Here is a 72,089-nt window from a genome sequence, read left to right on the forward strand (position 1 = left end):
CGGTCTATACATTTCAAACAAAGTTGCTCAAATGTAACGACCTCCATATTTCCTGTGGTTCTGACAGATCAATGAGATCAGAACGTCGTTTCACAGTTGTCAGACAAACAAGACAAGGAATCTGAACTCACATCTCGTGGAATGTGTTTCTAGAACAAAGCTGCCGTGACGTGGCGGCGTGTGGAGGAATTCCAATTAAAGTTTGTTCATTGATCACGACTGTTTTGTGTCTAGTTACGCAAGTTGTTTTCTGTCATGTTTATGTTCTACATGTAGTGTTTATTTGGCTAGACGTGTCGTGACTGCTTAATTAAATTCAAGCGAATGAGTGAGTGAGTGAGTGGGTTTGGTTTTCCATCGCATTTAGCCATATTCCAGGAATATGACGTCGGAGGGACCAGAAATGGGCTTCACACATTGTCCTCGTGGGGAATCGAATTATGATCTTCAGCGTGACGAGCTACCCTACCGCCCCTTTCATGTTGAAATGTTTGTTGGAAATTTCGACAATGTGCTAGATGCCCTGTGGCTACGGGGGATCAACGTCGTCACCTGGTGAAGGTGTGTGTCCAGAATGTCGACATACTCATGCACGTGGCTTTGCGAAACAGGTCTTCAACAGAAGCAGTAGTCTCAGAGAGATAAAGACAACTTATCTATTTCTAAAATTTGAAAAGCTTGTCCTACAATGAAAGAGATTATGACGTAGGCATCAGCACCTGATACACATCGGACACCTACATCCATTATGGCTCTCACTCATCCCTTAGTCCTTACAATGAAGGTGGTAACTGCCAACACAAACGCGTACTTGCTCACCCTGTCACTCATAATCACTCACTCACCTACCCACCCTGTTACTCACGTACCCACATTGTCACTCACCTACTCACTCTGTCACTCACCTGCCCACCCTCACACTGACCTACTCACCCTGTCACTCAACTACCCACCCTGTCACTGACCTGCTCACCCTGTCACTCACCCTATCACTCACCTGGTCACTATCCCTGTTACCCACCCCACCAACCACAAACTCACCCTGTCATTCATCAACTCACCCTGTCGCACGATACTGGAATACTCACCCTGTCACCCCTAGCCCTTCCCCCGTCACTAACCTACTCATCCTGTCACTAAACCCCACACTACATACTGTCACCAAGTCACTCACTCAGTCACTAACTCCCCTATCACTCACTCATCCACCACCCACAATTCACCAATCCCAACCACCCATCCACCAGTTCACTTCTTCTTTCGCCCGACCATACACATATCCCACACGATCACTCACGTACTCATACTCACTCACCCATATAAAATCCAACCAGCCGTCTACCCACTCACCCATATAACACCCAACCTGCCGTCTACTCACTCACCCATGCAAAACCCAACCAGCCGTCTACCCACTCACCCATACAACAACCAACCACGCCGTCTACCCACTCACAAATACAACAACCAACCAGCCGTCTACTCACTCACCCATACAACAACCAACCAGCCGTCTACTCACTCACCCATACAACAACCAACCAGCCGTCTACCCACTCACCCATACAACAACCAACCAGCCGTCTACCCACTCACCCATACAACAACCAACCAGCCGTCTACTCACTCACCCATACAACAACCAACCAGCCGTCTACTCACTCACCCATACAACAACCAACCAGCCGTCTACTCACTCACCCATACAACACTCAAACAACCGTCTACTCACTCGCCCATCCAGGAACCAAACCAGAGAACAAAATAGTTATTCACCCACCCATAAAATCCACCAATCCAACAGCTCAGTAACTCACCCACACACATTTCAAAAGCAAACACAGGGGTATCTTTGATAGGTATTCTAGAAGTTGAGATGAAGAATGAGGACTATGATTTATGGATATACAAGTTCTTTTATTCAGTGAGTGCGACGTTTCGACATAGATACTAATGTCGTTGTCAAGCAAATGGTACAGGGTAATGAATTACCTTCGTGTGTCATGCAGAATGCAGAAGTTACAGTTAAGGAAACAAGATAACTTGTTCCAACATTTTGTCCCTTCTGCCTTGTGCCGTGTGTGTTGATACAGTGAAATCAGGGTATTGTATTGTATTTGTTGTTGTTGTTGCTGCTGCTGCTGCTGCTGATGCTGCTGTTGTGGTTGCTGTTATCGTCGTCTTTGTTGTTTTTGTGAGGTGGTCTCTCACAGTGATGTGGACTGAAATGTTAACATATGAGAAGCGTATTAGCCTGAAGACAATATTTAACGCTGAGCTGGCACAGCGGCAACACACGAACGTGTGCGCTTGAATACTGATCTAAATATAGGTCTAAGAGCTGTTTTTTGTATTATTTCAATGGAGCTGTTGTTATCTTCTGAGATTTGTTGATTTGTACTCCGTCGATCACAGCTTTATGACGTCAGACTGGATTCTTTTACAAAAAAAGCTAGTTAACTCTGCGACTGTAGCTCGATTGTGTTAAATTTTAGTTATTTCTATCACCTAAGCTCGAAGATTTCAAACAGAGTGGTTGATGTGCACAATACGCCAGAGTGAGAGTTTATTGTCTAAGAGTTAAATATGCCTCCATCCAGTATACCTATAGTCATATCAAATGACCAATATTATTTTTAATATTTAGTGTTGTATTATTTACATGACAACTTCTGCTTGGTGTGACCATTTGGGTTTTCAAGCGGTTGACATTTTGTGCGGTACTGGGGTTGGTCTAGATCTGTTTAGCTACCTGAGCTAGGAAGAGGAACTGGCTGAAGTGGTCATTTGTTAATACTTGTATTGCTTCTTTAAGGCCTCTGTGGGCGAACGTGTCATATCTAATGTCGCTGACGCGAAGACATAAAACATTCGGGACTTCAAAAGAATATCACGCCGACAAATATATATGGGCTAACATCCTACGACTAACAGCGGAACGATTTACGACGACCACCGGCGTGAGTCCTTAGATCTGTCTGTCGTCCCAGATTGTGGAATAGCGGCGATATTTTACGAATGCTTCCTATGATCAGTTCGAAGGTCTCTCCTACCTATGTTCTAAACATTTGACCTGTTTGAGTCTCCTCAGTGTGATCACCAGGCCTATTGTGAGGGACTGCATTTACTCTGACGGCCAACAGTACAGTTGGAAGATCCCTAAATGCGGTACAAATATTAAACATATTTAGTTGGAAAATCTAACCCTCAGTATGCCATTATCCCAAACCCATAGTGATCCTAACTACTCCCCCTTCCATCCCCAACACACACATACTCCCCATCTAAAACGTCACTGACGTTTATTATTTTCATGTTTACAGGACGCAAACTCGCACCCCGCTCAACCAAAGATAGACAATACCGGTGTGTAAGGCGCTTGTTACTTAAGAAATGTGTTTTAAAAATACGATCTTCATTGTTGAAGATGGATGAATATTAGTTTAAATATTTTGTCAAAATTGATTAACCGAGAGTGTGTTTTGTCTTACATTCACGAATAGCTAGGCGTATATTGGCTATATTATCAAACTCATATTTCGTTCTAGTTGTTTCACATAAACCATAGTCAAACTTCCGGTACATAAGGAATTAATGAATGCTCCCTTGGTTGACAACATGGCAGATTGGAGAAGTAAAAGAAATGGTGTGTTTACTGATTGCTGTCTACTTTGAACACTTCTAATCACTTCACTTAAGTATTTACTCTCGTTCCGGACGTGCAGTCGTGCATTTTCTGGTATACACTGGTCTTTCTTTTCGAATAGGTTGGTAATGAAAGAGGCGTAATCACAATGATGACATCGACAGCCTGTCAATACCACGATGAACAGCATTCAGTCAGTGATAAGTTCCTGTCTGGCGCACTCACGACATGAAAGGGAAAGAGTTCCATCCGTAGCCCCGTCTTTTGTACATGTTAATTTTGTCCTGAGGGAGTCCTTTCCCGGTGTAATATTCCAACACTTATTTAGGGTGAGGTATGCGTATCAGTTTGTAATTATGGGTTTTGATGGGGCTGGGGGTTACGGGCGTAACTCTCACCCATGACAGATGCTGTAGTCCATAAAAGTTGAAATTATTACACTCCCTCACTCAAGGAAGTTTGGAGTCAGTTTGACAGTCCCTGGATATCATCACCATCAATCACAGACTGTAAATCCTCCCCATTAACCACTAGCGTGAAGTTGTTATGATCATTAATGTTATTTCATAATATGGAAACTTAATGTGTGCCAGATTATGGTCAGGGAAAGGGTCTTAATATAGACTGAGGTTACAGACAGAAAGCCAGAATCCTTGATGGATGAAATCACTGGGATGAATTGACTGTGTCAGTATACTTCAATGTCATATAACACTTCTAATTTTAATTCTTTCTTATTGATTTGATTCAGACCTGATAATATACAGGAAGGTGATGTATAGTTAGACTGTGGTTTAGATACCATGTTTGTTGTGTCACACAACAGACAATACAAATGGACATTTGGTGTCAGTAACTCAAGAAGTCCCACAAAAGGTAGGCAAGAACATGAATGTCAGGTTTGTATGTTTCATGACTAATTCTATCAGTATTACCTAGCAGGGAGAGGGTGAAAAGAAAATTGTGTGTGTGATGTACATTGTCAGTGCCCTGTAATAACGGAATATGGGAAGAGTGATAGTTTCTTCTCATTTTGATAAGTGTGTTTGAATACAAAGGGTAAGTATCAAGAGCAAGTACTGAATAGTACATGTAGGAATACTTTTAGAATTCAGCTCCACAATTTCATCAAGTTTGTGATAATCCATCCTACATGAGCCCACAGTTAGCCAGCCAACATGTACACCACAGAACGACTGCCACCAGGCTATGTCAGACATTTATTGAAGTAAATTTAAAAGTTTAAATAGATCAAAGAAAGTTGTATAATCATTAATTGTTAACATTTTTGTTAATGGCTGATTTCACTAGACCCAGACTTGAAAAATGTGGCCAATGACTGATGAACCATTATACATGAAGACGGTAGTATTTGCTAATAATAATATGATATGCAGTTTTAATCAGTTATTGGTTGACCTAGTAGAACTGTTATCATTTGTAAGTGTCTATTCTCTGTGTGATTACAGGCAAGACTGAGGAGATTCTCGACCATGAGAACCAGCAGAGAGTTGATGGCTTGGCAGGAAAGATCTCCAGATTGAAAGGGGTGAGCATGTTTCTGTCATCTGGTTGGTTGTTATATAACATGTCTGTTTCATGATGGCCTGACACTACCATGATAGGACATATAACTTGGATGTGACCTGATACTACCATAACCTGGCATATACCTTGGATGTGGCCTGATACTACCGTGACCTGACATATAACCTGGATGTGGCCTGATACTACCATAACCTGACGTATAACTTGGATGTGGCCTGATACTACCGTAACCTGACATATAACTTGGATGTGGCCTGATACTACCATAACCTGACATATAACTTGGATGTGGCCTGATATTACCGTAACCTGACATATAACTTGGATGTGGCCTGATACTACCATAACCTGACATATAACTTGGATGTGGCCTGATATTACCGTAACCTGACATATAACTTGGATGTGACCTGATACTACCATAACCTGACATATAACCTGGATGTGGCCTGATACTACCGTAACCTGACATATAACTTGGATGTGGCCTGAGACTGCCGTGACCTGACATATAACTTGGATGTGGCCTGATACTACCGTAACCTGACATATAACTTGGATGTGGCCTGATACTACCATAACCTGACATATAACTTGGATGTGGCCTGATACTACCATAACCTGACATATAACTTGGATGTGGCCTGATACTACCATAACCTGACATATAACTTGGATGTGGCCTGAGACTGCCGTGACCTGACATATAACTTGGATGTGGCCTGAGACTGCTGTGACCTGACATATAACTTGGATGTGGCCTGAGACTGCGGTGACCTGACATATAACTTGGATGTGGCCTGATACAACCGTAACCTGACATATAACTTGGATGTGGCCTGATACTACCATAACCTGACATATAACTTGGATGTGGCCTGATATTACCGTAACCTGACATATAACTTGGATGTGGCCTGATACTACCGTAACCTGACATATAACTTGGATGTGGCCTGAGACTGCCGTGACCTGACGTATAACTTGGATGTGGCCTGATACTGCCATGACCTGACATATAACTTGGATGTGGCCTGAGACTGCCGTGACCTGACATATAACTTGGATGTGGCCTGATACAACCGTAACCTGACATATAACTTGGATGTGGCCTGATGCTGCCGTGACCTGACATATAACTTGGATGTGGCCTGATACTACTGTAACCTGACATATAACTTGGATGTGGCCTTATACTACTGTGGCCTGATTCTACCATGACCTGACTGTGCATGTGGTCATGTCTGTTCTGACCGTGACATGATTATTGCTCATGGCATCTGCCAGTTCTTTGTTGTTATTTCTGCAAGTCAACTGAAACCAGATTTTGATCTGCATCTAAACAATCTAGTTACAAATGGATGACAATATGTCCACATAAAACAGGGTTGTACTCTAAGCAAGCCCTCTGGCTGGTTGATGCTTGTTAATGAGACATTTATAACTGATACTTTCTTTTGAAAAGTCATTGCTAGGGGGGAAATAATCCTTACATTTCCCAGTCAAGCTGTCAGTGAAAGACAAAAATTCCTGCAAGTTTATAGAGAATGTGCAGATGTACAAGTGTTGACTAATCAGAGGGATTGCTTCGACCACACCCATGTTTTGTGCAAACGTATCTTCATCCATTTGTGACAAAGGTTACGGCCTAATCCGTCAAATTTTTAACAGTCAGCAGTGCCAAATCGTCAAATCAGGCTTGAGTGGTTCTATGCTAATCGGACAAATTTCAGTCTGTGGAGAGTCTCAGTTCATCAATTAAGGCCCCGGCTTGTGTTGAATTAGACTGCATGAAACAAGGTTCTAACTCTTGTTCCTGTCTTCCCTCATAAAACAAGGTTCTAACTCTTGTCCCTGTCTTCCCTCATAAAACAAGGTTCTAACTCTTATCCCTGTTTTCCCACATAGTGAAAAAGACTATAATTGCTTATCAAATCATCACATAGCATGTAAGACTGTTTATCTCAGATTGATATCATAAACTATAAGGTAGCCTTGACACACTTATGGTTATCTTCTCCCAGCATGATGAGATTATACATCTTTTACAAACCAAAGTTTGTAAAAATAAGTACAAGAGTACAAAAATAGAGAGAGTCAAACCATCCAACACCCTTTGCGTACTATTTTTGGGTATGATCCATTGTTTTGATAACTAATTAATAGCTATGGTCAGAGTACTCATCTGTCAAAGGCAATGACAAGGACCTTTCACTGCAGGAGCAAGTCAACAGATTATGGAAATCATGTAACTTTCATCTCAGATCCATGGGAAACAACAGGAAGTACATCACAGCAGATTGTGCCCTCATCCTAGTCAGATGTCTTGTGCTATCCACACTGGATTACCGAAAAGGACCTTTGTTTGGCCTCAGCAAACACAATATCTCCACACTACAGAAAGTTCAGAAAACTGCTGCAAGAATTATTTCTCTGAAGACTAAATCTGATCACATCTCTCCTGTTCTCAAATCCTTACATAGGCTACCCATTCAGCAGAGAATCAACTTCAAACTTCTCTGCATCACTTTCAGCTGTCTCCACAATGAAGCTCCAGAATATCTCACTGAACTTATCACAGATTACATCCCATCAAGATCACTTCAGTCCCAGATTCAGCTTCTACTACAAGTTCCCAATTTCCACCTAGTTTCGTATGGGAAAAGGGCTTTCTCCTATGCTGCACCAACTCTTGGCAACCATTTACCTCTAGAAATCAAACTCTGAATCTCTCTCAACCTTCAAGTCAAAAGTTAAAACCCACCTGTTTCAGAGTGTCTATGACTGACACTTTTAATCCGTTCATTTCAGTGCATTGAGCATTCATAAGTGTGTGGACACTTGGGCTTTGTAAGTGATATTGTTATTATTGTTATTAAATCAGAAATTTGACGGATTGATGTGTGACCATGACAAGATGGTTTACTTGAGAGTCAAAATCAGGTTTCAGTCAACTTGCAGAGTATGCAATAAAGAATTGGTAGGTGTCATGAGTGGTGGTCGTTAGGTTAATCGTTCCTGATCATATTTACATTAAGTTTAATCAATTGCAAGCAGTGATAGTGTAGTTGGCAAGGCAAATGGGTGGGGTATACCAAAGTGTCCAGCCTTGTTGTCATATATTTTATTGTGAAGCATTTCATGTCCGCCATCATGAAGTTTTGTATATATACTTTTTTTGAATCTTTGATTTTTGCAAAGACACAAGGGCCTGTGGCTGTGACCTCATGTTACCATGCACTAACCATATGATATATCATTATTTTTCAGATTGCCCTGGACTTGGAAACAGAATCTCGAGACTCAAACCGATACCTGGATGGCATGGTAAGGTCATAGTCTCACTGGAAGCTTTGCTTCCAACCTCCCTACCCCTACTGATTGAACCAATTGTTCCTAATCTGATGTCAGTGTACAAAGCCCCTGTGGTTACCAATCCCAGAAAATGCTTTCCCAGTAAGTTAGATTTTCAGGATGACATTCTTGGACATGAGCTGTTTTTAATCTACCTTACTGCATGGTATTGTGCATGTTACCTTTACTCATCCGATACAAGGATTGGAAACGTGATCTATAAGTATCCTCGAAAAGTTCCACCTGGAGCCATCTGAACAGCTGACATTTATAGGGGGGAGGTTATTTCTCACAGACCAAGATCTTCTGTGAGTTCCACCAAACAGATGATAGAAGATCCTCAGCCTCTCATTTTGGGGGCTGTTACATCTGATTATGCTGAGTGGCAGCCCCTCCTAGGTCTTTTGATGTCGGCTCAGGATCTTACCGGCAGAGGAAGGTTGATGCTCTGACCCCTTCAATGATTCCCCTGCCGTTTGTCCTTTTAGATGACCTCAGGTTGAGGTATCCACTGCCCTTTCATCTTCATAGTTTCCTATGATGGTGGAAAATTGAGTTGAATGTTTGTGGTGGCATCTCCTCGACTTGATGTTTACACATCACTACGAATTGTGAATGCTTATCTGCAATGTTGGGGTGCTCACCAGGATGCCTGGACACTTGGACAGTGGCAGGATTGTGGTCAACAGCTCAGACTGGTTGGCACAGCAACAACTCCAGTTAGTCATCCTCGCCATTCAGCACTGGCTTCCTTTATTTTAGGTTTCCAAGCTCCTGGTTGCTTAAGACAATTCTACAGTGGTCTGATTGATCTGCATCCAGGCTTTCTTTTTTGTTTCCTCTCCTCTGTGGTTTGTCACAACATGATAAAGTGAACACACATTGTATCCAGTTGTGTTTTCCTTCTTTGGGGTTTTACTGGTGGTTAACTGTTCTTGTTGTATCTGTTCCACTTTCTACACCAAGACAGTCCCACATCCCTGTATGTGCTACTTTGATAGTTTGGCTGGTCCTCGCTGGTAACTGACCCTTCAGCTGTACTGTCAGATTGAATTGTCCATGACTGTGAGATAAGGAAGTTAAAAATACCTCAGGATTTCGGAAGTGAATTGTTCTCATTGTCACGTGACACCTCACTGGTTTCATGACAGCATTCAACAAGGATACTTATCAATCACTTTTCCAATGTTTGTATTGGAAGAGTAAAAGTAATATGCACATTACCATGAGGTAAGAGGGGTATTTAAATATCTGAAATATATAGATTTTAATAATGTTATTATGCAAAAATGTACCAGTGAGTGTTATCAACAGTTGTAAAATGAAAGCATGGTTTATGGCAGGACAAAATCTTGGAAGTATCCTGCTATCCTGTTGTACAGTCACTGATTAAATTGTTCCTCACAAATATGGCAACCAAGGTAGATCCCTGTGTAAGTACCCGACATTTCCACCAGTAATGATAGTGTAAGTAATCTTCCCTTCTTTCACCAGCAAGATGACTTCGGCAGCACACAGGGTTTGTTGTCCGGCAGCGTAACACGGATCACCAACATGGTGAACTCCGGCAAGGGCAACCGGAAAGTCATGTGCTACGTCATCATTGGCCTTGTGTCAGTGTTCTTCCTAGCCTATTACCTCGTATCCAAGGTAACAGCAGGATGAAAGTAGTCGTGCCATCATGCATGGGATAAGACTGGGGATATTTAGAAAGGGACAGATACAGACTGACTACATTGTGTTGTTGTGTTCCATACGGCTCTGCTATGTGGGTTTATGATCAGACACAATCTTATTTCTTTTAGTTTCTTGTGGGATCATCAGGATATTATTGGGAAACTACATCCTGACCCGATTGCTGTCCCAGTATGAATGTTTCAAGATGTGCAAACACTTGTTTCTTTGTCTAAAATCACCATGCTGTTGTGCATATCTGGTATTCCTCAATTGGTACGTTGATCTGTAGAGGTTCCTGAGGCACTTATCACATACAGCATTGTTGCATATTGGGTCAACTTTCTTCAAAAAGTGTTGCATGTGCAAAGCACCACTTACAACCTACTGATTTATACTAAGGGCTAAAGATAAATGTTCCTATCTTTGATACTAAATAAGACTGTTAGTAGTTCTGAGCATACACTTTAGTTGGATTTGAACTGTGATTATTAATTAATGATTATGTGATTCCAAATTGATTGTTAGAACAAAGGTCATGCTAAATGTTATTGTATTATATGTTAATCCACTGTCATCTACATGGTTCATCCAATTCTTCATCAGGTATTTATTTGTAACATATGTTATATATGTGATAATAATATAACCATGGCAACTGAGTAGTACATACCACTAACTGCTGAGAATGGTGTGCATAGTTAATAGTACCTGTCCTCAGTATGTTTCCCTTGATTAGGTCAATAAGCCACAATACCTCTGAATGAATATCGTATATATGCAGGACTGTCATGCAGGAATTTAAACCTTCATGGTTAATCAAGTTAATCAGATTTGAAATGAAAGATAGAACACATTTTTGCAGCCATACATTACGTTTAATCAGAGTTCTGTATTTGAATAAGTTCATGAGTTCTTTGAAATTATATATGTCAATGTTTCTACATCAGTGTCATTTTCCTAGTTTCATTGATTAACTTTCAGTTTCTTTTAATGCATTTTCATGTATTGACATGGCATAATTTAGCTTACATGTGCCTCCAGTCTCTATCTGAGATTTCTGTCACTTTCTTGCCATGTGAGTCAGTCACCCTTCTACTGGCATCAGTGGTCAGTGTCCATGAATTTCTTGCATATGTGGATGTACATACTTCAGGTTGGTTGTTACACTGGCCTGAGCATCTACACCCTGGTTATCGTTCTGTTCTGGAACACATGAACTCTTGAATGTGGGTGTTCATAAATGTGTTGTATACAGGTTTTAGTGCTTATCTTTGTATATATTGTACATGTATATATGGACATGAGGGAAGATGTGTACATATTGAACAGAAAGAAGATGGGAGAAATAAAACTTTAAATCACTGCCTTTGTTGTTGTATTTCATACATACGTGTGTGTGTGTGTGTGTGTGCGTGCGTGCGTGTGTAAGGTTGTATTCCACATATATAATACAACCTGTAATTAATTGAATACAACACACACACCACTTCAGGCTCTCCTTCAACGCACCTTTCAATATTTCGTTTGACTCGAACTCAAACCCATTCAAGTGTTCGTTCATTTCCTTTCTTCCTGTGTGAGTGTTGGGATGAAGACTGCAGGCAGACAAGTGCAAGGTAACAAGAAAGCTAAGCTCTAGGTGTTAACATTCCACTTTCTTACATTTCATTATCATGTATTACAGAATAAACAACTTTTGAATGACCGAGATGCGACTAGTATTGGTTCTCTCAACTGATGGTAGGACTCTGAGACTTGGTTGGTTGCTAGGATCGCTCTTCATGACATCGATCACTGGAAAGGGAGATTACTGTCACACAGCTGGAATATTTGTAGGCGTGGGGTAAACAAACATATCGTTTCGAACTCTAAATGTCAAGACCAAGAAGCGACCATAAAATATGCAAAATCCTAGCGACCAACACTTCCTGTACACTTGTTGCGTTACAAGCTCCCATGTTACAGGGTTTGAGTTGTAGGGTGTCACATCAAACGTTGTGTATGTTCTGGTATTCCAGGCGTGCAGCTGGTTATCTACTTTTACCTATGGATAAGCCACACAATCTGGGTGTCCTACGATTGTATACCTGCAAGCACATCTACACCAGACTGTGTACCACAATTTTGTACTGGGAAGTAAATGTAACGACCCTCAGTGCCCTATGTCAAGATTTTAGTCGGTGAGTTACATATACATACAAACTTTCAACCCTGAAGGAAACACGAAATCTCACAGCCGAATCAAAATTGACGTGCCCAATCACTTGATTTGGATTTTGGACTTATACTCTCAGACCTTGGTCCCTGTCTCAGTATTAACAATGGGCTCTATAAGCTGGTTGGGGGAGACCCTAAAATAGTAAGGGATATTTGTAAATTTCGAAAGTTTGAATAACCATTTATTTATTCATTGACAGACTGATACAATATCAGTATATATCCCGTATATAAGTAGAGTTACTCGTGTGTGTGTGTGTGTGTGTGTGTGTTTAGTGAATTATTGTTTTCCTAACAAAAAACATATTGTCGTAGCAAGGAAGTACATGGTTGAAGGGCTGTTTGGCTCAGACCAGTTGGCCGAGAAAGTGAAGTGACGTTCATGTCACTATGTCAGCCTTAATGACGAATCCGATCTAAAAGGCAGAAACTCAGACCCTGCCGACGTCTACACCTCCACCACATGCCCTAGACCATGGGCAGAAAGAACACACAAAGATCTTTTTCATATAAAAATATATTTATTGTAAATGCGGTAGACATTACGTAGACAATGATTTTAACCTTTGTTAGAGGCGCCCCTACATCACAGACAGCAGTTTTCATACTCGTGAGACGACGTTCCTATAGCAACGTCGCCTAGCAACCCGTTTCTTTTACCAACTGTACACGATGCTGTGTAACCAAGGAATCGTCACATCACAGAAAATATTGGAATGATCATTTACACGATCAGTCAGACGACACTTGTGGCGATATGATGACACCCGAGTCTTTACCCTTGACACGTACACAAGTGTTTGGTATATCTCTGTAGCGTTACCAAATAGCCTTAAGCCTGGTCAGTAAGTATGACCTGTCATTTGAGACAGTAGCACAGAATGTCATACCTGAAAGCAGTAACATGTAAGGAGGATGTAAAGTTAATCTCTAACCAAGTGTAGCTGTTGTGTAAAAGTATAGTTCTATCAAAAATGAACATACACATGTATATGAAATATAGATGTACGTATTTACAATCCCATAACATTACTACACATAACACGGATATCACTTCTTCGCTGCGCACCAGTCACCGACATGTATGGAGAATCAGACTCGAACATTGTTTGACTAACCTTGCCTAATCAGATCAACTAGTGAAAGGTAAACTTCAAGGCCAATGCATGACGGGGCTGTATACACCACGTCCTTGCATTTACCCGGGACTACACACGGCGGCTTGCAGTGAGGGTTCCGCCCACAGTCAGGCTATACCAAGTGTTGCTGCTGGAAGCCCGTTGTGTGGACCCTACCGTTGCCTGATATTAAAATCATGTTAAGAGTAGAGACCTTAAGATTGCTTCACTTGTCGCAAGAGCAATATCGCCGATGGTCATTTGTGCGACACATCTCTGGTTTTACCCTCACTAAGCTTTAGCCTGACAGGTGGCCGAAACGGTGAGCACCCCAAGTTGCTGCATGTGTCCCAGGAAGGTGTCATGGAGTATATGATAACTGTCCCGTATTGTCCTAGCATAGTGGGACGTGGATACACGGCGGCCTTCTGTTAGTCTAGATACTGTTCCCAGGGAAGGTTCCGGGTTCCGTGTACTGCCCTTTGTATGGGTGTTTCCCGATAACCAGGGTGTCAGTGATCACGTCTTAGTGAAGGCAGCACTGAGATGAGTAAGTTTGGAGGACGCGAAGACACATGGCAGAAGAACGCACCAAGAAACTGACGTGAACACCGTGTCAGCAACAACATGCTCCGGACGTTACAGCTTTGTTACGGATTGTGTTCGTCAGTTTATCTTGTATCAATAATAAAGAATGAAACCACACCAAAACCACGCCTCTGCCAGGACGCAGAGTCATCTCCCTTCCAGAGATAGGAATCACAGACTGTCTCAATCTCACAAACGTGCCGCTAATAATCAGTTCCAAATTATGAAAAACTATTTACAAAAGGAACCTGAGCTAACCGATAATAGCCTCGAGACGGGCAGCTGTGTCTTTCATTCCCTGGAACTCTAGTACATAGTACACGACTTCTTCGCAACCATTTTGGAGTTTGCTGGGCAGTTAAACGCATCTCTGAACTCTGGGACTTGAGACACTGCCATGTTAACCCTGGAAATAAAGCAAGTGTGGTTACACAAATGTCTTTTGTGTAATGTCAGTTTCCTTCTAAGATTAAAGGCGGTATTACTCACACAGGCTACTAGCCATCGTGTGTGTGTGTGTGTGTGTGCGTGAGCGCACGCGCTCGCGTCTGTCTTACTTATTAATGGACCGTTTTTAATCTTTTCAGACATCCTTGCAACACTACATGTTGGACTGTCATCCTCATGTGGACGTTCTGGAAACGTTGTAAAATATTTTGACATGTTAGTACTGTCATTGGTGCACTTACTTGAGATTCTCCTGCAGAAGTCCCCGAGCTGCCTGGGAAAACGCTTCATTCGCGTTACGGTTGAAGCAGTTGGCCTGAAGCAGATATATATCCAACGTGTAATTATTTCACTTGATATATACTCTAGTTGAAATAGCAATAGCTTAGTTAGTTCACGGAAGCAGGATTGTCTCGGTCTTCAGGCGCCATGAGGATACAGGTCATGGAGTCTAGCAGAAACAAGTTGGAACTACACGGGGACATAGGACACGCATGGATAGAAAGCGGTTATTCAGGACCTCCCGGTGGAGGCAGGTAGAAGTGATAGTCTCTCGGAACAATAACCCTCGTCAGACTGCCGACCAAGAGCATTTAGCATGAATCGTCTTCATTTGATATTATCATATTGTTGTCCCAAGTGCATATTGTTTGTCTACAGAAACAGGCCATGGCACAAGATGTGTCTTGGAAATACAGGTCGTCTCTGGATGTCAGCATGTACCTACCTGAGCGTATGCTACAAAGAACATCTGGTCGTTATTCCTGGAGACACCGGGTGCTTTCCTCTCTACCCTGTTAGCTCTTTCCCATGCCTTGAAAGCCTGGAACACAACCATCGCCACAGGTCAGAGTAGTGCATAAAAATATAGCATTCACAAAATTGTTGCGGTGAGATGACTATCACCATCATTGACTTTATTGCTTTTATCAGTGCTTTTGAATTATACAGACTTTAAATTGGAACTGCCACTCGGCATTTTATTCTGCCCGTGTAACACATTTTTAGTAATTTGTGTTAATTTGTAAACTTTGCTAATGTTAGAATACTACTGTTAGTCACATCCTATTTCTCAGTCGTTTGTCGGTTTTACGCCGAGATACATTTTTTCGGCTGATTAGATAATGGTGAGGTTTACCTTGTAAGCTAGTCTAACACCACTAGTCTCAGCAAGGGCTTCGGGAGCGTATCCCGGGGCGTCAACGGGCAACTGCAGCAGACAAAAGCATAGTTTAGTTAGCGGAGAAACATGACTGATTGAACGCCATCGTCAAATATTTCTATGATGTGTAATGAAAGCAGCGTGGGAAAAGCTCGAACCAGTAAATCCACTTAAAGTCATGAATTAAATGTTATAGTGACCCATAAGCACGCATGTGTATGGTATTTTATTTAGTGTCTTCTCTGAAGAAATAAAGTTAATATTTGGTGTGTGACATTCACACATGTGTGCATCCATCCATCCATCCATCCATCCATCCATCCATCCATACATACATACATACATACATACATACATACATACATACATACATACATACATACATACATACATACATACATACATACATACATGCATACATACAGTGCTAGTTTCTGGCATATGCCACTCAAACGTCTGGAAAGCTATTGATCAAGCGGGCATACTTTAATAGAGCACATAATTCCACACAAATATCTACATGTGTTCCCAGTCATATCATATGTTCGTAACCCACACAACACACAACACCCACTATCACGCCACACACTGTCAACACACAACACTCACTATCACGCCACACACTGTCAACACACAACAACCACTATCACGCCACACACTGTCAACACACCCCATTCACTATCACGCCACACACTGTCAACACACAACACTCACTATCACGCCACACACTGTCAACACACAACACCCACTATCACGCCACACACTGTCAACACACCCCACTCACTATCACGCCACACACTGTCAACACACAACACTCACTATCACGCCACACACTGTCAACACACAACACCCACTATCACGCCACACACTGTCAACACACCCCACTCACTATCAGGCCACACACTGTCAACACACAACAACCACTATCACGCCACACACTGTCAACACACCCCACTCACTATCACGCCACACACTGTCAACACACAACACCCACTATCACGCCACACACTGTCAACACACCCCACTCACTATCAGGCCACACACTGTCAACACACAACACCCACTATCACGCCACACACTGTCAACACACAACACCCACTATCACGCCACACACTGTCAACACACAACACTCACTATCACGTCACACACTGTCAACACACAACACCCACTATCACGCCACACACCGTCAACACACAACACCCACTATCACGCCACACACTGTCAACACACAACACTCACTATCACGCCACACACTGTCAACACACAACACCCACTATCACGCCACACACTGTCAACACACCCCACTCACTATCAGGCCACACACTGTCAACACACAACACCCACTATCACGCCACACACTGTCAACACACAACACCCACTATCACGCCACACACTGTCAACACACAACACTCACTATCACGTCACACACTGTCAACACACAACACCCACTATCACGCCACACACCGTCAACACACAACACCCACTATCACGCCACACACTGTCAACACACAACACTCACTATCACGCCACACACTGTCAACACACAACACCCACTATCACGCCACACACTGTCAACACATCCTACCAATGAGTTCCCACCTGGTTCGTGTGTATGTATGTGTGTATGTGGAGCATTGTTTGTAAGACAGGGTGTATTCATGAACCTGCATGTGCATAAATCACGTTTCTCTGTCACAGGTGAAGTCATCACGCTACACCTGGGTGCCGCCAGAATATATTTGAATATGATATGACAGGAATGTCTCCTTCGTAGATTGAAATCATCGAGGATGTCCTTATTCCCAGCGAGGGGCGACTACTTGTTCCAAGTATGGATACTTTAAATAACAACGTACTTCACGGCGATGAGATACAGTCACAGAGGCACAGTATAAGTAGTACAGATAATAAATCGACCTCTACAGGGTTAAATAGATGAAGACGGAGAGATGAATGACGTCAATGTTTCTCTAATTAATGTCATTGTTATCACAAAACAAGCGCAAAGTCACGAGACTAGTGTTGTATACCGACTGGGGAGAAATACAAGATAATACAGGATGATGCTACATGTTCTGTACGGGGTAAAGCTACATGTTCTGTACGAGGTGATGCTACATGTTCTGTAGCAAGTGATGCTACATGTTCTGTAGCAAGTGATGCTACATGTTCTGCAGCAAGTAATGCTACATGTTCTGCAAGGTGTAAAGCTACATGATCTGTACGGTGTAAAGCTACATGTTCTGTACGGTGCAAAGCTACATGTTCTGTACGGGGAAAAGCTACATGTTCTGGACGAGGTGATGCTACATGTTCTGTGTGAAGTGATGCCATATGTTCTGTAGCAAGTGATGCTACATGTTCTGTACGGGGTAAAGCTATATGTTCTGTACGAGGTGATGCTACATGTTCTGTGTGAAGTGATGCCATATGTTCTGCAGCAAGTAATGCTACATGTTCTGTACAGTGTAAAGCTACATGTTCTGTACGGGGTAAAGCTACATGTTCTGGACGAGGTGATGCTACATGTTCTGTGTGAAGTGATGCCATATGTTCTGCAGCAAGTGGTGCTACATGTTCTGTACGGGGTGGTGCTACATGTCCTGTACGGGGTGGTGCTACATGTCCTGTACGGGGTGGTGCTACATGTCCTGTACGGGGTGGTGCTACATGTTCTGTACGGGGTGGTGCTACATGTCCTGTACGGGGTGGTGCTACATGTCCTGTACGGGGTGGTGCTACATGTTCTGTACGGGGTGGTGCTACATGTTCTGTACGGGGTGGTGCTACATGTTCTGTACGGGGTGGTGCTACATGTCCTGTACGGGGTGGTGCTACATGTTCTGTACGGGGTGGTGCTACATGTTCTGTACGGGGTGGTGCTACATGTCCTGTACGGGGTGGTGCTACATGTCCTGTACGGGGTGGTGCTACATGTTCTGTACGGGGTGGTGCTACATGTTCTGTACGGGGTGGTGCTACATGTCCTGTACGGGGTGGTGCTACATGTCCTGTACGGGGTGGTGCTACATGTTCTGTACGGGGTGGTGCTACATGTCCTGTACGGGGTGGTGCTACATGTTCTGTACGGGGTGGTGCTACATGTCCTGTACGGGGTGGTGCTACATGTTCTGTACGGGGTGGTGCTACATGTCCTGTACGGGGTGGTGCTACATGTTCTGTACGGGGTGGTGCTACATGTTCTGTACGGGGTGGTGCTACATGTCCTGTACGGGGTGGTGCTACATGTCCTGTACGGGGTGGTGCTACATGTCCTGTACGGGGTGGTGCTACATGTCCTGTACGGGGTGGTGCTACATGTTCTGTGTGAAGTGATGCCATATGTTCTGCAGCAAGTAATGCTACATGTTCTGTACGGGGTAAAGCTACATGTTCTGTACGGGGTGGTGCTACATGTTCTGGACGAGGTGATGCTACATGTTCTGTGTGAAGTGATGCCATATGTTCTGCAGCAAGTGATGCTACATGTTCTGTACGGGGTGGTGCTACATGTCCTGTACGGGGTGGTGCTACATGTCCTGTACGGGGTGGTGCTACATGTCCTGTACGGGGTGGTGCTACATGTCCTGTACGGGGTGGTGCTACATGTTCTGTACGGGGTGGTGCTACATGTCCTGTACGGGGTGGTGCTACATGTCCTGTACGGGGTGGTGCTACATGTTCTGTACGGGGTGGTGCTACATGTTCTGTACGGGGTGGTGCTACATGTTCTGTACGGGGTGGTGCTACATGTCCTGTACGGGGTGGTGCTACATGTTCTGTACGGGGTGGTGCTACATGTTCTGTACGGGGTGGTGCTACATGTCCTGTACGGGGTGGTGCTACATGTCCTGTACGGGGTGGTGCTACATGTCCTGTACGGGGTGGTGCTACATGTTCTGTACGGGGTGGTGCTACATGTCCTGTACGGGGTGGTGCTACATGTTCTGTACGGGGTGGTGCTACATGTCCTGTACGGGGTGGTGCTACATGTCCTGTACGGGGTGGTGCTACATGTTCTGTACGGGGTGGTGCTACATGTTCTGTACGGGGTGGTGCTACATGTTCTGTACGGGGTGGTGCTACATGGTGGTGCTACATGTTCTGTACGGGGTGGTGCTACATGTTCTGTACGGGGTGGTGCTACATGTCCTGTACGGGGTGGTGCTACATGTCCTGTACGGGGTGGTGCTACATGTCCTGTACGGGGTGGTGCTACATGTCCTGTACGGGGTGGTGCTACATGTTCTGTACGGGGTGGTGCTACATGTTCTGTACGGGGTGGTGCTACATGTCCTGTACGGGGTGGTGCTACATGTCCTGTACGGGGTGGTGCTACATGTTCTGTACGGGGTGGTGCTACATGTTCTGTACGGGGTGGTGCTACATGTTCTCTACAACGTGCTACAAGAAACTGAACAGGTCCTGGTGTATGTCAGCATTCATGTCCACATACATTTATTCATTTGAACGGGACAGGTTGAGTGACACATACTACTACATGAATTAAGATATGTACAGCTCCCTGTCTGAGGTGACGCTCTGAAATTTAGTGACGGAACGACGGGGCATGGAGATTACAAGGATATAACCTTAGTCTGCACTCACACAAAAATATTATATTGCACGGTCGTCACTGTCGTCACAGTGTCAGCGTGCACCGGGCGGACGGAGTTTCCCGTATTACACGTCAAACCTCATTGGCAGTATGCATGACCTGACTGCTGAGACAACCACAATATTTAGTCGGATGAATACGGCAGTCTCGTAATCCGAACAAATTACTATGCGCACTATGTATGTGACATTCTGAGAGAGGGTACAGATTACCAGGAGTGTACTGTATTGTGACATACCGAGAGAGGGTCAGATTACCAGGAGTGTACTGTATTGTGACATACCGAGAGAGAGTCAGATTACCAGAAGTGTACTATATTGTGACATACCGAGAGGGGGTCAGATTACCAGGAGCGTACTGTATTGTGACATACCGAGAGGGGGCTGGTTGCAACTGGGAGGTTGAATGGCCCCATGGTCTTGTTGGCGTAAGCATTAATCACACACTGACGAACCCCGATGTAAGCCTTTTTCGTGGCATTGGTCCACCAGTCTCCGAAATGGCTGCCGTCTAGTTTGTACTGGGCGCCTGGACATAAAGCATCTTTACAGGAACTTGAGCTACAGTTTCATTCAGTTAACGTATAATCAACTGTGTCACTTACAGAAGGATGTAAATATCCTAGCTTAAATGTTCATAGAATTTGTCATGGATCACGTTCAGTGTGTCTTAAGATTTATTTACAATTGAAAGCTGAAGTTATGTTTCTTTAAAATTAAACATGGTGGTAATTCCTGAACGACCGAATCATTTTCTGGTTGTAGTGCGGCTGCTTAAAAATGAAAGTAGATTGTCGAGGTTCCTTATACCAAACTTGTGAGCGCGTTGTATCGCGCTAACTCTACAGCTACATCATATCACACACAACCTGTTCACCTGTTCAACATTGGCACGTTTCTCGCGATATGAATATAAGGTTACCTGTTTGGTCCACTGCGTGTACAAGATTGTGTCCCAGAATACTTCCCAAAGCCCCAAAGTTCATGTAATGCTGTAGTTTATGGTCGTAGAGAGGCCACTGGAGAAGGCCTGCGGGGACGATCATTTCCTTCCACGGATTGTAGTACTCGGCAATGACGGAGTAGGTGTTGTATGTCCACTCCGATGTGTCGGTGCCGTGCTTCAGACGTCGGTTCCAGTCCACCTTGTAGAAGTGGTTCATGCTCATGCGGTTTCCGAAATAATCGTATCGGTTTATCTTCAACTGAAACAAACACGTCCCGATTAGTACGAATTTATTTATCTATTTATTTATTTATTTATTTTGTCGTAAGAGCATACAATTGTCAGCGGGAAGAGTGAGTGGGTGAGTGAGTATGGTTTTACGCTGCTTTTAGCAATATTCCAGCGATATCCCGGCCGGAGACATCCAGCACACGAAGAGCGTACAATAGTCAAAGTGGAGAGCATCGCATGAAGAGCGTACTGTAGTGAAAATCTATTTCTCGGCTTATATGCCTGAAATTGTCTGAGAAGGTACATCTACTCCACCCTACCTACAATTTTGATGACGAGTGCAGTACTTACTGGCATGTAAATATTGTCGAGTTTATCGTTGGACATCATGTAGTCGGGATATCCCATCTTGTATATTGAGTCCAGGATCTGCAAGTACATACTGAAACAGTGCTAGTTGTCCAGGGCACACTGACGACGGATCTCAATCGATAAAGTATCACCCATCACCGAGTCTTAAAATTACACAGTGCGTGCGTGCATGTGTGCGTGTATGCGTGTGTGCGTGCCGGTGTTAACCCCACCATTATCTAATGTATGTGATGACGTATAAAGAATATGGTTTAAACCTCGTTAATGGCACTGATCACATCCCAATAGGTCACCGACTAGGACCATGCTGTCAACCACGTCACCGACACTGACGTCACCGACAGGTAGAAGGCCAAGTCAACTTGATCATCTATCTTACCAGCATGATGGACTGTGGACGGTTTTCAACCTTCCCACAGTCGCAACACACGCCTCAGTCAGTTTAAGGTTGAGATTCACATATATTCCCTCGCACACAAAACCCAGACACCTGTTGACCCATCTTTACCTTCTTCTTGGCAATGTTGCGCGTCTTTTCGTCCATCCACATGTTTGACGTCAGAGAGTCTACGAGCGCAGTCTTTAAATAGTCAACTATCTCGGCCGACTGAAAGTAAATGATGCATAATTGAAGAAAATGGGTTATATCATATGTGTATTACCTGGAAAGCGAAAATGTGTCAGACTTGCACGTTGTTTTAATGTACGTTGATACACGTCACAGCAGACCGACGTCGATTTCTGTACCGTATAATGGAATCACGTGATGCTTTATTGCGTTGATGTGAGGACAGTGAGTTTGAGAGGAACTAATGTCATTGAAAGGAAGAGCAACGACGTGGTCGTTAGTTCGTTCACCTTATTCCTGTTGGCGTCAGAGAAGTGATCCTTGACGTACAGCGCGCTCATAGCCTCGCCCATGTCCCTGTCGACGATGCCGATGCAGTAACGCCACGTCCCTAGAAACTCAGCCTCCGACGTCATGGCAACGTAGAACTCCCTGTTGGCGTGGATGTAGTCCCAGGACAGGTCCTGCACATACTTGTGAGCCAGACGCCATGTCAGGTAGTTGTTTAAGATCCTATAACGGGATATAGTGCATCGTCAGTGACTACCTCGAACAGGACGAGGTCTTAGCTCCACGTTGAGATTGACCGCCATGGTGAAAGACCAAGATATGGCGTCGCCAAACCTCCAACGCTGGGTGAACTGAGATTCGATATCATGATCATACAATCCCTGCACATGTAAAGGAGACAACTCTAGACCTGCACAGCTGGTATATATGCAGATAGATTGTGTCAGTAAGGAGTGAGTGAGTTTAGTTTTATGCCGCACTCATGTATTCCAGCTATATGGCGGCGGTCAGTAAATAATCGAGTCTGGGCCCGACAATCAAGTGATCAACAACATAATCATCGATCTGAGAACCGATGACAGATGTCAACCAAGTCAGCGAGTCTGACACCCGATCCTGTTAGTCGGCTCTTACGACAAGCATGGGTTACTGATTATCAATATTCTAACACGGACCTTCACGGAGGTGTCAGTAAGAGAGGTGTATAGGAAGGGATAGATTGTGTCAATAGAGGAGGTGTATAGGAAGGGATAGATTGTGTCAGTAAGAGAGGTGTATAGGAAGGGATAGATTCAGTCAGTAATGGAGGTGTATAGGAAGGGATAGATTCAGTCAGTAAGGGTGGTGTATAGGAAGGGATAGATTCAGTCAGTAATGGAGGTGTATAGGAAGGGATAGATTGTGTCAGTAAGAGAGGTGTATAGGAAGGGATAGATTCAGTCAGTAATGGAGGTGTATAGGAAGGGATAGATTCAGTCAGTAAGGGTGGTGTATAGGAAGGGATAGATTCAGTCAGTAATGGAGGTGTATAGGAAGGGATAGATTCAGTCAGTAAGAGAGGTGTATAGGAAGGGATAGATTGTGTCAATAGAGGAGGTGTATAGGAAGGGATAGATTGTGTCAGTAAGAGAGGTGTATAGGAAGGGATAGATTCAGTCAGTAAGGGTGGTGTATAGGAAGGGATAGAGTCAGTCAGTAATGGAGGTGTATAGGAAGGGATAGATTGTGTCAGTAAGGGAGGTGTATAGAAAGGGATAGATTCAGTCAGTAAGAGAGGTGTATAGGAAGGGATAGATTCAGTCAGTAAGGGTGGTGTATAGGAAGGGATAGAGTCAGTCAGTAATGGAGGTGTATAGGAAGGGATAGATTGTGTCAGTAAGGGAGGTGTATAGAAAGGGATAGATTGTGTCAGTAAGAGGTGTGTAAAGGAAGGGATAGATTCAGTCAGTAAGGGAGGTGTATAGCAAGGGATAGATTGAGTCAGTAAGGGAGGTGTATAGGAAGGGATAGATTGTGTCAGTAAGAGGTGTATAGGAAGGGATAGATTGTGTCAGTAATGGAGGTGTATAGCAAGGGATAGATTGAGTCAGTAAGGGAGGTGTATAGGAAGGGATAGATTCAGTCAGTAAGGGAGGTGTATAGCAAGGGATAGATTGTGTCAGTAAGGGAGGTGTATAGGAAGGGATAGATTGTGTCAGTAATGGAGGTGTATAGGAAGGGATAGATTGAGTCAGTAAGGGAGGTGTATAGGAAGGGATAGATTGTGTCAGTAAGGGAGGTGTATAGGAAGGGATAGATTCAGTCAGTAATGGAGGTGTATAGCAAGGGATAGATTGAGTCAGTAAGGGAGGTGTATAGGAAAGGATAGATTCAGTCAGTAAGAGGTGTGTAAAGGAAGGGATAGATTGAGTCAGTAAGAGAGGTGTATAGGAAGGGATAGATTGACTCAGTAATGGAGGTGTATAGGAAGGGATAGATTGTGTCAGTAAGGGAGGTGTATAGGAAGGGATAGATTGTGTCAGTAAGGGAGGTGTACAGGAAGGGATAGATTGTGTCAGTAAGGGAGGTGTATAGGAAGGGATAGATTGAGTCAGTAAGGGAGGTGCATAGGAAGGGATAGATTGTGTCAGTAAGGGAGGTGTATAGGAAAGGATAGATTCAGTCAGTAAGGGAGGTGTATAGGAAGGGATAGATTGGGTCAATACAGTAGGTATATTGGAAGGGTCAGATTGGGTCAAGAAAGAAGGTGTATAGGACAGGAGCAGATTGTGTCAATAATAGAGGTGTGTAAAGGAAGGGACTCATTGTGTCAATAATAGAGGTGTGTAAAGGAAGGGACTCATTGTGTCAATAATAGAGGTGTGTAAAGGAAGGGACTCATTGTGTCGATAATGGAGTTGCATAGTAAGGAACAGATTGAGTCAATTAAGGAGGTGTATAAGAAGGGATAGATTGTGTCAACAATGTAGGTGCATAGGAAGGGACAGACTGTGTCAGTAGAGAAGTGTATGAAAAGGGACAGAATGTTTCAAAAAGGGGGTATATATAGGGCATATTTACCTAGATTTATTCTGACCAAGGTTTGTTATGAACGCTGCCATTTCTTTGATATAATCCGTCTCAAGGACCACGACAGATGTGTCGGCATTGACGCCGGCGTCATTGAACATGTACGTAAAGAACTGCACCCAGTCGATCTGGAACAACGAGAATCCTGGTCATATACCTGTTGAGCATGATTACATGTGAGTTAGTGTTGGAGGTCACGGGACAGTGCGACATTAGCCGAGAGTGATGGACACACTCAGTGACATGCGTAATGGGCATTATTGAAGTTGATGAGTCAGGGATGAAACATACAACTCTATGGATTACAACTTAGTGCCTTGAGCGACGTTTCCATGTAAATTCTTACATCGTCATCAAGCTAACCCAAACCCTGACCTTCAGCTTGATAACGATGTAAGAATCTACATGGAAACGTCGCACAGTGCAATAAACAAGGTGTTGTTCTCCATAACTTCGTATGTTGTATTATAGCACTGATATCTCCTATTTTGCTAACGTGACTGTTACGTGATTATCAGGTGATTATCAATATTTCTGATCACCATGTTGGTACTGAGTGAGTACACAGAATTAGCCGAGCGGTCCTGGTGGTAGGACTTCCAACAATACACATGACATCGCATCAGGTCATCAAAGCCTACATTCTTCACTCTTTCCAGAAAATACAAGTCAGTGGAGATAATCCTTAAAATAGCCAATGACCTCTGGTCAAAGGCTTAGATGTGTCAGTACACTTGACCTCTCTCAAAGGCCACGGATGACGAGAGGGGTCATGACCTTTACAGGTAGAAAGAACACAAGGCGATATATACAATGGTATGATGACACGTGCCTTGTGACGGGTGGTATTTCTTGGGAGGTATTTCTCTGTCTCTTTAAACTTTCCAACTAAAGTTTTTCCCTGAATCGCAAAGTCATCATATACAGTGACGAGCACAACCTGAGGCTAAGTGGAGGTCGGGCAACAAATACAGACATATGATAAGGATGCCCTTAATCAAGTAAACTATACGAACTAATCTCAGAAAGAACGATCCCACAGACATCATTTGGCTGCATAATATACATATGTATATCACTGACAAAAACATGTCTTTTCGAGCGTGTTGAAACCAACATACATGTTGCGGAGGTGAGACAAGGGTACTTGGGTGTTGAAGGGACTTCCGTCAGTTCTTTGAGTAACCGAGAATGCACCCTCCCCAAAGATAGCATTACCGACTGTAGTCGAGATGGAAACTGACTTCACGGCATGGGTCACCATGATCTGGAGTCTACCGTTTACTACGGTCTACAGTCTACTGCTCACTAGTACAATGGTTATCGTCAGCTCAACTCCACTTGCCATCTGTCTGTGGGCAATAGAGCAGAAGTATTTCTTGTGTTCAGTGGCTGGAGGCTTACATCAAATAACTTGATTGATTTAAACAGTTACACATGACATTTATGAAGTTTATCTCGACTTGCTTCAACGTGCCAATAAAAACTGAAGAGTCGCAAGTGACGCAAAAAAACGAGACATTCGCATCACCGTTACCATGGTTACTGCGCACATTTCCTCGTCCAACGTCACTATCCGTATATACCTGACATGTCACATACCAAATAAGGACATGGCCGTTAAAACAGAGGGTACAAATATAGAAACACCCCTTGGCACACCCCCAGGCAAGGCTGTACACACAAGATTGTTTTCAATATTTCTCATTTGCACGTGTTTTTCGTCGTAGGAAGAGTTTGAACAATATCATCTGATAGCAGAACTAGACCACCTGCAGTGATGAACCGTGATCCATTAATCTCAGACATTTATGCCTGAAATGAAGTACAGTTCAAAGCTCCCTTATGATCAACGTTCGGGAAGTATCCGAGTCACCATCGTGACACTGTGAGGTCCCGGATGTGGTTTCATGCTCCGTAGTTTCCTTGTGTTCCGCCAGACAAAACATGCGCTCCATGGACGCCAACAGACACCAGCCGGACACGGACCAGTAACGGGAAGCCGCCATGTTGCCAACAACTCATGACATGGAGTCAAACATGTCACGTGATACAGATATCAGACTGGGTTACATATTCCCTCAACCTATTTTAACACAAATCCCTTGTGCCACCAGCGTTCGATGCTGATTTCAAATAAACTACAGAGAACATAAAACATGCCTCTGAGCTTTATGTTCCCTACCGGTTTGGGATAAACTTTTGGTTCAGTTTGGTAAAGTCCTCACACTTCCATCTATTTCATCTCATATTCTGCCCTTTTGTGCCCCTCTGTCTTTAAGGCTCCTCTCTTTATTCTGGAGAATATTATGGGCTTGACTTTGTTTTAGGTTTGTGTAAAACCAGGTTAATACGCTGGTGGTTGGTGTGAACACGAGTTAGCTGTCGACTGAATCTGCTAACCTCCACAAACACGGAAGTAACTGATATGTTTCAGCGTTCTTGTTTCTTTGAGTCGCGGACGAGGGGAATCCGTCAGCCTGTACATCACGCATGTAGATGAGGCCGTATGCTTATCTTACGTCAAATCATGCATTACTTTGTCCAGCTCAACAGTCTGCAGAGGACGTCAGACGGGGAGCATGGCAGTTTATATCTAACTTATCTCTCCACCTTCAGACAGCCGTCCCTCAGTTCCTCATTAAATTTAATTGATTCTTCTGAGTAGGAGTCCCGTACATAAATTCCGTGTGAGGTAAATGAGGTTAATCAGTTAGGAAAGGAAAGAATAGGAAATAGCAACAAAATCAACTGTGTGGAAGAACATTACGGGGTTCGGTTACTGTCTACTGGATGTGATTTCCCACTTTATGTAGGTAATGATGACTCCATTTAATGATTATCTCCATTCTTGTATAAAATATTATTATTTCCTGCTGGATACATAAATTGAATAGAATGGTGTCATGCAGATACCTGATAAAACACAGGACACATAAAATATCCTCTATTTTAAAAAACCACTTTGTTGGTCCCATGTGTAAAAGCAATGTTCTGATAACAATGATTTCGTATAAAAGAAAGTTATATCGAGTTGAAACACTTCGACTGGACCCAAGCTTGCAAACACCCATGTTATATGTTCACCTTCCAGTAGAATCTTATCGTTCTAGCACTCGTTAGGGAGATAACTCTGATCCGACCTGGCTAACACTCAGCAAGAATGCTACATCTTACCGCACTGTTTGTCATTGTGTTGAGATCTCGCAGTTTCACGCGGTTCTGGTAGTCATGGGGGTTTTCAGACGGGTCAGAGTTGCTCGTAATCTGAAATCATAAACAGGGAAACTTTAAACAATGCGCATGTAGGTAAGTGGATACCGATTGTCTCGTCATGGCAAAAGTCATGGGTGCACTATATGAAGACCCTTTCGCTGTAATATTTCCAAAGGCTGTGTAAAAGTATACTCTCTCACTCATTCACTCACTCATTCACTCACTCACACAGTTACAGGTTCCACCCCAGTAAGGATAACGTAAAGGATGTGACCGGTGGGTTAATGGGTTACTTGACCCCGTTGATATGTTCCTGTCATTGTAGTGTGCTTCCCAAACAACAGCTTGTGCTGCAGACACCACCATGAATATGTGTTATCTCTGACTTGGCACACCGGGGGTTCATTTTCATAGCAACCATAGCAACCATCGGGGACATCAGGGACATCGGGGACATCACTGACATCAGGGACATCGGGGACATCACTGACATCAGGGACATTGGGGACATCACTGACATCAGGGACATCGGGGACATCAGGGACACACGTCTACAGCTCCCACGGCTACTACAATCGCTATTTCACCCCTACAACCACATATGACTGTAACTTGGATATGCAGAAACACACAAGTACTGCACCTTAAGACAGAACAGCACTTAGGATAACGGGCACCACTGACCAAGGCGACCTGGTGACTCATTGGTCAGCTCTGTAGATACCTTACCCAGGGGTGGTCACCCACTGGTCTTCAACATACGTACATTTGCCAGTGTCGATTCCACCAGATACACGTCTTCGACGAATGTGTCAAGACGTTCTGTTTTCTCGCTTGCGGTGATGTTGACTTCAGAATCACGGATGAGGAAGCCGGCTACAGTCCGCATGAAGTGCTTGTAGTCGACAATGAACTGCAACAAACATAGTGAAATAATGAGTGCAGACCATAATATATCAGGTTGTAGACATAAGGTGTCTGTGTATCAAATGTGCGTATCTCCATGTGGCGTTATCTCCAAGATGCTGCGTGTCTAAAACAGCACTGCTATGTCAAGTACAATTTGATACAGAGCCACTCATCTAGCTGGGTCTGTGATACCAACAAGGTTTCTGTATGTCAGTACGAGAGTAACACTTGGAAATAACATATATGGTTTGCCAATTCATTTTGAAGAAAATATCTTTTTGTATGAAAATGTACAGTATACAAGTGATGTTGGCTGTTCTCCAGGTGCACGTGCAATGATATCTTACACCCATGTTGGTGCGTGCACATAAGCTATATTTTCATGTTATATTCAATATTTTATTCATGTTAGGCCGAGATATGTAAAGGACTTTCACTTTCTCGGGTAAAGGTCATTTACTTCAGTCTGGGCTTGAACGCAAGCCAGTTAAGTAACGCCAGTGTTAACAATGACACAATGACTCAGCATTACCCTAAACCATGGGTGACACACATGCCGTATGTCGGTCGTGTCTTTCCATTCAACCCTTGTTGACACCTCATTCTGTCACACCAGAACCACCACATACCATCGAAGACTTGACCGCCGTAATTCATTTCTCGAAAAATATTTAAATGTCTTTATGGGAGTGAGTTTGATTTTGTATCATAAGAATGAAATCACTTCTGCAACGAATATGATTTGTACTTCGAGTGAATGAAGTGAAGTGGAGTGTAGAGACTAATCTCTCTCTGTGTGTGTGTGGAGGGTTTTGGTATAACTACCCGAAAAGACACCTAGACACAAAATTACAAACATAATCATAAAACTCAACCTATACAAACATCTGATTACAAACCTCTCACAACATCCAAAACAAAGACGCACCAACTCTGACAGCCAAACCAACCACCTTCCATACAAGTCCATCAGAAAATTTTAGTCAATTCACGAGATGACTGATTTCAGGTATGAACGTAACTGCGGTCATTTAGTCGTGATGATAACCGAATGTAAACTATGAAGATATAGTATGCATAACTACATACGGCGTTTGAGCTCTGTACAGCATGTCAAAATTATTCGGTCACAAAACATCACGCCTTTTTGTCTGTAACCCTTTTTGTCTGTAACCCTTTTTGTCTGTAACCCTTTCCCGTCATCATGGATAACTATCGTCATATCGTTATAGTATCAAGTCATCAAAGTTTTATATCATCATGTCATCACAGTTTTATATCATCAAGTCATCACAGTTTTATATCATCATGTCATCACAGTTTTATATCATCATGTCATCACAGTTTTATATCATCATGTCATCACAGTTTTATATCATCAAGTCATCACAGTTTTATATCATCATGTCATCACAGTTTTATATCATCATGTCATCACAGTTTCATATTATATCATCTTGTCATCACAGTTTCATATCATCATGTCATCACAGTTTCATATCATCATGTCATCAGTGTTTCATATCATCAAGTCATCACAGTTTCATATGATATCATCTTGTCATCTTGTCATCACAGTTTCATGTCATCATGTTATCACAGATTCATATAGTCATGTCATCACAGTTTCATATCATATCATCTTGTCATCTTGTCATCATAGTTTCATGTCATCATGTCATGTTATCACAGTTTCATATCATCATGTTATCAGTTTCATGTCATCACAGTTTCATGTTATCATGTCATCATAGTTTCATGTCATCATGTCATCACAGTTTCATATCATCACGCCATCATGTCAGCGTGTTATCATACCATAACAATAGCACTGACTTCAAAGAATTACGTGACGGAAAGTCCGTGTGCTCCTGTACTAGTTGAAACACAGACAGGAGTCGAACACGAGATATGAGCGTTGTAACAGCGTTGTGAAAACCTTACCCTCACTACGTAACTTGGACCTGTGCTGGGGTAGACAACTACTTAATGCAGGGTAGGGGGGCCAGTGTACTGTCTACCCACAATAAACTTTAAGACCATTACACAGAAATAGGCGTTCCAGTCAACTATCTGGGTAGAAAATGGCTTCTGGGGCATTGTAATATGACCCTTCAGGTAATTGTATTCGATTGCGTGACTTTGCTGTCCTACAAATAATACCAGAAGTCGTCTTTTGCCATATTTTGTAATAAACAGACAATCGCCTCAACGTCCAGACACATACCAGCATTTCACCCGAACGTGCACATCAATAAGTCAGCTTTGACATTGTCTCGCTTCTATCTAACTGCGAGGAAGGGACACCTTACGCACCGAAAACCGGCTGGAATGACTATCTACACGATATTTGTGCGCTCCTAATGCTCGTTCTCAAAGTCCAATATTCAATACATTGTGAACCAGATTGTATCAGATTGTGAAAGGAATGTTCAAATTGCTAATAGTAAACTTCTAAAGAAGACAGCACCTTCACCGGTATTGAAATACTACATTGTGTACTACATGTGTACATATTTCATTTGAGGTGCTTTTTGTCGTCTGTCACTGCAAAAGCCTGTAAACTCATTTCTAGATCGTCCATCTTCACATATAACGTACTGTCAGCCTCTACACAGTCAATCCTATCTCTACCCATTTCTAGATCGTCCATCTTCACATATAATAAAGTCATACTGTCAGCCTCTATACATTCAATCCTATCTCTGCCCATTTCTAGATCGTCCATCTTCACATATAACATACTGTCAGCCTCTATACATTCAGTCCTATCTCTGCCCATTTCTAAATCGTCCATCTTCACATATAACATACTGTCAGCCTCTATACATTCAGTCCCATCTCTACCCATTTCTAAATCGTCCATCTTCACATATAACATACTGTCAGCCTCTATACATTCAATCCTATCTCTGCCCATTTCTAGATCGTCCATCTTCACATATAACATACTGTCAGCCTCTATACATTCAGTCCCATCTCTACCCATTTCTAGATCGTCCATCTTCACATATAACATACTGTCAGCCTCTACACATTCAATCCTATCTCTGCCCATTTCTAGATCGTCCATCTACACATATAACATACTTTCAGCGTCTAAACATTCAATCCTATCTCTGCCCATTTCTAGATCGTCCATCTTCACATATAACATACTGTCAGCCTCTAAACATTCAATCCTATCTCTACCCATTTCTAGATCGTCCATCTTCACATATAACATACTGTCAGCCTCTATACATTCAATCCTATCTCTGCCCATTTCTAGATCGTCCATCTTCACATATAACATACTGTCAGCCTCTATACATTCAATCCTATCTCTGCCCATATCTAGATCGTCCATCTTCACATATAACATACTTTCAGCCTCTATACATTCAATCCTATCTCTGCCCATTTCTAGATCGTCCATCTTCACATATAACATACTGTCAGCCTCTATACATTCAATCCTATCTCTACCCATATCTAGATCGTCCATCTTCACATATAACATACTGTCAGCCTCTATACATTCAGTCCTATCTCTGCCCATTTCTAGATCGTCCATCTTCACATATAACATACTGTCAGCCTCTATACATTCAGTCCCATCTCTACCCATTTCTAAATCGTCCATCTTCACATATAACATACTGTCAGCCTCTATACATTCAATCCTATCTCTGCCCATTTCTAGATCGTCCATCTTCACATATAACATACTGTCAGCCTCTATACATTCAGTCCCATCTCTACCCATTTCTAGATCGTCCATCTTCACATATAACATACTGTCAGCCTCTACACATTCAATCCTATCTCTGCCCATTTCTAGATCGTCCATCTTCACATATAACATACTTTCAGCGTCTAAACATTCAATCCTATCTCTGCCCATTTCTAGATCGTCCATCTTCACATATAACATACTGTCAGCCTCTATACATTCAATCCTATCTCTACCCATTTCTAGATCGTCCATCTTCACATATAACGTACTGTCAGCCTCTATACATTCAATCCTATCTCTACCCATTTCTAGATCGTCCATCTTCACATATAACATACTGTCAGCCTCTATATATTCAATCCCATCGCTACCCATTTCTAGATCGTCGATCTTCATATATAACATACTGTCAGCCTCTATACATTCAGTCCCATCTCTGCCCATTTCTAGATCGTCCATCTTCACATATAACATACTGTCAGCCTCTATACATTCAATCCTATCTCTGCCCATTTCTAGATCGTCCATCTTCACATATAACATACTGTCAGTCTCTATACATTCAATCCTATCTCTGCCCATTTCTAGATCGTCCATCTTCACATATAACATACTGTCAGCCTTTATACATCCCATCTCTGCCCATTTGTCAAGACTCTTACTGTTGGACATAATGCCTACACTGCCGACCATGTAAAATTCCATCAACACCCCCCTAAAACCCCCTAACCCCACTCCCCGTCATCCCTGTTTCCCCCGTCACAGATGAGTGACCAGGGTGTTGTTCCAGCTTCCTTCCACAACAGGAGGAAGGTCGTGCTCTGACTGCCTGACTGAGTCCTGTGTCTACACCGTCCCGAGATAAACACGGTGTATCTGTCTGTAACGTGAGCTCTCTTCGACGTATAACAGGGAGTCAGTTGCAGTATGTTATTTATTTCCTTACCGGTGCACCGTTCGCACGGACGTAGTAGACCCAGGAGAGCCCTGTCCCAGACAGATCAATCTGAAATATACAACATATTTTTACATTAAGTTTATTGATAGCGTGATTTGTAGAATGAGTATAATTTTACGGCTATAGAACGTCTGTATTCTCTGAAATTCGATTTTTGATATAGATTCTAATGTCATGGTCAAGCACGTGATGTCAGGTGAACCATAGCCATAGTGTAGCCATAAAATTATCATCATTCTGGGTACTGGGTTATTTCGAATATTAAGGTGATATAATAATAATCATAATAACTATGACACATACATTACTATATACACCACTATATACATTACTTATATTCAGCCCCATATCAAGCTTGCTACCAAGGTGCCAGTGTGTTGTTGTGTATCATACTCGGGGAGCAATCAAGTGTTTTTTGTATGTCATCGCTACATCTGGCAAACTCTGTGTTTTGGGTCTGTTAAGCGTATTGTCCAAGTACTCTAGTGTGTGGTATTCAGGCAGTGACTCAGACAACCCATAACTGCTGAACAAAACACGCGTTGTCACTGGCTGATACCAAATATGTTTTGACTCCGCGAGCTTCGATTCAGGCCATTAATGGACGCGGTGCCCCGAGCATCATGAATGTACCACAGGGAGAGATCCACATTTCTTTAGATACTGGCGTCACTAATGGCTGATGTTCGGAACACTGTACCAGGGATGCATGTCATAAATAATCTGTACTAGTTGGTGGTAGATTGGTGACTTACTATCACTTACTTCTGATATTGTGTTACAGACGGGTACACGTGTTGTTGTATATGGCACTATGTTCTCTAGAGTCTACCTTTACTTGCAGGATGAAAATGTTCATATAAACACGTGATTGTATGCAAAGTCAAGGTGTTGTCTCGTTGTATTGAGGGTTCTTGGACTCATCACCTCAGTTATAACATGTCACATCTAGTTATAAAATGTCACCACTTCACTTTTGACATGTCACCAACGTGACGTGGTATCTGCTAGGATAAGAAGTTATTCTGAAAAGCAGCAGCGTAAAATTCCGCTTTTTTCTAACATGTCCCTTAACTACAACCTCCCTGTAAGCACATGTCCCTTAACTACAACCCCCCTGTAAGCACATGTCCCTTAACTACAACCCCCCTGTAAGCACATGTCCTTTAACTACAACCCCTCTGTAAGCACGTCCCTTAATCATAAACCCTCTGTAAGCACATGTCCCCTAACTATAACCCCTCTGTAAGCACATGTCCTTTAACTACAACCCCTCTGTAAGCACATGTCCCCTAACTATAACCCCTCTGTAAGCACATGTCCTTTAACTACAACCCCTCTGTACGGACATGTACTTTAACTACAACCCCCCTGTAAGCACATGTCCCTTAACTACAACCCCTCTGTAAGCACGTCCCTTAATCATAAACCCTCTGTAAGCACATGTCCCCTAACTATAACCCCTCTGTAAGCACATGTCCTTTAACTACAACCCCTCTGTAAGCACATGTCCCCTAACTATAACCCCTCTGTAAGCACATGTCCTTTAACTACAACCCCTCTGTACGGACATGTACTTTAACTACAACCCCCCTGTAAGCACATGTCCCTTAACTACAACCCCTCTGTAAGCACGTCCCTTAATCATAAACCCTCTGTAAGCACATGTCCCCTAACTATAACCCCTCTGTAAGCACATGTCCTTTAACTACAACCCCTCTGTACGGACATGTACTTTAACTACAACCTCTCTGTAAGCACATGTCCCTTAACTACAACCCCTCTATAAGCACATGTACTTTAGCTACAACCTCTCTGTAAGCACAAGTACTTTCACTACAAACCCTGTGTAAGCACATGTCTTTTCACTAGTTCCAAGGTTCTATCATCAGAGAGACGGGTCAGGAGCTGTTTGAAAGGCCTCAAGAAATGGTTGGGATAACATCTACCCTCCTGGCGATTGTATTACAACTTCCAGTGAAAGTGATAGGCTAGTTAGGCTCGAGGCGATCACCTTCTTGGATTGTGTATGTATGCTGTGTACACTCAACAGTCATAGGTTACAGGATACTACCTAAAAGCAGCATTTGCCGGTTAACGGGTTCTTTGACTACTATGCGTTAATTATGACCAGATGACTTGGATAAATGTCCAAAAACGTCCAATATGGAGATTTGGGCGTGGTGTATGAAGGCGGAGTGTACAACTCTAGGGCCTGTTGTAATCTGGGACAGAATCAGTACTGATTATCGCCATGTTATCCATTAATCTAACTCGTTGAACGTGAGACATGGCTGAAATGGAGCGCTATATCAAGAGATCTTCCACCGGGTTTACAAAGAACTGTTGATCAAACGTCTTGTCCTGGAGCCAAATCTCACGACATATACACTGTGGGCAACTGAACCCAGTTAGACACTTGACAACAGTAGCGAGATCCCGGTGTCGGCAGTAGAGGGGTAACGCCAGTAGATGGAAAACCCAGTGTCCGGAACACCCTGAGTTTCAGACATTCATCAGTGGGAACATCGTGGTGGTAACAAACAAACAATCATAATCACGACAAATCTAGGCTTCAAATGCAAGTGAATTCTGTTGGGTCAAAGGTTGAAAGACAGGCTCCAAAAAGATTAAAATTTACTGTAACCCTTAACTCATGACCCACTCACGTGACCCTCATGTGACCCCTACTTGGTGGACAGTTAGGACACCACACGTGCACGACTTGACCTTATGTATACATACCACTTAATGCCAACGGTGATATTTTCTTTCGCATGCCCACCAGTTTATTTCCTTTCTTTTAATAGGAAAATCTCCCCAGATGAAACACCCGACCTTATATCGTCATTGTACAGTAAGGGCTCCACCTACATTATGGAGACACATTTGTTTGGTAGAGAAATACATAGTCTGGTAGAGAAATACATAGTCTGGTAGAGACATATAATGTGAATATGTATACGTTGAGTCCTCACCAGTGTAATACCTAATGTCATGGTGCTAACTTGATAGGCTGTGCTGTCAGTGAGCTGTGCGTTATCAATATGTAGTAATTTCATCATTGAGAGAAGTCACATAAACAGACAGGTAATGTCCTCACTGGGAGACATCAAATAAACAGGAGGTAATTTCATCATTGAAAGAATTCAGATAAACAAACAGGTAATTTCATACTTTAGAGAAATCGCATAAACAGATAGCTAATAAACTCATTTAGAGATGTCACACAAGCAGAGAGGTAATTAGATCATTTAGAGATGTCACACAAGCAGAGAGGTAATTAGGTCATTTAGAGATATCACACAAGCAGAGAGGTAATTAGGTCATTTAGAGATGTCGCACAAGCAGAGCGGTAATTAGGTCATTTAGAGATGTCACACAAGCAGAGAGGTAATGCCTCGTACTACGTATCTTCGCTGTACTGGGAGCAGAATCAGTTTTGGATCCACTGTGAACGAATCACTAAAATATATGTTCAGATGCATTACAATGAGTTCACTTGTGTTGCAGTGTCTACATGTCTACATGTACCCTGCATGTCTTCATACGTCCTGTGAGGTGGTGGGGTAGCCTAGTGGTTGAATCGTTCGCTTGTTACACCAAAGACCCGGGTTCGATTCCCCACCTGGCTGCAATATGTACAGTCGATTTCTGGGGTCACCCGCCGCGATATTGCTGGAATATTGCAGCGTGAAACCATACTCACTCACTCAGTCAGCCACGTGTCCTGTAACGCGATTACATGTTTTGTAGTTTGTTGAAATGTGTTCAAGGCCGGTGCTGACGTGTTCAAGGTTGTGGACATGTGTTCAAGGATGTTGACATGAGTTCAAATGTGTTGACGTGTCTTCAAGGGTGTTGGCATGTGCTCAAGCCCGGTATTGACATGTGTTCATATGTGTTTACATGTGTTCAAGTGTGTTGACATGTGTTCATCCTCATTATAATGTGTTCACTACATGTCAGGGTATCCCCGTGTTCCTCACACTCTAGTGATGTGTCGTGTATTCCAAGCCCTGTGCTGATGTAGTGTTAATGTGTCATGCTGGTCACAGACCTAACATCGTTTAGATAAGACCGCTACATATACGCTGATTTGCTCATCAAACGCTGGGCTTTTTGCCTTTGTTTAGAGGACCGGTACCGTTGCATCAACACTTTGATGTGAATACCGTTAGGCTTTGTGTGCCAGTAGTGACGCTGTGTTCTCGTCCGAATGTCACTGTGACCATTTGAAGTTGCCATATACATATGTGTACCTGACGTCAGCTTCTACAAGACCCGTATCTTATTCTGATGTGGTGGTATATACTGACAATGATTTCACAAGTTTCCATTTCGCCCCTTTGAAGCAAAGCGTCACATGCCGTTATACAAGATCCACATTCTAATTTGTGTGTTTTTCAAGGGTACAACAGAGAAGCTGAGTTCGCTCCCCCTGATAAAAGCCATTTTGAATGTCACCCCCACTGGAGAAAGTCTCTGCGTTAACCTACTGTAAAACGTCTAAACAACCTTATCAATTTTAACCTACCGTTGTTCTGATTTTCTAGATTTAAGAAAAAAATCCGATTTTCTTGAAATATGTTTTTTTCCATCGTTTTTCACGCACAATTTACGTATCCCGTTCGTAACCCAGTTACTGCCCTGCTTGTAGGTAATCTTCCCGATCTCGCCACACTGAACCTACACACGTACTCCAGCCAGGTAGACAGCTGTCCACAGACAACCACCGTCCTCGCTCACAGACGGAACACTTCAAACATTTCACAAATATCAAACTTCAAACAAGCGTCCGGCTGCACGCGCGTGTTAAACCTAAGACTAGGCCTACGTTCCTGGTAGAAACTGAATTAACCTTCCCCTACTCAAGGAATCCTTCCGCTAGATGTATTCAACTCGTCTATTATTTATATTCACAAAGCGCATGCCACATATATATCTTGTGTGGATGGGTATGCTAATAACCAGTCTTTTAGACAGTTCATCTCGGTATTCAAAGTAATACAGAATATGTACAACAGCATCGGCCTCAATGCTTATCGTGTGTACTGTCCGTGACGGTCGGGGTAGGTGTTATGAAAGCAGGCCACGTGACAGAAAGGGGCGTGTCTGCTGATTAATAACCAGTTTAACGGGTTTGGCAAAAAGAACAGATCGATTCCCGATCTTGTTTTATTTTGATATTCATAGATCAACAATAGGTATTTACAAATCATTTGCTGCTCAGGGACATGGTCTGAGAAGAAGACAGAAAGACAGGAAGGAACAGAAACACGCGTACCTGATCTGTACACGTTAGTTTGTTTAATTATATAGCCTAGAACCTTCCATAGTTTTATGTATTATATACGACACTAAATACGGCCGTGTGCATAGAGAATTTCATATAATCGTATTTATAGACAACAGGGTACAGTGGTATCTAATTTGTGTTATACTTAGTATAGAGGTATGTAATATAGCTCTATGTAATAAACGAGAAGCTTGGAACACTTGTATGAAATATCTGGGAAACTTTGTTCAGTGTTATGTAGTACATGCGTGTTATATAAGAAACATAGAAGAGAGGTATGTGATATATGGGAAACGTAGAACAGTGGCATGCTATATGGGTCTTTCAAAGGCATTTAAGAGTGACACACATAAGGCAGATGCTGACATACATAGAACTCGCTTCCATAAGTTATTTGGAAACCATAGAATGAGTGAGTTTAGTTTTCCGCCGCAACCAGCAATATTCCAGCAATATTCCAGCAATATTCCAGCAATATGGCAGCGGTCTGTGAATAATCGAGTCTGGACCAGACAATTCAGTGATCAACAGCATGAACATCGATCTGCGTAACTGAGACCCGATAACTCGATGTGTCAACCAAGTCAGCGAGCCTGATCACTAGATGCCGTTAGTCGCCTCTTGGGTTACTGATGGCTCATATTCTAACCCGCATCACGGGTGGGAAACGCAGAACAGAGGTATGAACTATATGAGAAACGAAGAACAGTGGTATGTAAATTTACTATGTGAGAAACGCAGAACAGTGATGTGTACTGCACGGGAAACACAGGACAGTGGTGTGTAATATATGGGAAACATATTACAATAGTGTTAAACATATGGGGAACGTCGTACAGCTGCACGCAAGATATGGGGAACGTCGTACAGCTGTACACAAGATATGGGGAACGTCGTACAGCTGTACACAAGATATGGGGAACGTCGTACAGCTGTACACAAGATATGGGGAACGCCGTACAGCTGTACACAAGATATGGGGAACGTCGTACAGCTGTACACAAGATATGGGGAACGTCGTACAGCTGTACACAAGATATGGGGAACGTAACATTATAATATACGAGAAAATGTGTGTGAATGTGCTCGCGTGTGTGTGGATGTGTTTGTGTGCAGCTATATTGATATCTTGATCGATATAACTGATTTCCCTACTAGGACAGGGGTATATCTTGTGTCTCAAGATTCTCCGTTTTTTTTATAGCTAAGCGCATCTTAATAACACACACCAACAACAACACTCATATCACTGTGGAACACGCACATTCAAGAAGAACAACGTCACCTACCTGAATCGCGGTCTTCCTCCAATCCAGCCAATCTGTTCTCACAGAGAATGTAAAGAACGCATTAGTCCAAAAATCCACGTGAGTTTTTCTTAGAGCGTCTTCGAAGTCGTAAGTGGTCTCATTCCACGTACCGATGCCGTACCAGCCACCAGTCTTCGCCACGACCTGGTCAAGGAACGGATTTCCCTGGAGGCCCATCTTGCCGTAATGGTCAGTACATGATGCGAAGAAGTCCTTCAGTTTCTTCTCTGACGCCCACGACGATGTTCTGCTACTCGGGGTTTCAATCAGACGTCGTAGTTTCTCCTGATTTTTGTAGTAGATGTTCCATGCAGGAGTCAGCTGAGAGACATCTGGCTTCAGGGGGTTGTTCCGGGCCCACGTTCCGCATGCATATTGGTAAAAGTTATCGCAGGGGTCAACATTGCTGTTCATACTCTCAAGAGCATACGCCGCACTCTTCATGCACGTGGGGGTCAGGCATAACCCCTTTGTCTGGTCACACGCCCCCCCTGGGACCACAGTACCTCCCCCAGTCCCTCCCGATTTTGCCGACGCGAGCAAAGCAGCCAAGATGACACACACTAGGAGTGCCACCAGTGCCACTCCACCTAACGCTATCTCTCGCTTCTTGAAGGAATAGCCATGGATGGACACGGCATCATCCACAATGGGAGATTTGTCGAATTCTTTGTAGCTATCAGCCATGGTTAAGCCAGAGAGTAAGACACTGTAGACAGAACAACGTTCACACACCTCCTTGTTAAGCAGAGGGTGCGAGACTTCTGAGACCAGGTAACGAGTCACGGGCTTATAAAGCTGTCAATGGTCGCAGGCCAGGCTCGACGGCTGAGCTCAGTGAGCTGAGACAGCCAGGTCGTCATTTATTTATGCGCTGTTGCGCGCAAGTGTACACGACCCTAGCTTCGCACTATTGAGCACAACAATCCACTGATCAGTAACAATTCAGTAGTGAGTAAACAGCTGTGGCCAGTAGGGCACCATGGGGGCAGCGTTAGAGGCCCTGGGGCCGGTATCCTCCACCTGGTCAACATGGGAAACAATACACAGTAAATACGGCGTAGTTTATGTCTGTTCACAAACTCTTGTGGCCTCTGTATGTGATTTCCAGCCATCCAGCCACTCACATCATTTCCACATTTTTTAATTTCTGTTTCCCTTGATATCTCTCAATGCAGTTACCGTTTGTGTATATTATGCATAGCCTCTGTGATGGCGATAACACGCTCAAATGATGATTAGGTGAACGTTCAATAACGGCTCACTCAGTAATGAACCCTGGCGCTCCGGACATATACAGGTCAAACAACAAACAACCACCTTAATTGGGACATCTTGTGTTAGGTTGCTTTATTCAGGCTACGTAAACTAATCAACTCTTACTTCTTGTCATAAAGGATTTGTTTACTTGTATTCAATTTTCGTGTCAAACCTCCGTTTAACTATACGCTCAGTTCTGGGGCGTAGCGCTTACGATGTAGTGTCAGTTTAGCTGAGCATGTCACTTATGTAATACCAACAGTCCATGTAGCTTGAACAAACACAACCAACAATTAGATTGCTTTCTGCAAATTTCTTAATCCTTCCTAATCCTAAATGACAGATCGTGTTTTTGTCTTTACAGCTTCCGTAATTATATGTATATAGAGAAAGCGCCACACGATGACGGTCACTTAACTGTTGTCTACATATGAGAGGTGACAACAACGTCGGTGTATGCACTTCCACAGTGTTTAAACCCTACACTGTTTGCTATCGACTTTCCACACAAGCTTTCAAAATCTATGCAGAATACTTGCTTTTGCCAAGTATATGAAAATAGATCCAATACGCACGCAGATTTTATTAAGGAACCCCTTTTGTATAACAGAAACATAGATAAAGGTGGCAAATATTGCTAGAGAAAAAAACTTCACGAACATGACATTTTTAACATTCATTGTTTAGTGAACGATGATGGCAACCTTATGACGCGCGCAATGTTGACATCAATTTTACAATATATATTTTACTGAATTTCATGGAATAATAAAAGCAGTTACTAAGTATTTCAAAGTCACAGGAATTAAAATAACATCAAATGTGACGTTCTAAAAAGGATCAAAGAGCTTCAGTATTGGAGAATCTGTGAAGGTGAAAAAAATGAAGATCATCGAAAACTGTGAAGATGAAACTTTGATCAATATGAAATGGAGCGACATCGTCATAAACCTTTAATACTAGCACACTAGCCCTGATCCCAGATGAAGATGGATGCAAGATAGGTTGCTTCATTGAATACTCCCAGTAAATACAAACTTGACTGAAAGGAATACTGTTGTAAATAACTTCTACACATTCTGTGGGGGTGAGCCATTTCAAGGAAGAATTAAGATACTATTATTTGATAGAAAAAGCGCGACATAGTAAAAAAAGCTGTGCTTAATTACTTTTAAAGAAAATGGGCCATGTATCGAAACTTAACTAGCGAAGAAAACTGATCTAGTAATCGGGAATATATGTTTTGCTGTGAATGTGTGAATTAATGTACAGTTAGTATTAAGTAAGTTACTCTTTTATATGTTTATTTATTACATTTTTTTGTTTGTTTTGTCTCTATATATTTATTTCTTTTATTTCTTTTCACTTAATTATAAATCTGTTTACTAATTTATTTTTCTTATTTTTAATCTACGTGTTTATTTGTTTTACTTAATTATTTTTGCTTTGTTTTGTTTTTTATCTAAAAATGGTCTTTCACTTTGTCAACTGTGAAGGCCATCCTTGAAGGACCTCTACCAATGAGTTCACTGAGGTGATCATGGGTAACTCGAACCCACTACAGCATGTGTACCAAGATATCTCATACTGTTGTACAGTAAGTTCATGTATTCAACACCCAATAAAAAGTATGTTAGCCATACAATGTGGAGTAAATGCAATGTAACCAGGGTTACTGGTAAGACATACTGGTCAGAAGAAGTTAAGGAATAACTGACGTTTCGTACGAGTACTACAGCACCCAGACGATTAATTGTCACAGACTGTGGCTGGAGCCAGCTAGCTGAGTTTAGGTTTACGCCATATTCAGCAATATTTTGGCTATATGTCGGTTGTCTGTCGGTAATCGAGTCGAGAACAAACAACCCAGTGATCAACAGCATGAACATCGATCTACAAAGTTGTAATACGACGACTTGTGTCAACGAAGTTAGCGAACCTGAGCGCCCGACCCGGTTAGTCGCCTCTTACGACAAAGAAGGGCTACTGAATATTGGCCGTATGTAGACAACACTGGGTAACCCAAGGGTGATTCAGACCTAGTTTGTTGACCCAAGCATGATCCAGTTCGCACTGGCTGATCACTGGCTGGTCCATGTCGCACTGGTTGAGCCAAGTGTGATCCAGACCGCACTGGTTGATTAAAGTGTGATGTAGACCGCACTGGTTGACTCAACAATGATCTACATAGATATCACTGGTTCGCACTGGCTGATCACTGGCTGGTCCATATGGCACAGGTTGATTCAAGTGTGATCTAGACCGCACTGGTTGATTCAAGTGTGATCCAGGCCGCACTGGTTGATTCAAGTGTGATCTACATAGATCTCACTGGTTGACCCAAGCATCCACCACTGCACTGCAGATAACTAACATGAAGGAGGTTTGCATGTAGTAAAGACGTCCCCGGAGTTTCATCTTGAATACAGGACTTCGACCTTGCTCTACATCCCTAGGAGAAGTCCGCCAATGATCATGTGTAAATAGCGTGTTTGCAGAGATGGATGATTGAGCACAGACGCAGATTCAACCTGATAACATGTTTAAGAATGAACAGCATATATGAACGACACTAATCAAGTCCAGTCTCATAGAGGTTTTCATGTAGATTGTGTCAAGGTTAAAGCTGATGTAACAAATGTTCGAATGGTGGACTGTTACGTAAATATGGTTTAAGTATCAAAAGTATACCTCCCTAAAATACTGTCAGTGTGATTTCAACAGTGAGTGACATATTGGTTAATAAACCTTCAAATACTGTCAGTGTGATTTCAACAGTGAGTGACATATTGGTTTATAAACCTTCAAATACTGTCAGTGTGATTTCAACAGTGAGTGACATATTGGTTTATAAACCTTCCAGTTCCAATAAGGAATCTGTGAAGTATTAGTGTAATATTTTTAAACTGTATAATTAGTTGAATTATTTTTGGCCTTGCCAATTTTTCTATTGCTCTGTTGTGAACTTTGTGAAATCCTGCATGACCCTATGACAGATATGTACAGTTCTACCACACCTGTCAGATAACAGGTAGATGCAGTTCACTTACACCTGTCTGACAACAGATAGGTACAGTTCTTCCACACTTGTCTGACAACAGATAGGTACAGTTCTTCCACACTTGTCTGACAACAGATAGGTACAGTTCTTCCACACCTGTCTGACAACAGATAGGCACACTTCTTCCACGCTTGTCTAACATGACGACAGATAGGTACAGGTCTAACCCACTTGTCTGACAACAGATAGGTACAGATCTAGCACACTCGTCTAACAACAGATAGGTACAGGTCTACCACACTCGTCTGACTACAGAAAGGTACAGATCTACCACACGTGTCTGACAACAGATAGGTACAGATCTACCACAGATCTGGCACACTTGTCTGACAACAGATAGGTACAGATCTAGCACACATGTCTGACAACAGATAGGTACAGATCAAACGCACTTCTATAAAAACAGATCTACTTGTATCTACAGTTCAGCCACAACGTTCACAACGAGGCGGCATTGCGGACATTGACATCGACGGCAAAGCGTTGTAGATATGACCGCCGATCTGTAGGTAACTACAAGACTTTGAGCGTGACGCTGTTCTCCTGTGGAGGATTGTCGAGATAGATTGCTTTTACTTGCCCAATTAGCACCTTACACTGGAATGTCTCCTACCCTCACCTGTCTTCCATCACGACATTTGACCTGGTAACCTTGCAGAATTGCAAGATGTTAGCTGTCTCTGAGCTGTAACAGGTCAGTATGTTTTGGTCAAGTCACATTCTTCTCATACTCCTCCCTGATACAGACACGTGGGTTCCTCGTTATATGACGGAAGAACCGTCTTAAATAAAAAACAACATTGAACAGAACAGACCACAAAGAAGTTAGAACATAATGATCAGATACAGAACCAGAATAACAAGCCATACCAGGGCTGTGTTCAACTGATAAAACATTGTGTTTAACACATGGGTTAGGGGTGGTGGTGTTTGGGCCCCAATCTATGTGGACATGTAAAACATTTTCCTGTTTATTGTGTTCTAATGAATCGCCTTCTAGTTACAAATTCAAGGTGGTGGGCAAAGTTATGCTTTATCTCTCCTAGTTAAATATTCATGAGATACACATACATGCTTTATCTCTCCTAGTTACATATTCAAGAGATACACATACATGCTTTATCTCTCCTAGTAACATGTTCATACTCCTAGTTACATATTCATGAGGGACACATACATGCTTTATCTCTCCTAGTTACATATTCATGAGGGACACATACATGCTTTATCTCTCCTAGTTACATATTCATGAGGGACACATACATGCTTTATCTCTCCTAGTTACATACTCATGAGGGACACATACATGCTTTATCTCTCCTAGTTACATACTCATGAGGGACACATACATGCTTTATCTCTCCTAGTTACATACTCATGAGGGACACATACATGCTTTATCTCTCCTAGTAACATATTCATGAGGGACACATACATGCTTTATCTCTCCTAGTTACATATTCATGAGATACACATACATGCTTTATCTCTCCTAGTTAAATATTCATGAGATACACATACATGCTTTATCTCTCCTAGTAACATATTCATGAGGGACACATACATGCTTTATCTCTCCTAGTTAAATATTCATGAGATACACATACATGCTTTATCTCTCCTAGTTACATATTCAAGAGATACACATACATGCTTTATCTCTCCTAGTAACATGTTCATACTCCTAGTTACATATTCATGAGGGACACATACATGCTTTATCTCTCCTAGTTACATATTCATGAGGGACACATACATGCTTTATCTCTCCTAGTTACATATTCATGAGGGACACATACATGCTTTATCTCTCCTAGTTACATACTCATGAGGGACACATACATGCTTTATCTCTCCTAGTTACATACTCATGAGGGACACATACATGCTTTATCTCTCCTAGTTACATACTCATGAGGGACACATACATGCTTTATCTCTCCTAGTAACATATTCATGAGGGACACATACATGCTTTATCTCTCCTAGTTAAATATTCATGAGATACACATACATGCTTTATCTCTCCTAGTTACATATTCAAGAGATACACATACATGCTTTATCTCTCCTAGCAACATGTTCATACTCCTAGTTACATATTCACGAGGGACACATACATGCTTTATCTCTCCTAGTTACATATTCATGAGGGACACATACATGCTTTATCTCTCCTAGTTACATATTCATGAGGGACACATACATGCTTTATCTCTCCTAGTTACATACTCATGAGGGACACATACATGCTTTATCTCTCCTAGTTACATATTCATGAGGGACACATACATACTTTATCTCTCCTAGTTACATATTCATGAGGGACACATACATGCTTTATCTCTCCTAGTTACATATTCATGAGGGACACATACATGCTTTATCTCTCCTAGTTACATACTCATGAGGGACACATACATGCTTTATCTCTCCTAGTTACATATTCATGACCTATACATACATGCTTTATATCTCCAAGCACCATATTCATACTCCTAGTTACATATTCATGAGATACACATACATGCTTTATCTCTCCTAGTAACATATTCATACTCCTAGTTACATATTCATGAGGGACACATACATGCTTTATCTCTCCTAATTACATATTCATGAGGGACACATACATGCTTTATCTCTCCTAGTTACATATTCGTGAGGGACACATACATGCTTTATCTCTCCTAGTTACATATTCATGACCTATACATACATGCTTTATATCTCCAAGCACCATATTCATACTCCTAGTTACATATTCATGAGATACACATACATGCTTTATCTCTCCTAGTAACATATTCATACTCCTAGTTACATATTCATGAGGGACACATACATGCTTTATCTCTCCTAGTTACATATTCATGAGGGACACATACATGCTTTATCTCTCCTAGTTACATATTCATGAGGGACACATACATGCTTTATCTCTCCTAGTTACATATTCATGACCTATACATACATGCTTTATATCTCCAAGCAACATATTCATACTGTTTCCAAATATTCTTTTTGCCTTCTGGTTACATATTCCTGGAAGAGGGGGTTAGGCTGGGGCCCAGCTATGCTTTGTCTCTCCAAGCTATATATTAATGCTTTATCACAAATTTGCTTTACGCATTCTGGTTACATATTGTGTGTATATATGTGCGTGTGTGTGTGTGCGTGCGTGTGTGTGTTTGTGTGTGTGTTTGTGTCTGTCTGTCTGTGTCTGTGTCTGTGTCTGGGTGTGTCTGTGTCTGTGTGTGTTGGGGATGGGGGCGCATGGGGTGCACAGCTATGTTTTTATCTCTCCTAGTTACATATTCATATGCTTTGTTACAGCTATTGCCGCGTGAGATGATGTTTCAACTGGTGAAGACAAACGCCAGGATAAGTGAGTTTATATTTTAACAGTAAGTAGGGTTTATCGCAATGTTGAAATCACCACAAAACTACACACGAAGATTTAGCGGCGCGTTTGACAGCCCGATACTGTCTCACACCGCAGGTTTCCTGAAGATAGTATACTTTAGATACCCTGACATCGATAAGAGAAGATGGACTTGACGTCCTGAAGCAGTGAACACTTTTAACTAACGTCCAAATCGCATCTATGACAGATCAGTTCTCCCATGTGCCATGTATGCGATGTTGATTCGGCTCTATATGTATCCAGGTTTAAAAGCATGGCAATAACAAGTCGGCATTAAGCAGATCATGGCAGTACCGTTTAGTCATCGTATGAGGTAACGTCTCATGTTGTTGATCATAAAGGGCTGCTTATTAGGAATATTTACAATACTAAAGGTAACCGCTTAAGTGACGCAACAGGGAGGAGACAGGTTCATGTCACTAGACCTTCACGAAGAGAAGCCTACAACGAGCAGCTGTCTCACTACATCTCAACTAGTCACGTAATTGAGAATAAAGTAATTTTTGTTAAGTTTCACTTTTAACAAAGCCCCATTTTCATCGACTATTCAGTGAAAACTCAATAAGTGAAAGACACTGGGTCAAAGTTAGCGATCATGTTAAACATCAGTTCGAAAATACCTAATTATGCTAGCTTTTGTTCCACATTTTGGTCTTAATGTGTAGAGTAAATTACCCAAAACTAATTTCGTCACGCAATAACTGTGTGTATATGAAAACAGTGTTGCCTAATTCTTCATTATGACAAGTGCTTTGTTTGTGTAGCGCTGAGTCCACACAGCTGAATACTGCCACCAATAAACAAACATTTGCTTGGAACTACCGCCATGAATGACGTACAATGTCCAACAGCGCCGATCTGTTACAGCATGGTCACTACAAGGTAAAGGTGACAACCCGAGCGGCGGACATGAAAGACCTCGAGCAACATTACCTTCTGTCAGCTGGTTGTAGAGGTTCCTGTAGGCATCGCCTGGGTGTGAACCACAACAAGCCCGGGGGTGTAACACGGCTCCACACACCAAGGAATCTACTTGCCACTTTTTGAAGTCTTTAACCAGATTGTGCGTCTTGAAAACAAAGAGAGGATTACAGCAGAGCCCGAGGTCATTCTCGCAAGCAGCAATTATCAAATGTGCACGCAAAATGTTATTGTTTTTCGCTGTGTATGTTTAACAGCTCATTTCATGTTATAAAACAAACGTAGACTGTATAGCAAACCAATGAAACTATTTGAATGTACAAAGCCGTCAGAAAGTGGTCAAATACCACACTTGTCATATTTGGGATTACACGTTCCCGGTAAAGTACAGTTCTCTGCTCCGGCAGTGGGACCATGCCAGTTTTCTCTTGTCATATGTGTAGAGAACAGAAACCAACAAGGAATGCTTGCACAAAGTGCCGTGTTTGATGGTCACTGGAGCTTGTTTTATGCCTATCTAGATACCTATCTAGATACCTATCTAGATCACGATGAATAGGACTTGCAGTTCACTGGCTTCAGTACTTCTACAAATTCTATGACTAACATTTTCGAATATTACGTAAGTGCGAACCAGATTTCGGTATATTTGTCAATTCTCCAATAGCTGCAACCTATTATAGGTCTGGAATGTATCGCTATAATACAGCTGACACAAATATATATCCCGTGATAAAGTTGTAATTGTTCAATCGAGATTTCTTAGATAAATGTATCAAATACCAAATTTATGTCCTAATAGCATGTTGACCTCCTCGTAAATTAACTGCAGTATGTCTATATAGCATCCTGTGACCCTGTGTTCTGCAGTATATGTGTATAGCATCATGGATGATGTGACCCTGTGTTCTGCAGTATATGTGTATAGTATCCTGGATGATATGATATGGCCCTTTGTTCTGCAGTATATGTGTATAGCCTCATGGATGATGTGATCCTGTGTTCTGCACTATATGTGTTTAGCAGCCTGGATTGTCAGTCAGATCAAGCCTTTGTACTTTCTCTAGCCCCGTAGTGTTTACGGCAAATAGAGCGGGCTGGAGGATATTGTATTTACTATGGCATGTGAATGTCAAAATTTTCTGTAGTAAGGAACGAGTCCTGACTGGCTAGTTGGAAGGACATGTCTGACCACAGAGTCCACTACACTCCCCCCTCTCCTAACCGTTTATATAGCCAATACATTCTGAAGGTCGTGGTATGATTAATGTTAACACTATTTTAGTTATACTGTGATTTTTATTGTGTACTTTTGCACATGCTATTACGCATATGAATGAAATGGGTGTATTTATATTCTGGCTTACGGCTTATGAAAATATATCAGCGAATGATATAACATGATGAAGAGCCACTCATCAGACCCATCCCTAAATCCTCCGTTAGCGGCGTCATTTAACAAAGTATGCAGAACAGACAAAACGAACTCCACATCACGTGTTTCTGTAGACGTATAGGGTCCTGACACAAGGGATGCTACGACAGAGGACAAACGTGAATACATCAAGTTGGCATGTCAAAAAGCGTTGGCTGTTGCGCACCGGTTTCAGTGCCACCATCCTACCATCCTGAGACCACGAGTCTGATACCAGCAGACAGGAGCCACCACAGATCCAATACGACGGAGTCAACTGCGCGTAACGACAACTCAGCAAGATTGCCATATTGTTCGTCGCCATCTTAAAGATTCCCTGCGTTTGTTGTGGAATGCTAAAGTCCCCAAGGTCACTGTTCAAAGACTCAATGGTTAAATGATGGCATGTTTGCTTTTCATTTTGAAACCAGGAGTCTTCCATACACTGATTATGGAAATGTAATCATTGTGTGGTATTAGTTTTTCTTTTTTTTCTTATTTGTCTTCTCAATACATCTATCCCTAAATAAACCTGTTTATTGCTCAAACCGACCTCCAGATTTCTTACTGGTGCTTTTTCAGTGTTGTGTGTTGGATATGTCTGGTAGTAACGCATGTCAAGACTCACGATCAAAGCAAGAATTTACCCAGTTATTTCAAGCGTGCCAAGGTTGCTGCACATAATTTGAAGTTGATGTTGTTGATGGCGATTTACTACTGGAGGATACAGCAATCTTCTTCCTTTTCTTCCTCCTTTTCCTCTTCTTCCTCTAGTTGTAAATGTAAGTATTATGAGCCGGTATGCTATGTTTACAGGTATCCTTGAATGAGTAAACGAATCTGTTTGTTTATCGTTTCTTTCGGTGTTAAATATGTTGTCCTGTGAGTGTGGCACTGGCTTCAGGTGGTGCCAGGGCATATGGGTCAGGACAACATTAAACTGTCATTAAACAGTGACTCATGGCCCCCTGTCACACACACCATTCACCATACCTCGACCTTATGCGTTGATTTAATCTGTCATACTCTTGGCCTGATCTTATCTAAGCTGGTGTCTTATGAAGGCTGTGCATGACCTTCAGCGCCACCTTTGTGAGTGCTTCCACAACAGTACCATTTGTAGGACTGAGATAGGAATGAGCCACACTTTCAAGCAAGTTCATATGTATGAGAATAAATACGTGACATATCAAACATTGTAACACGTGTTACAGCTGTGACTGCACTTTCTCAAAGTACAGATTCCAAGTATTTTGGAGTGTTCCATCATACAAACGAGTGGCCATGGGGTAGCCCAGTGATGAAAGCTTCTCTTAGTCACGCCGAAGACCAGGGTTGGATTCGTCACTGTGGACAGTAAGTGGAGCCCATTTCTGGTGTTCCGTGTCGTGTTATTGGGAGTATACTGCTACAAGCGGCGTAAAACTAAAAGTCATTCAATCGCCCACTCCCGACATGAGAGCCAAACAACTGCTTGTCCCTACCACGGGTTTAGTGTACACCACCGACAAACGTAATATGGAACGGCTCCCAAGGCCGAAAGATTTCAATGCACAATTCACTTTAGAAGGTGGTCTGATGTAACCTTTTATTTCAGATATAACATATGTTAGATCTGACCACTTTCTGAATGCCACCTTTTCCTAGCCAAGTTAGCACCTCAAATATGACATGTTACGTTTGACCAATTTCTAAAATGGCATTGTGCATTCATTTCAAACACTTCCGGTCACTATGTGCCTATGGTCCGGAAACCATGGGTATGCGTTTAGTGTTAATCAGTTATCATATGGTCTGATCTGAATAACCTCGTCCCTTTCACGAAGTGACAGGTGACCAACACGTGTGTCGTCAGTCTTGTTGTTGCGTCACTCAGTGTCAGCCATACTGTGATGAGCTAACACTAGCTGACCCTACTGACCTTCAGTAGATTAGTACTGATCCAAATTGCATGATGACAAGTGCGTTTGTCTGGACGACCCACGGCGTGCTACTGCAAGTCGGCAGCAGGTGACAGGACCGATAACATTCAGGGTGATATGCAGATATTCGGCAGAACACAGGGTCACAGGATGCTATATAGCTATACTGCAGAACACAGTATCACATCATCCAGGATGCTATACACATACACTGCAGAGAGGGTCACATCATCCAGGACGCTATACAGACATACTGCAGAACACAGGGTCACAATATCCCGGATGCTATATACATATACTGCAGAACACAAGATCACAGCATCCATGATGCTATACACATATAGTGCAGAACACAGCATCACATCATCCAGGATGCTATACACATATACTGCAGAACACAGGGTCACATCATCCATGATGATATACACATATACTGCAGAGCACAGGGTCACAATATCCAGGATGCAATACACATATACTGCAGAACACAGGGTCACATGATGCTAAGTAGATATATTGCACAACAAAGGGTCACATGATGCTATACACATATACTGCAGAACACAGGGTCACATCATCCATGATGCTATACACATATACTGCAGAACACAGGGTCACATGATGCTAAGTAGATATATTGCACAACAAAGGGTCACATGATGCTATACACATATACTGCAGAACACAGGGTCATAACATCCAGAATGCTGTACAGATATATTGTAGAACACAGGGTCATAGGATGCTATACAGATGTACTACAGAACACAGTGGGGTAATGGTTTGTGTGTGGGTAAGTTACTGACTGTAGGAGTAGATGGATGGATGGGTACAATAACTGGGGGTGTGAGTGATGGGATCCAGTAGAGCCCTAGGACGAACTAGGGAATATATCTTCCTGGAAGCCTACACGGAAACACGCATGGGTGACAGGAGTGATTCACGAGACAATGAAATCCATCACTGTAAAACCTGATGGGTATAGGCAGTGCTTAGCCTGACATAGTGGATCACCCATGCTCTCACTCTCTTGTCTAACCCTCTGATCTCAGTCTCTGGTCTCACCCCGTAATCTCAATCTCAAGTCTTAAACTCTGATCACATCCTTTGGTCTCACCGTCTGATCTCTATATCTGACCTTATCCTCTGGTCTCACCCCCTGGTCTCAAACTCTGGTCTTACCCTCTCATCTCAATATCTGGTCTCACTCTGTATTCTCACCACCTGATCTCAATCTCTGGTCTCACCCCCGACCTGCCCACAGCTGCCTGACAGTCGGTGTGGAGTATAACCTGTGGCGTAAAACGACTTTTGTGCGCACAGTCAATACGTGCTAGGACGCAGCACATGCTGACAGTGTGGAACAAAAGGTATTTACTCAAATAGTATCTTTGTTGTATTTTTTTACAAACTACAAAAGGACTTTATTCACTTCGTTCCGTAGACTTCGTGTACAGTCTACAGTACATAAATGTAAATACCTCGTTCATGCCACGTATAGACAGGACATGATTTACAGAGAAAACAAAAAACTGATCCGCTTGATCCCGATACCAGTCATGATGAACACCGCTCATCCGGGCATTGTGCCAGTCAGGCGCATGCGTGCTGATATACATGGTGTCTGGTGATGGTATCATGTTCACAAACATTTGCAGACGTCTGACTTCGCTACCAGGTCAGTGGTGTTATTGGTGCTACTTTTAGCTGTTTAAGCTATAAAGTACGAATTGATGGTGCACCGTAAAGACTTATATACCTTTAATATCTGGAAATGGTAGATTACAAATACATGTACCCCCATAATAAGTGTTTCGATTATGTGTTCACTGAGAATTAAATGTATACATTTGTCAAGACAAGAAAGATAATATCAACATGACATTTTCCAGCGTCAGCATCATGCTGGTGGTCAAAATGGTTACCCTGGCATCCAGCAGATCTTGACGTCACCATTTGCCTTTGGTGCTATCAGCTGATGCGTGATAATTGCGAGTCACCAATCAACATGCCATCCGGGTGCACTCATCGGTCCAAGCTGTTGTGTGGTCCGTCAAAACGGTATATCCTCTCTGGTCAGCTTCAGTCATCCCTCTCATCTGTCGTCCAAATATTGGTTTGTAACGGTCGTGATTAGCATTCCACCCAATGACAATGTATGGATCTCTCTTCTTGTGTTAACAGATATAGCCTGTTGCCTACAGCAAGTCATGTACTGATACGATCTTGTCTACTTGTTTTCTGCACATGTACACAGTATGATGTTTACTCGTGATGTGAAATGTCATTGGATGTTAGCTTTAGATTGAACACAATAGCCTTGTGAATATTGTAACATGGCATTGGGACGGGCGATGCTCATGCAGTCGGCTACCGGTTTCTCTAGGTCAGATTCGACATTTACAAGCCTTGGACAGGTGGCTGGAATATCGCTGAGAGATGAAACAAGGTAATTACTACTGTAGACTGTGTCTGCTGTCTGTGAACCATCCAACACTATCAGCCATCAACACCAGTGTGTGGAAACCCTACACTCAGCCAGGTGACATCACACCTTCCTACCACATAGAATGATGCAGGAATTTTCCATACACAACCCATTTTTCTATCTTCATCTGTCATAAAACATATTTTCTACGTCATAAAATCTTTTCAGGGACCTTTCGGTTGTCACTATGTACGTCAGCTGCAGAATTTCTGTCAGCCTCCCTGTTGTGTTTAATGGGCGTATTAGAGCATCCAGCGACATTGCTTAGGTCTGGATACCGCCATGGACAATATCACCACCAACACCTGGTGTTCTTACAGCACAGAGGTTGGCTGAGCGAAGATAAACCCACTGTGTTTTAAATAATTAAATATATTCTAGAAAAGTACTAAGTGTGCTTTAGTATTGTTTTTGTTTGTCACATATAGATTATATTTCCAACGAAAGTAATAGGCTACAGAATCTGCTGATCAACCGTTGTCTTTTTGTGGCAATGTTTCCACCAACTCAACTCCATGGGGAGTATTAAACTCATCCTCACAAGGTACACATATGCAGCTGGTTGGACCGGGCCACATATTTACAGTGTAATGTCCAGTGATAATGCACGTTGGCTGACGATAGGTGTTTAATTTATTTCCAGTGGCATATAAGACAGAGACCTGCCAAACAAGTCCCCAACATGAACACAGTCACCAGGACAGCGGTGACTCTACCCGTGTACCAGTATGTGACCACCCTGGGAACCTGACTGTGGCTTTCACCCCTGATTTAGGGGAGACACAGTGTGTAAGGTGCGGAGGTTGGGGAAATAGCTCTGGGTAAATGAGGGCGTGACCAAGGTTTACTTATACAGGGCAATGTGAACGTTCAGTCTATTCTGTGTCAGCAGCTGAGCGGCAGTTGGTGCAACATATGAAAAAGATTGTTTACTGCTCGCTTCTGTTTACGAAGATAATGGAAGGTTTGAAACAACCTGTGACGAACATGTTGACCCGCATGTTTACTGCTGATCACCACCTATGACTGGTGGGACAACTATGGGTTCTTGAATCTCCAGCCAATAGATAGTTAAAACGTGTAGGACAAAGACTCTATCCACAATGTGTTTCTATCCATCCTTGACAGCATCTACTGGTTATCAAAGCAAGTGTGTGTTATTGTACGCCACGTGGATCACACTGAAGCAGTATCACTGTAAGGGATGATAGTCTGGAGCATATCAACACATATTTTAGTAGTTGTTTCATAACACGTCAATATTTATATAAATTTGTTTTTCTTTTACCTACAAAGATGCGTGAATGTTTCGATGTTAAACTCACCATGAGATGAGAAAATGACAGAAGAGGACAGGGCGTGAATGTTAACGTTATCTCATATTTTGCCAAAAGTCACTTCTAAAATTGAACCTTTGTGGTATACTACACATATTATTAGATTGCAAGCTACACGATCTGTTTCATGGATTTACATACGTAATAAAATGTTCTATTTTGTTGAAATGGTCGCCCTAATAGGTACGTTTTTTCCCTGATAATCTGGTATTATTTTCGAGAATATTTGGGTGTTTAATAAGAGAAAGAGGTTAAAATGAATTGGTAATTTGTATTTTTGAATATGGTATTACTGGCAGCATTTCTGAATGCACTGGAGTTCACAATGTAAGTGAGACGACTGGGTTTTACAAAAGAAGTTGAGGAGGCTGGATTTTACACAATGCGTACTTTACAAATAAGGAGCAGCCTGTCACTGAAGTCCGTCATATATCATATGTACCTTTCTTATGCCATCGCCTGTAACAAACTGTGTCCTACGCGTATGTTTCCGGTTCAAGATGTGAGGGGGTTGTACAATTTATTTTGATTAAAAAGTACTTTTCTGCAAAACGAAACACAAAAATGGTACAAACTCTGTGTCAAAAACATTATTAATATGTAGTAGTACGTACACTCTGTTTTGTTTATTGTTTACGTCACAAACATTTTGACGTATACAGTATTTAAAAAACTAAGTACATGTATCGTTATCATGGTACGTCTTATCATCGAAGCTTCTGAGCTTGTATTACTCCTTTTACTATGGGACAATTCCACCATATTTACTATCAAGCATATATCTGGGATAACGTCGTAAAGACTCTACTACTTTTGTTGGGTTGAGTCCCATCCGAAATTCGAACCCGCACCATCAGAGTTAGGCATCTAATCGCCAGCAGAGAAAGTCAGCCGCCTAAGTAAACCATTCAGCCACCGCGAGTTCGGCACTGTGTGTTCATCTTTAGTATCAGTATCACATGTTAGCTGTTAGCTTTTAATTTTGCTAAGGTTCTTTTCTGAAAGAGAAGATCATATTTTCTTGTTTCGCCTTTATATCTCCCATACGTGAACCCTTCTGATTTTTAGTGAAGTTTTATTGCACGAGAAATGATCATAGAAGCTACTTTATTTTACAAACAAAAAAAGATAAAAGTGATATTAGAATCCATTTAGAGAAATTGTTGTGGTTTATCATCTTTTGATGTATTGATTTTAAAATCGATACTTTACATTCATTTATCTTCACCGCTTGGATCTCTTTGTTTTCGTTCGAGGTTTTGATCCAGATTTTAGCACCCATGACTGAGAGAGAGAGAGAGAGAGAGAGAAGTGGGGAGATAAGAGAGATAAATAGTGCATAAATGTGTGACGCATGCAACTAAGCATATTGTTACAATATAAGAGTACCGCCCAGCCAAATAACACAGTTTTAAAACATTTCAGTAGCGATGAAATAAATCTCTAAGGTACATACAAATGCATGCTATATACACGTTGAAGAAAGAATTAAATCATACATAAATCGTCCTTCTTTCAAACATTTGTAGAAAGTTAAATGCTGACAGTGGTTGTAAATGGTTATCATCAAGAATGTAGATGTTCGTTATGAAGCAGTATCATACCTACATCTCCTGTCAGTTGTGAGAACCCCATTCTCCTCGGACTGATTGTTTAATGTGTTTTGTAAAGGGTACGTCTTGTAAACAATAACGCTGTCCTCACTTTTGTTTAACAAGCAAACATAACTCTTGTATTTATCACGAATCCAGTTTTGGGAGATGAATTTTCATTGTATCAACGATTTTCTGCACAGTATCCAAGCTTGTAGAACGTGTCTTAGACACTAAAAACCTTTGTGAACGAAAACAAAACATTTCTTGCAACAAGATAAATGTTTAAATAGTGCTCCACTGGAAACATTAACCATTCCCCTTAAAGAAGTGATGGATGTTGTTACTCCAGCTGGACAAGTGGGCTGCCGTGGGGTCTCTACATACGCACATACATACATACACATGCACACACACACGCTGTCATACACGCTCAGGTGGAAAAGGATAAATAGTAACACAGACTGTCCTACCTAGTACACACGCTGTCATACACGCTCAGGTGGAAAAGGATAATAGTAACACAGACCGTCCTACCTAGTACACACGCTGTCATACACGTTCAGATGGAAAAGGATAATAGTAACACAGACTGTCCTACCTAGTACACACGCTGCCATACACGTTCAGATGGAAAAGGATAAATAGTAACACAGAATGTCCTACCTAGTAAACACGACGGGAAATGTTGCTACAACAGGGTGTTTTTTAACACTTGCGGTAAACATAATCAAATAAGATCTATCTGAGCGTTATCAGCTTGCATGCGTAACTTGTTTCAAGGCTGTATTAGAATTTACACCCATCGCCCTAATCTGCACACAGACGAGAAAGCGCTGGCCCTGGTCAGATAACAGAATGTGACGTAGATGCACGATATCAGGGTAGACCATGCATGCGAAACGTGTATCATCACATCGAAAGTCTGACCTCTGATTACAGATTAAGAGTTCATCTAAGTTGTCGCACTGACATTTCTGCCACAACTCGCTCCGTTAGAAAAGCTGGCCAGGAGCAACTCTACATCTTCGAACATTTAAAATCATACATAAATCACGATACGGAGTCTTGAATGAAGCTTCCAAATTGAAAACAAAACCCCGTTGTAATTTCTTAGCCATGTTGGTTTACATTACTCATCACAACAAATACCGTAGTACCAATGAGTCCCATTAACATTCACATACGTCACTGGGCCCGGGTACCGGGGAAAAGATCAGATGTTATTAAAACACGGTGGGACCCAGGCTTTGTTCATCCGGACATTTTATATTATGAAATAATGCGACATAACTCTTTTCTAAAATCACAAGAAACTGGTTTGAGCATAATATCCGCCAAACGTAATCAGTGGTAGAGTATTAAGGGTGGAAACATGCTTCAGTTCTGATATATAGGTATTGATGTTATTCAAATGCTAAGGCGTTTCTTTTACTGGACAGACCTTCCCTGAGAAAATTATTATCCCTCTTAACCCCACTTTTGATTAAATACGATATGGTGCCTAGGTTTGTTAAACATAAATAAAAGAAATGGTACACAATATGTTTAGTACTCTGCACTTGTACCCGAGTCATCTCAATGGACATATTGTGCGTCATGACTTATCTTTATTTCTGTTTATGTTGAATGCCCATACACTGCAGACACAGCCTTCTCATCACCACCCCGTACATGGGACAGGAATCTGCTATAAAGCTGGAGTTATGATTCAAAAGGAGAAAAAAGTTTGTTGTTGTGCATGGTTACAAAACACCTGATATGTATCCCACAGATGACACGCCAATGTCTGATACAGTCAGGTTCACGAACATGAGCACAATAGGTAGATGTATGTTTACAGCTACTTTCTAAGGCGGCCGTTCCGCTTGAAGGCCTTTTCTACCTATGGCAAGTGATAGACTAGAGCTATATATTGGTGTGTTTGAACTGAAGAATCTACAAAGATGTCAGTAAGGAGGTGTGTGTTAAGGGAGGGTCAGGATTTTTCAGTGAAGAAAGCACATTGAATAATTCATGGCAATATATTGGTAAACACTTTATGTGTGTTCTGTATCTGAGCGTATATTAGTTTGTGCGAGGAGGACAGCCTTTGAGCAAAGTTCTTCTACTATACCGTACGGCATGCCGTACGAATAACCGGTAAGGGTGTTTCGCATACGCACGTCTAGTCCTGTTGCACCCGGTAGATAGGTATTGGATTCCTTGGCTGTTTTCACATAGTGAACGCACACCGATAGAGGCAGTTTTGCATGTGGCCCATCTAAACAAATGCACAACGTCCATGACTTGCTGTTGCATATCACGCTAACAGTCTTCTAAATAGTTTGCATCTACACATGTATGTGTTCACATGTAGGTAGTAATGTGTCTGTATCTACACATGTATGTGTTCACAGATAGGTAGTAATGTGTCTGTATCTACACATGTATGTGTCCATAGATAGGTAGTAATGTGTCTGTATCTACACATGTATGTGTTCACAGATAGGTAGTAATGTGTCTGTATCTACACATGTATGTGTTCACAGATAGGTAGTAATGTGTCTGTATCTACACATGTATGTGTTCACAGATAGGTAGTAATGTGTCTGTATCTACACATGTATGTGTCCATAGATAGGTAGTAATGTGTCTGTATCTACACGTGTATGTGTTTACAGATAGGTAGTAATGTGTCTGTATCTACACATGTATGTGTTTACAGATAGGTAGTAATGTGTCTGTATCTACACATGTATGTGTTCACAGATAGGTAGTCATGCGTCTGTATCTACACATGCATGTGTTCACAGATAGGTAGTAATGTGTCTGTATCTACACATGTATATGATCACAGATAGGTAGTAATGTGTCTGTATCTACACGTGTATGTGTTCACAGATAGGTAGTAATGCGTCTGTATCTACGCATGTATATGATCACAGATAGGTAGTAATGTGTCTGTATCTACACGTGTATGTGTTCACAGATAGGTAGTAATGCGTCTGTATCTACACATGTATGTGTTCACAGATAGGTAGTAATGTGTCTGTATCTACACATGTATGTGTTCACAGATAGGTAGTCATGCGTCTGTATCTACACATGCATGTGTTCACAGATAGGTAGTAATGTGTCTGTATCTACACATGTATATGATCACAGATAGGTAGTAATGTGTCTGTATCTACACGTGTATGTGTTCACAGATAGGTAGTAATGCGTCTGTATCTACGCATGTATATGATCACAGATAGGTAGTAATGTGTCTGTATCTACACGTGTATGTGTTCACAGATAGGTAGTAATGCGTCTGTATCTACGCATGTATGTGTTCACAGATAGGTAGTAACGTGTCTGTATCTACACGTGTATGTGTTCATAGCTATTTAGCAGCGAGTGCTAGGTCAGTCCTGTGTCGTCTGACTCCCGGGGGGGACGGAGCACAGCACACTGTAAGTACTGTTCCTTGATCACTTAGCAGGAAACGACGTTCGTGTGAAGGACGTTACACTTTAGACAAGGATCTGAGAGGAAATGTAGAAACATTCAAATGTGATCGATAGACACACCCTCACATACACACACAAACACACACACACACACACACACACACACAAACACACACACACACACACACACAAACACACACACACACACACACACACACATATCTTTGAACTTGGTCCATGACCATCATTGTTTACTACCTGTACCGATAAGTCTCATCCGTTATTCGATTCTCCCAGATTGTCCAAGAACAGGACCTAATATTACATAGCCAACAAACAGGAGAAGTAGGGAACATATGTACACCTTGCTTACCACAGTTAAGAATGTCAAAGTACACGTACATTGATGAAGAAGGAAAACGGGGTAGGACTGAGCATGCATCCTGGACGCAGTCCAAATAATCTGTGAGGCCATATACTAGTAATCTGTGAGGTCATATACTAGTAATCTGTGAGGTCATATACTAGTAATCTGTGAGGTCATATACTAGTAATCTGTGAGGCCATATACTAGTAATCTGTGAGGCCATAGACTAGTAATCTGTGAGGCCATATGCTAGTAATCTGTGAGACCATATCCACAACGAACACGTTTTAACATTTGCGTACAAGATCAGAACGATCAGTAGAATCGCATGCTTTTATAAATCAACAAAGGCTTCTTACAGTTTATGGCGTTTTTATAATAATCTTTTTAATTAATGTATATACAGAATTATGTTGTGTGTAGGTGTATAGTTCTTTCGGAAACCAGTCTGAGATTAGGTACTTTGCTGGTAGTGGAGGGGAGGGGGGTGGGGGTTGTAAAAAACTCTTTCCCAAAATACTGGTCAATGATATGCGATCTCCTTGTGTGGATTTTTGGGTTCATACTGAGGAACTGAAGTCAGTATGGAACAAGGCGTCAGTGAAGCGCACCCTAATGGGTTTAGATTAAACGGATATTTATACAGACTTTGGAACTGAAATCAGCTGATGTCACAACTAAAGAAGAAGGTAAGGCCTGTCTGAGGGTTTCAGCATGGTGGACCATCCTGAGAGAGGCCCTGACTGGAGTATATTATACATGCACAGCTGAGGCAGTTAAGATTGAAACTAATGTACATGAAAATCAGAGAAATGTCAGCTCTTCCATCAGGCCAGTGCCGCAGACAACAAATCAGTCACCGCAATGGCTCCAGTCCACGTGTATAGCAGTGTCTATGTTGCTCTCCAAATGGGCTCCTTGACACTTCCATCTGTTCCCCAAAATGAAGAATGATCTAACCCAACCCAGTGACATCACAGTAGCAGGAGGTCGTGTCGGAAAACCAGCTGGACAACGAATTACGATATAATCCCCAGGACAGCTATATTATAATGTCTTCATGTCAAGTCTGTCTATCTGTCATAAATGCTATACTGAACAGCAAAAGAAACGCTAGGTTCGAAAAAATGAAATTTCACTCAGTAATAACCAGTACCCTTTGTGCGACACCGGTTACATGGTAACACGGTGTTAATCTTCACTATCAACTAGTGGTGATACCTGGTGTTGGTGAAAAGGGATCCTTCCTGGGTTATGAAACATTACGTTAAACTGAAGTGAACGTCATCACCGACTACGACCCACCCTGATTATAAATGTCTATTCACAAGTTACACATAGCGAAGACTTTTATCTCATATACTAGTATTCTTCTGGGGCGATTAAACAGACACCCTTAAACCATTGGAGATTGAAGGAATCTTGACGTCACCAACGAAGAAAGGGTGGCGAATGGGATCTTGGTATTTATTGTAACAGAGACCCGTGTAGATCCGGGTTAAAATGTATTTCCATTAACCCATGCTTGTCGTAAGAGACGACTAACGGGATCGGGTTGACATATGTCACCGTATCTCAGTTGCGTAGATTAGTACTCATGTTGTTGATCACTGGATTGTCTTGTCCAAAGTCGATGATTTACAGACCACCGCTGTATAACTGGAATACTGCTCGCTGGCCCGTAATATCGCGGGAACATAATAGACTAAATATGCGAGGTCGGCCACTACCTCGTTATAACAGATTATGTATGAACACCCTACCCTTGCCATGATAAACAACTGCTATTCATCTTGTTAGCCGTTCATCACGGTTACCCTACATTACCAGTGTCCCCGTGGTCCTCTGAAACATTCACCATTACCCCTGCAGCTAGTGCCAAGTCACAACACTGGGAAACGCGATCCATATGGTCAGTTCCCGGTCAGGGATGGTCAATGATCTGAGGGAGGTGTTTTCACCCCAGGTCTCGTTGTTCACCTGTAGCACACGCCGCCATTTACCCTCGTAAGTTACGAATAATGACCGTTGGCCGTGACAATGGTGGTCTGACGACCTGCCCGCCCTCGGTGACCGCTGGGCGACATACGTCGACAACGGTGACCGCTGTGCGGTATGTAGCTACAACAATGTACTGACAATGTTGATGTAGTTTAAGTGTTACCAAAGTGGGTCGACACATAACACTCGTTGCTTTACGACTGTTTGACAACAAATTAATGGAACCCGAGCGTTATGCCAGGCTGTAGGAGCAAGTAATAAGAAAGTCAGTAAGATTACACTTGTGATTTACACGTCAGGACCAACATTTGGTACGCAATCACACAGTTGCACGGCAGCTAAACACAAGAACCACCGCTGTACGCCAGGCTTTTTGGGCCTTTAATAGACCTGAAATATCACATCAATATTGTCTAGGATGTTGTCAAGATTCTTCTGCCCCTTGTTACACTCAAAAGTCAAGTAAATTGGTACTTTTACAACAAATGTGACACAAGTATTCACATTTGTATTATGCAACCTACCACACACTGGATACACATGTCTAACCAGCAGACAGATACAACCTGCCACACCTAATATAGGCAGGTCTAACCAGCAGCCAGATACAACCTGTCACACCTAATATAGGCAGATCTAACCAGAAGCCAGATACAACCTGCCACACCTAGTATTAATAGGTCTAACCAGCAGTCAGATACAACCTGCCACACCTAATATAGGCAGGTCTAACCAGCAGCCAGATATAACCTACCACACCTAATATAGGCAGGTCCAACCAGCAGCCAGATACAACCTGTCACACCTAATATAGGCAGGTATAACCAGAAGCCAGATACAACATGCCACACCTAGTATTAATAGGTCTAACCAGCAGCCAGATACAACCTGCCACACCTAATATAGGCAGGTCTAACCAGCAGCCAGATACAACCTTTCATACCTAGTATTAATAGGTCTAACCAGCAGCCAGATACAACCTGCCACACCCAATATAGGCAGGTCTAACCAGCAGCCAGATACATCCTGCCACACCTAATATAGGCAGGTCTAACCAGCAGCCAGATACAACCTGTCACACCTAATATAGGCAGGTCTAACCAGAAGCCAGATACAACATGCCACACCTAGTATTAATAGGTCTAACCAGCAGCCAGATACAACCTGCCACACCTAATATAGGCAGGTCTAACCAGCAGCCAGATACAACCTGTCACACCTAATATAGGCAGGTCTAACCAGCAGCCAGATACAACCTTTCATACCTAGTATTAATAGGTCTAACCAGCAGCCAGATACAACCTGCCACACCCAATATAGGCAGGTCTAACCAGCAGCCAGATACAACCTGTCACACCTAATATAGGCAGGTCTAACCAGCAGACAGATACAACCTTTCATACCTAGTATTAATAGGTCTAACCAGCAGCCAGATACAACCTGCCAAACCTAATATAGGCAGGTCTAACCAGCAGCCAGATACAACCTGCCACACACTTAATATAGGCAGGTCTAACCAGAAGCCAGATACAACCTGCCACACCCAATATAGGCAGGTCTAACCAGCAGCCAGATACAACCTGTCACACCTAATATAGGCAGGTCTAACCAGCAGCCAGATACAACCTGTCACACCTAATATAGGCAGGTCTAACCAGCAGCCAGATACAGCCTGCCACACCTAATATAGGCAGGTCTAACCAGCAGCCAGATACAGCCTGTCACACCTAATATAGGCAGGTCTAACCAGCAGCCAGATACAACCTTTCATACCTAGTATTAATAGGTCTAACCAGCAGCCAGATACAGCCTGTCACACCTAATATAGGCAGGTCTAACCAGCAGCCAGATACAACCTGCCACACCTAATATAGGCAGGTCTAACCAGCAGCCAGATACAACCTGCCACACCTAATATAGGCAGGTCTAACCAGCAGCCAGATACAACCTGTCACACCTAATATAGGCAGGTCCAACCAGCAGCCAGATACAACACGCCACACCTAGTATTAATAGGTCTAACCAGCAGGCAGATACAAAGTGTCACACCTAATATAGGCAGGTGTAACCAGCAGCCAGATACAACCTGTCACACCTAATATAGGCAGGTCTAACCAGCAGCCAGATACAACCTTTCATACCTAGTATTAATAGGTCTAACCAGCAGCCAGATACAACCTGTCACACCTAATATAGGCAGGTCTAACCAGCAGCCAGATACAGCCTCTCACACCTAATATAGGCAGGTCTAACCAGCAGCCAGATACAACCTGTCACACCTAATATAGGCAGGTCTAACCAGCAGCCAGATACAACCTGTCACACCTAATATAGGCAGGTCTAACCAGCAGCCAGATACAACCTGCCACACCTAATATAGGCAGGTCTAACCAGCAGCCAGATACAACCTGTCACACCTAATATAGGCAGGTCTAACCAGCAGCCAGATACAACCTGTCACACCTAATATAGGCAGGTCTAACCAGCAGCCAGATACAACCTGTCACACCTAATATAGGCAGGTCTAACCAGCAGCCAGATACAACCTGCCACACCTAATATAGGCAGGTCTAACCAGCAGCCAGATACAGCCTGTCACACCTTATATAGACAAGTTAGTCAAGCCTCATGGGGAGGCAACCCTCAATGCAGACCGTTCAGGAGATTACAACGGGGAGATCAACAGTTAGTGCAGGCTGTTCAGGAGAAAACACCGATTAGAGTCAACTCCCAAAGCAGACTGTTCAAGAGATAATACCTAGAGGAGTCAACCCTCAACACAGAATGTTCAGGAAATAACACCGATTAGTTAGTTGGTTAGTTAGTTAGTTAGTTAGTTAATTAGTCAGTCAGTCAGTCAGCCAGTCAGTCAGTCAGTCAGTCAGTCAGTCAGTAAGCCAGTCAGTCAGTCAGTCAGTCAGTCAGTCAGTCAGTCAGTCAGTCAGTCAGTCAGTTAGTCAGTCAGTCAGTCAGTCAGTCAGCCAGTCAGTCAATCAGTCAGTCAGTCAGTCAGTCAGTCAGCCAGCCAACCAGTCAGTCAGTCAGTCAGTCAGTCAGTCAGTCAGTTAGTTAGTTAGTTAGTTAGTTAGTTCGCACTGCTCTCATTCAACTCTCCCTAGAAACTCGCAAGCCTGAAACTTCTCCACCGATCAAGTCTGTTGTGTTTGTTTACTACACAGGAATAGGTAGCTTTAATCGCTTCTTGTTAATATCTGACCACTGTTTCAGTCAACATTCAACTGGTATTACAACTACATGCTGTCGGTGACAGGGACTCTACATCTATACATAGAACATATCCTCTTTGCAAAAACATTACTGGCACAAAACATACACATTGAAAGGATATTTAAAAAGGATCTACCACTGATCTAGTATTGATAAGATTAGCCGTCACGGGTAACGGTTTTCCACTGATGTTATCTTTATGAACCCATGACCTACCACCATGGAATGTGAGGTCTCCACGAGCTACAGATGACGTAGGCACTTTCCACCCTGATAATCCGGGCAGCACAGTGATATCTCGTCGGAGGCACTTTCGATGTTTCTTGATTTTCATGGCATGTTTAATAGGTTTTCGGGAAGATATGATCAGATGAGTTCAGGTGTAAACGTTTGTGAGAGATTGTTTTGTCTATAGTGTGAAAGTGGCTAGAGTTTTAATGGACGGCAGTGATGGGGTTATGTATGCAAACACAGGAGTGGGGTGGGTGAACTGATCTACGTTTCCCCGTGACTATTCGTGTCGGAGAGTTTATTTGGATGAGTATAGTTTGTCAGCGTTGGTGTTTTTTTACGTGTTTAACCAATCAGGGCTGATGGAGTTCTGTCCCTTCCCTTACTTCAATTGTTCTGTTACCAGTTGTAAAAAGTTGTTCATTATCGACTTCGTGCTTCAAACGATAAATTTGCCCGAACATTTGTAGGCAAAACAATTCAGTGAAAAACATCTACGAAAGATATGATTAACCCTGTTTACATTCAGTAGACATGGCTGAAAACTGTACACAATGGCTTTACACATTAGAGCGGCAGTTATTGTTTTCAGGCAATGTGTCATTATCTTTGGTACTAGCTGGTTACCATGGTGATGATCCACACCGCTGATCTTGATGTAATGTGAGATGAAGCTGGTGATGTCGACACAGTATCTGATGGAACTAGTCGGCGGAGATGTGAGGAATTTTGTACTGTCGGTGCTGGTTTAACACCATTACTAAATTGATGCCAAAACGTGTTCGCCATTACTTCTCGGATCCAGCATGTGAGTTAGTCATAGCTGTGCGGACACTATTTTGAAACCTGAAACACCTGGAATTACCGACATTCAGGTGCATTATTTAAGTTATGTGGGCGAACAGTTATTTGTTTCTCGTGGTATTTAGAAGTCGACCTCTGATGATGTCAAATTAACTCATAATTATTATAAAACAACTGGACAGTTCTTAAAAAGTAATAAAACGTCTGCATCAGTCTCATCACAATGACGAGTCTTTACTTTTTCTGAACATTTAACACAAGAGAAGGCTTCGTTTCGTTGGTTTGCGAATGAAAACACCGACAACAATGAGAATGGGAATACTTCATATGGTTAAGCCTACACGACCCATTCATTAGTGACCGTGTTTCCAACAATAGCTCGGGGGAATCCTTCATGGGGTGTATATAACGAGACTGTATGTTGTAGGGTGAGTCCACCGTTAACTCCATGTTGTCGCCCCCTACAGGAAGTAATGGAAGCAGTCGTAATATGTCCGTACTGTCACCTGTTGTATTGGAGTGAACAAGTTGTGCTGCGTGTGGTATGACAATAATTTCTGGTGTGTGTTGTATGACAACAATTTGTGTTGTGTGTGGTTTGACAAGGATTTGTAGTGTGCGTGGTATGGCAATAAGTTGTGTTGTGTGTGGTATGATAACAGTGTGTGTAGTGTGGTGTGACAAGTTGTGTCTGTGTGGTATGACAAGTTGTGAGTGATATGACAACAATTTGTGATGTGTGGTATGATAACAATTTTTTGTCGTGTGTGGTATGACAACAAGTTGTGTCGCGTGTGACGTGAAGTCTACCTTCTTGGTGTCATACACTCCACGTGTGAGCACCTGGTGTCGACCACATTTACACAGTAATATCATTGTTTTAAAGTGGTTAATTAATTTCCTGTTATCTTATCTAGTTTGCATTATCACTCGCCCTGATGATGAGAAACACACTTTTGGTGGACGGTGACCCTGGCAGTGAGTAGTGATGCCAAGTGACGTCGTCACTCATTCGATGGGAAAATATGAAAATAAAAACTATTGAACCATAAAATGATGCAGTGTCTTAGTGTGTACGAAACAGAGTACTGTACCCGTGTCTGTCAGATACGATTTATCTCATAACTCTTTGAAAGATAAATGGTGTCTGACAGACACTCATTTAGTAATCTCAGTTTTACATATGTCAGGGAGGTTGGTACAAATACAAACTAGTCAAGCCAGATAGGTTGATATCATTACATGACTTCTGTGTCGTCACTTTAGTCCGTGCCGTTACTACCCGCATCTGGGTAAAAAATAATGGTCGCTTGTACTTTCTTTGATCTCTTCGTCTCATAATTATCAGAAAACCATTCACAAAACAAATCATTATTCTAACATTTGTATTATCGGAGGTCCTTACAGGCGTTATCAGATTGTCCCTGGCTTGTGTTAGTTATGCGATGGCACCGTTCCGTACGCCCCGTGAAATCACGATTTTAAGGTCACGTGATGACGTTCATCTGGTATGAGGACTTAAAACAACCTGTGCAAGTCAGCACCTACACTTGTGAAGACGCCAGCTGTCACTAGAATCTTCCTGCAGATCTCTATCAATATAAGAATGGCCGATGTTGGCAAGCTTGAGGATAACTTCAAGGAGTACAACGATGCCTCTATTCTTACACAAGTCATGAGACGATTTGCTCTGGGTTTAAGAGAGCTTGTGCTGCTTATCGCCGTAGCTGGCGTCGTGTTGGTGTGTGTTGTGTTTGTCATTATGTTTGCAGTCACTAAGTCTGACGAGGTGGCAGCTCGGGTGGAAGCACAGAAAGGACGCCAGTTTGACAATACATGTTTCACTAAATCCTGCCTGGATGCTACAAGCTACACCCTCGACAACATGAACTTCTCCGTCAACCCCTGTGACAACTTCTACGAGTATGCCTGTGGTAATTACCGCCGTAAACGCCCCTTAAACGCCGTCAACAAAGATCATAGTCCCCTCCGAGATTTATTCTACAGGAACCAACAGAAGCTGAGGACACTACTGGAGGCTCCAGTGAAGCGGAACACGGACTGGGCGTCGGAGAGGAAGCTGAAGCACCTGTTTCAGTCATGCATGGATGACTTCACCCTGGAGCAGTTGAAGGGAACGCCGTTCCTGGAACAGGTTTTGAAGCCAATGGGGGGATGGTACGTCCTCGGTACGTGGGAACCTTCGACCTGGAATCTAAACGGGCTGCTGAAGAAGGTACAGTCTGACTTCTGGGTGGACGCTCTGTGGGCTCCGAGAGTTGGGCAAGACTGGAATGAACCTAAAAAAAGATCGATTGAGGTAAGGATAATAAACAATAACAGATACTTCTGTTGGTGGAAAACCTATGCGGTAAGGTGAGGGGGCTATCTGATGTATAGTTACCAAATACAGTATCTAATTAACACCATTACTATTTCTTTTTTCAGCAGGAAATGTTTGTTGTTGTTGTTTTGGTGGTGGTGGTTGTTGTTGTTATGAATTGTAACTGGTCTAGTTAAAATATTTATTTCAGAATGGCTTATGTATTACAGATTGGACATCATATCCTGACATTGTCTCTGTCTTGAACTTTCCAGATCTACCCTGCTGGGACAGGGAGGTATATGAGATGGTATTACTACACCGACCCGAACGCCGTGAAGGTATCGTTGTTTGTGCTGTTGCTGATGTAGTGACACAGTGAGCTAAGCTATGGACTAGACTGTCAGGCTAGGGGAACTGTAGGATCGGATGTCACCTTATAGCTGTGGGCAGATGCTCTTAACATTAAACACTGATTCGACTGGTTGGGAGCAGATGTTTACTGGATGCCGTCTTGACGTGGTTCACTCATACTGTTTGTGTGTCTGTTGTTGCTGTCGCTGTGTAGGGGTTACCCTGGCCCTTTCTAAGTGTTACTATGATTCTTATTATCAGCATACAGTCATAGGAGACAGAAGTAGGCGTTTTGCAATAGTGCACAACGTGTATGTTCTTCTGATCAAAAACACGATTCTGCTATTTTCCTGAGACACTGCATTTTTATATTGTTGTGTTTCTTTGCCAGTTTGCACTTTGACAGGTGGATTGGTAGTACAGCTTTAACAGGTAGTGTAGCTTTAACAGGTGGTACAGCTTTAACAGGTAGTACAGCTTTAACAGGTAGTGTAGCTTTAACAGGTAGTACAGCTTTGACAGGTAATGTAACTTTTACAGGTAGTACAGCTTTAACAGGTAGTGTAGCTTTAACAGGTGGTACAGCTTTAACAGGTAGTACAGCTTTAACAGGTAGTGTAGCTTTAACAGGTAGTACAGCTTTGACAGGTAATGTAACTTTTACAGGTAGTACAGCTTTAACAGGTAGTACAGCTTTAACAGGTAGTACAGCTTTAACAGGTTGTACAGATTAAAGCTGAATTTCAAATAAAGAAACCCCAGTTTAGAATAATATCTAGCAGATAATGTGTCCTTATGCTTGACTTACCAGAAATGAGCCTACCTAGCATAGGACGTATTTTTACTACAATGAAATCACTCGAGCGCCAAAAGAACATGGCTGCATACAGCCGAACATTTAGACTTTATAAAATATATACAGAATCATTTAAGGTAATCACTCACAAATTTTGCGGCAGAACCACAGTCGTACAACAGTTTTTCCTACTCGGGCGATGCACAGTTTCAGAATATGGCTCAGTCTACACGCCACTTTGTGGCAATAACTTAACATCAAAATTACCTCCCCTTGGTCCTACCGCTGAATAAAATAGGAAGAGACTAATATTACCACTTACACAACCTCCTTCAGATTCAGAACGACTACAAAAAGTTTATGCGACGC

The 72,089-nt window shown here is 42.4% G+C and overlaps 3 protein-coding genes across 4 annotated transcripts in view; 2 read left to right on the forward strand and 1 right to left on the reverse strand.

The window, feature by feature from the left end:
* Positions 1-3,581: 3,581 nt before the first annotated feature.
* On the forward strand, positions 3,582-11,587 carry LOC137261762 (BET1-like protein). 2 transcript variants are annotated; one of them, XR_010954869.1, is made up of 5 exons: positions 3,595-3,646; positions 5,116-5,195; positions 8,465-8,521; positions 10,043-10,422; positions 10,517-11,587. XR_010954869.1 is itself a non-coding variant. In XM_067799545.1 (4 exons), the coding sequence occupies exons 1-4, from the start codon at positions 3,595-3,597 to the stop codon at positions 10,211-10,213; spliced, it is 360 nt and encodes a 119-aa protein (XP_067655646.1). In that variant the 5' UTR covers positions 3,582-3,594; the 3' UTR covers positions 10,214-11,587. The 2 variants fall into 2 exon arrangements, 1 of the variants encoding a protein (XP_067655646.1); XM_067799545.1 differs by having other exon boundaries at positions 3,582-3,646; positions 10,043-11,587.
* A 1,356-nt stretch (positions 11,588-12,943) lies between these two features.
* LOC137261889 (endothelin-converting enzyme 1-like) lies at positions 12,944-41,539 on the reverse strand. The gene is made up of 14 exons (XM_067799694.1): positions 40,740-41,539; positions 34,140-34,199; positions 29,333-29,479; positions 28,528-28,617; positions 25,342-25,478; positions 22,782-23,004; positions 22,432-22,530; positions 21,903-21,980; positions 21,297-21,579; positions 20,749-20,903; positions 15,734-15,805; positions 15,323-15,418; positions 14,838-14,911; positions 12,944-14,554 (listed from the first exon to the last, which is right to left on the reverse strand). Exons 1-14 carry the CDS (start codon positions 41,445-41,447, stop codon positions 14,455-14,457), a joined length of 2,322 nt encoding a protein of 773 aa, XP_067655795.1. The 5' UTR covers positions 41,448-41,539; the 3' UTR covers positions 12,944-14,454.
* Positions 41,540-69,740: 28,201 nt separating this feature from the next.
* LOC137262109 (endothelin-converting enzyme homolog) overlaps positions 69,741-72,089 on the forward strand; it is a 13,914-nt gene continuing 11,565 nt past the window's right edge. Inside the window, exons 1-3 of the mRNA XM_067799887.1 lie at positions 69,741-70,567; positions 70,846-70,911; positions 72,057-72,089. The exon at positions 72,057-72,089 is cut by the window's right edge and continues 114 nt beyond it. Coding sequence (XP_067655988.1) covers positions 69,854-70,567; positions 70,846-70,911; positions 72,057-72,089 — 813 coding nt within the window. The 5' untranslated portion in view covers positions 69,741-69,853. The remainder of the gene's footprint in view (positions 70,568-70,845; positions 70,912-72,056) is intronic.

Source organism: Haliotis asinina, chromosome 14, assembly GCF_037392515.1.
Source record: "Haliotis asinina isolate JCU_RB_2024 chromosome 14, JCU_Hal_asi_v2, whole genome shotgun sequence".
Classification (NCBI taxonomy): domain Eukaryota; kingdom Metazoa; phylum Mollusca; class Gastropoda; order Lepetellida; family Haliotidae; genus Haliotis; species Haliotis asinina.

Bases quoted from the DNA above. Each gene is read 5' to 3' on its own strand.
- LOC137261889 (XM_067799694.1), bottom strand. From the start codon at position 41,447: ATGGCTGATAGCTACAAAGAATTCGACAAATCTCCCATTGTGGATGAT. The intron at 15,806-20,748 runs GTATGTCACAAT...TGTCTGCTGCAG, and splicing joins TTGCAACCAGCCCCCTCTCG to TTGCCCGTTGACGCCCCGGG. The intron at 14,912-15,322 runs GTAGGTACATGC...TATCTGCTTCAG, and splicing joins TCTTTGTAGCATACGCTCAG to GCCAACTGCTTCAACCGTAA.
- LOC137261762 (XM_067799545.1), top strand. From the start codon at position 3,595: ATGAATGCTCCCTTGGTTGACAACATGGCAGATTGGAGAAGTAAAAGA. The intron at 3,647-5,115 runs GTGTGTTTACTG...GTGTGATTACAG, and splicing joins TTGGAGAAGTAAAAGAAATG to GCAAGACTGAGGAGATTCTC. The intron at 5,196-8,464 runs GTGAGCATGTTT...ATTATTTTTCAG, and splicing joins AGATCTCCAGATTGAAAGGG to ATTGCCCTGGACTTGGAAAC.